A 66,910-nucleotide genomic window follows, 5' to 3' on the forward strand; every position below is an offset into this window, starting at 1 on the left:
CTTGGCCTTTGGTGAATTTTTCCCCTTAAATTTGATTCTAAGCATGCTAAATTTTAATTACTTAGCTTGTTATTGTTGTAGTTCTTTGTAATTATAATGATAATTATGCTCCTTGTGTTATTTGAGTTCATATACATGTCTATTTCATTACAGTAAATGAGCATGCTTAGTGTTTAATGTGTTGTATGGTTCCTTGATTATTTATTTATTTATTTATTGTCTTGAAGAAAAATGGATGCTATGGTTATAAATAAATAAAGGAAAGGAATGTTTAGAAATTTTCATTAAATTGTGATGATAATGTAAATGGAAATGTGTGAAAATATATAGTTAAATTAATGATTTGAAGCATGAAGTATTCATGCATCCGTTGGGAAAGAGAAAGGGGGAAAAATAATTGTTAGAACAAATAAAATTGTTTTGGGGAAAATATTTTCTAAAAGTGTTGCGAAAACCGGACGCCTAGGAGGCGCCTAATGGTCCGTGATGTTGGTGTAGTCTAGAAGGGAATGTAGTTGAGTTAACTAGGCCGGGTGTGACGCCTTGGAGGTGCCTTGTGGTCGTGGATAGTTAACCAACCTTCCTTTCGTGACGCCATGGAGGCGCCTTGGGTCGGACTACACTAACGGTTTGGTTGTTGAAACGGAATTGTTTCGGAAATGGGAAGTGACATTTGCATAACATTGCACTTCATGACATCATGGTAAATTTGTGATTGGTTGATATTTGTTATATACTTGTTATTGCGGTTAAGAATTGGTGTTTTCCGATGGCATGATCCCGTTCACTTTTTATCTATTCATTGTATGGATTCACGGGGACATAAGAAGTGTGTCTTAGACACTTCCTACTGAGCTTATGCTCACCCCCTTATTTTTAACATTTTTTTCAGGATATGGAAAAGAGGTGGTGGACGACGGTCCACCACAGGTTTAGATGAGCTTGAAGACCCATTCTATTTTGTTATCTTTTGTATTAGACTCTAATATTTTGTAAATGTAATATTAACTACCTTGTGACACTTTAGTTTAATTAGTATAATGTTGTAAGCTATGGACTTTTAATTCTAGCTACATTTTATGGACTGTAATTTGATGTAACTTAAGTGGGTTCCATGTTTGGATGAGATGGAGGAACGGGACTTTTGTATGTATGTAACTATTTTGGGAATATAGTATAATATTTGAATTGTGCGTTGGGACGGGATAAGTTAGATTTAAGGCCCAGTAAGGCCATTGCATTTATTTTGTATTTCTACAGGTTGTTGAGGGGCCTTTTACTGCGGAAGTCATGCCGAAATTTTTATAGATTTTTATTATTATTTTGGTATCTTTTCGAGTCGTTACAGGAACAATGTGATAAAACCAATGAAAACAATGAAAAAAATCCTAGTCATATAGTGCCAAACATTATTGTATCTGAAACAGGGGAAGATTCACTATAACCGGGCACAAAAGTTCCCAATACTGAGCCTCTGGTTTATACTCGGAGAATACTTCATTAAAAGAGTCAAAGTCAACCTATTCCTCTTGGAATTGATCAATCTCGATCTCCAGGAACTAGACTTCCAGATATCATAGGTAATTCTGATCCTAACTCATTTTCAGTTCCTATTGCTTCTCCTACTCAAGAACCATCAGACCTTAATATTCCTATAGCTATTAGGAAAGGTATTAAAATCAAATATCCAAATCCAAAATATCCCATTGCCAAAACCTTTCTTATGAAAAACTCTCTCATACTCATAGGGCTTTTGCCTCAAAAATCTCACACTTGTTTGTCCCGAGAAACATTCAGGAAGCTCTTGATGATCCGAATTGGAAGTTAGCAATGATGGAAGAGATGAATGCTCTTAGAAGAAGTGGTACTTGGGAGATAGTTGATTTACCAAAGGAGAAAAAAATAGTAGGCTGCAAGTGGGTCTTTACGGTGAAATGTAAAGCTGATGGTAGCATAGAGAGGTACAAGGCAAGACTAGTAGCAAAAGGGTTCACCCAGACCTATGGAATTGATTATCAAGAAACTTTTGCTCCTGTAGCCAAGATAAACTCAATCAGAATTTTGTTATCTTTGGCTGTGAATTTTAGCTGGCCATTACACCAGTTAGATGTAAAAAATGCATTTTTAAATAGAGATCTTGAGGAGGAGGTCTTTATGAATCTACCACCTTGGTTTGAGGGAAAATTGGGACCTAATAAAGTCTGTAGACTGAAGAAATCTTTATATGGTCTCAAACAGTCCCCTAGAGCTTGGTTTGAGAGATTTGGGAGAGCTGTGAAGAATTGTGGCTACTGTCAGAGCCAAGCTGATCATACCATGTTCTACAAACACAGTAAAGAAAGTAAGGTTGCAGTGTTAATTTTCTATGTGGATGATATAGTCTTAACAGGTAATGACAATGAAGAATTGGAAAGACTGAAAAAGAGACTTGCAGCTGACTTTGAGATCAAGGATTTGGGTGCATTAAAATACTTTCTTAAAATGGAGTTTGCTAGATCCAAAGAAAGTATATTTGTGAATCAACGTAGATATGTTCTTGATTTACTTAGTGAGACAGGTCTACTAGGATGTAAACCAGCCGAGACACCCATTGAGCCCAACCTTAAGCTGCAACATTCTAAAGATGAAGAAGTTCTGAATAGAAAGCAGTATTAAAGACTTGTTGGAAGATTGATCTACTTGTCACATACACGTCCAGATATAGCTTTTGCAGTCAGCATGGTTAGCCAGTTCATGCATTCACCTGGACGAGAACACTTTGATGCAGTCTACAGAATTCTTAGATACCTAAAGGGGACCCCTGGAAGAGGTCTATTGTTAAAAAAACCGTGGGCATTTGCAAGTTGAAGCATATACTGATGCAGATTGGGCTGGGTGTGCTATTGATAGACGGTCAACTTCTGGCTACTGCACCTTTGTTGGAGGTAACCTTGTCACCTGGCGGAGTAAAAAACAGAATGTAGTAGCGAGAAACAGCGCAGAGGCCGAGTTTAGATTAGTTGCTCATGGAATTTGTGAGGTGTTATGGATTAAGAGACTATTGGATGAATTAAAGGTCTCTAATCCATTGCCTATGAAATTGTACTGTGACAATAAAACTGCTATTTCGATCGCTCACAATCCAGTACTTCATGACAGAACAAAGCACGTGGAGGTAGACAAACACTTCATCAAGGAAAAGCTCGAAAATGGATTAATATGTATGCCATACATTCCTACTACCGAGCAAGTTGCAGATGTGCTTACAAAAAGACTTCCTACAAGACAGTTCGACCGACTAATTGGCAAGCTGGCTATGGAAGATATCTTCAAACCAGCTTGAGGGGGAGTGTTGAAAAGGAAAGATTTGGTAGTAATACTACCAAATATTATTAGCTGTAAATATAATATTTGGAGAATATTTTCTGTAAATAGAATATTGGTCAAATACTGTAAAATAAGAAATTATTAATAAGGCCAGCTAGGTATGTACGTGTATTCTCTCCTCTAAAGAGAACCTGTGTAAACTCGTGAATTGTGTGCTAATACAGAGAAAAAGGTTATTCTATTGTTATTTCCTTTATAGTTTATATAGATGATTTATGTGGGCATCCTTGACCTTGGATTTGTTACGCCAAAGTTTCAACTGCATGCGAAGCACTTCTTTTCCACTACTGTGGAGAGGATTAGCCATAGTGTATGTATATAGATGCTCAATTTGTGGCTGATGCCGTCTGAGTAGTATCAATTGAAAGGTCAATTATGAGTCACAACTAGCTTTTAGTCAAGGAAAGTGATATTCAGGTTGAAGACTTCGCATATGGCCTATGGGATGCAAAGTGATGGGATCCACTCTATGGATGCCTGCTAAAGACTCCACTGAAGTCTATTTGGCTCTAATAGCACGGTCCTCTAATAGCTGTAAAGACCAAAAGAATGGAAAGGGAGGAGGTCTAGGTCTGGATGGTTGGCCTTGACCCTTATTATAGCTAGCGAATTGAGTAATATGACTATTGAGGTGAGCAAATTTACATGACTAAATTAATTGTTCATTTATGCTCTGCAGATTTCCATGCTGATACACCAACTGGTGTGAAAATTATATTTAATTGGGTTAAATGTACTAAACTCCCTTAACTCTAGAAACCCACCTGAATTATTCTTTTGACACTTAACCCCCATTTGTTGCCGAAAAAAAAAAAAAAAAATCTAAAACCGTTAGTCCACAATCTGAAATTTAACTTAATTGAAGGCATGTGACAAATGTGACCTAACCCAATTTTAAAATGTCAAAAATACCCTTCTGACCATTAAACCCATTATTATATATACATATACATGTTATATCCATATACTCCGTATTTGAAAATCCCCAATTTATGTTCAGCAACAAATCCTAACAAAAAATTATTCAGCTAGTTGGTGTTCAATCTCCATCTCCATCTCCATCTCCATCTGTAAGTGTTTAGGGTTTAGGTATATATATATACACACACACACACACATATATATATATCAATAAAATCATACAGACAAGTGAATGAGAAAGGCCATCATTATTCAACATGTCACACATAGCATTGCAAATCCTTCATAACAGAGGAAGCCATCACTGTCACAAATCTGTTTCAAGTGGGTCAAAGAAGGAAAAATTGGCATAAATCTGTTTCAAGTGGGTCAAAGAAGGAAAAATTGTGAATGGTTTCAGAAGCCTTTGATGACCATGGAAAAAGATGCCCATCATTATTCATTTATATACAAAGCTCAATTCAAGTAGCAATATGAAAACAGAGTCCACTCCAAAATCCATTTTTATGATTAAATTTGTTGTAAAATCAAAACCAATTCATTTGGGTTTCAGAGATTTGGATGATTAACTTCGCTTCAAAGAGTCTGAAAGGTAGACGGCACCATTATGGGAAGCATAAGTAAATCATCAAAGAATTTTGGCTTTACCATAATTCTTTACTCGTATTCTATTTTTTCCATGTTAACAATAGCCTCCTATGCAGTAGAATTGAACACCTTAACTACAACTCATTCTCTTACAGACGGGCAAACCATGGTCTCTCCAGACAGATCATTCGAACTGGGATTTTTCAACCCCTTCGGCGGTATTTCCAGGAATCGATACTTGGGAATATGGTACAAGAAAATATCTGATGGGACTGTGGTATGGGTTGCCAACAGAGATACTCCACTTACTGATACCTCAGGAGGAGGAGTCTTAAAGCTCACAGACGGAGGAATTCTCGTGCTTGTCAATGGTACAAACAGCATCATCTGGTCTTCTTCAAATTCATCCTCAAATAACAACACAGTGAATTCAGCTCCAGTTGCACAGCTTTTGGATTCGGGTAATCTTGTTGTCAAAGATGCAAATGATGAGAGTTTCCTGTGGCAGAGTTTTGATTATCCTGGAGACACTTTGTTGCCAGGTATGACGCTTGGAAAGAACCTAGTGACTGGAATTGATAGGCGTCTATGGTCATGGAAGTCTAGTGCTGACCCTTCTAAAGGAGACTATTCTTATGGATTTGATCTCCGTGGATTCCCACAATTAGTGGTCCTGAAAGTTTCGGTTGAGCTATATCGCGCTGGACCATGGAATGGTCTCCGCTTTAGTGGCACGGTGGGTTTAAAACCAAAAAGCATCTACGCATACCATTTTGTTTTTGATCAGATGGAGGTGTATTTTGGATTTGATCTTATTAATAGCTCGGTTTTCTCACGGCTGGTTTTGAATCATAATGGAATTGTACAGCGCTTGACGTGGAATTATAATACAGAAGATTGGACTCTCTATGTTAATGCACCAGCAGATAACTGTGATGTTTATGGGACTTGTGGTGCCAATGGTATCTGCAACATTGCTAACTCCCAGGTGTGTGCGTGTCTTGACAAATTTGTTCCAATGTACCCTCAAGAAGGTTGGGACAAAGCAGATTGGTCAGGTGGGTGTGTTCGAAGAACAGCCTTGGATTGCCACAATGAATCATCAAATGGATTTATCAAGTATTCCGGTGTTAAATTGCCTGACACGCGGAATTCCTGGTTTAATAGGACCATGACCCTCAAGGAATGCAAAACGGTATGCTCAAAAAACTGTTCTTGTATGGCTTATGCAAATATAGACGTAACAGCAGGAGGAAGTGGCTGCTTGCTCTGGTTTGATGCCTTGATTGATATTAGGGATCTCACAGAAATTGGACAAGATCTTTACATAAGAATGGCCTCCTCTGAGTTAGTAGGTATGATATATATTCCCAAGCATGCAGATCAGTAGCTTTTACATTCTGTTTGGAAATATAAAAGAAAGTTGCCATGTTTTCACCAGAAAGGAGGCATATTAGAAGCCCTCAATGAAAAGTGTCTTCTTTTACTGCTGCTATATTTCTTAGTTTTCCTGCCTTCAAATATAGTTGCTTTACATTGTGGTAAATTTTGACTCTGCAGAAACACATAGCAGCTCCCATGGAAAGGGATCCGGAAGATTGAAGATTATAATCATTCCTATATTACTTGCAGCAGTGGTACTCCTAGGCCTGTTCTTTCTCTTGTATTTCTTAAGGAGGAGGAAGCTGAAGCGACTAGGTAAGATATCTAGAACACTCAAATTACTTCCCTTTCCTATTTAGCAAAGAAAACTACAAATTCTTACCTAGGCGAATCATGTCTTGTCGGCATCAAATGTCAAGATTTTCAAATTTATTTCCTTTGCCACTTTATCTTGGTCTAATTCTGTACCTCTTCAGTTTAATTGAGCCACTTTTGCTTTACAATAAGGGCGGGTTGCTATAATCTGATGGCTTATGTACAGTGAGTGTACCAAAATCAAGCTTTTTGAATGCTATTAAGTATTGATAATATCATCCAACCAAAGTGTTTTTTTTTTTTTTTTTTTTTTTTTTTTCAATTAATCTACTAAAATGGACCTATCAGATTTTGGGTCTTAGTCATCATACTTTCTCTTAGCTTACATCACTTTTTCAGGATGAGGATAGAGAGAGCCATTGTGTGTCATGAAGGGTGTGTAGTTGTTTGCCTTGAGAACATGTGTACTGATCTACCCTAAATTAAAGCTTGAGCTTTTAGAGAGAGTATAACTTGAATATTTAAATATTTCACCACAATAGTTGCCGTTTAGCCTTCTGGTTTGAACATGACTTTACATGCTCTGATACCATGTAAGAGAAATCTGGAGAAGAAAAATAATCTTCACTCATTGCAAAAATCCTTTGTACAAGACGTGCATATATACAATTGCTCTCAACATAGAAAAGGAAATTAAATCTCTTAAAATCTGTTAAGAGTAATATAGAAAGATACAATACATACAATAATTAGAAAAGGGAAAAAATTTTTAACCAATATGATTTTCGCACCGGGAGTGACAGCAATCCCGCTACAAATGATATTTTTATTGAAGCAGGCAAATGATTAAAGAAACAAATAAATGCTACTAAAAATGCATCTAGGGTATCATTACTTAAGTTTGTGATTATTTCACATTCTTTTTTGTTGATATAGCAAAGGAAAACAGCTGGACATCTCAATTCTTGTTCTACCTACTGATGTTGCTTACCAGTTTCTTTTTTTATTCTTAAAAAAATGATTATCATGATGCCACAAGAGTATCATGCCATACCATTCTAGAAGTAGAGTCGGAGTGATTCGTTAGTAAGAATATTTTTATGTTGCCTTTGGGAGCACTGAATTGGTGCATTGAATTTGGAATTGAACCAAATTTGGTGATTCGGTATTACTGTCACGGATTCAGTGCTCCCAAACATAGCATTAGTGATTTTAATTTGGGATCTTATTGAATAATATTGCCATACATGTTAATTCAACGAATTTGTACAACTTGTTTTATTCATATGAAGTTTATTTCTACTCTACAGAACTAGTTAAACTCAATCAAGATTTAGAGTTGCCATTATTTGACTTTGAGACAATAGCTAATGCCACAAGTAACTTTTTGATCGACAATAAGCTTGGAGAGGGCGGCTTTGGACCTGTCTACAAGGTAATGGTCACATTTATAAATCTATGCAGCATCTAGGAACATCTATGAAAAATAGTTTTTGCTACCAACTCTGTTATGGTACCATCTCTATGCACCAAAACCAGTATTTGCATAAAAACTTTTCGGTCACTAGTTTTCCCTGAAAATTTCTATACTTTAAAATCTTCATTCTAAATGCTTAGCAATGTACGTAGTCAGTGCTATTGTTCTACACCTTTGACTCTGCTGTTATAATATGAAGTATGAAGTAATTGTCTTAATAATGACTGTTGGAGACAATCTCCACATAGGATAGCACACTGAATGTCGAGGGAACGAAAAAGGGAAAATGAAACTCTCAGAATGATAATTTTCAGGGTGTGTTAGAAGAGGGACAAGAAATAGCTGTGAAGAGGCTTTCAAGGAATTCAAGACAAGGACTCGATGAGTTCAAGAATGAAGTTCTATGTATTTCCAAACTTCAGCACCGAAACCTCGTGAAGCTTCTAGGTTGTTGCATTCAAGATGACGAAAGGATGTTGATCTACGAATACTTGCCCAACAAAAGCTTGGATTACTTCATTTTTGGTTTGTGTCACTTGAAACCTTTATTTATTTAGCCTTTTGTACTTTTTGATAGTCTTAATAAACTGAACTTAGTCCTGTCTAGTTATTTTCATTATGCATGCTCCAAATTCCCCACTTCCTGTGGAGTGATGTTTAGGAGGATGCTTTTATCAAAAGCCTTGGGAGAAGGGTCGAGCCCCATATTCATCCCAGTTGAAGATGGGAGACAGGATACTCTAACTTCTTCATAATAAGTGCAGCTGCTTGACCTTGCTCCCAAGGATTATTCATGGTTGTGAATTTATAAAAGTAGTTCTCATTTAGCCTCATGAATCCAACTAAACAGCAACATGAATTAATTGGATGGAAAAATTGGGCAGATGAAGAAAAAAAGCATATTACTGGATTGGCCTAAGCGCTACAACAATATCAAGGGGATTGCTCGGGGAGTTCTCTACCTTCATCAAGATTCCAGATTGAGAATTATCCATAGAGATCTCAAGGCTAGTAATATTTTACTTGATAACAACATGAACCCCAAAATTTCAGACTTCGGCATGGCTAGAAGTTTTGGCGGTGATGAAATGGAAGCAAATACAAATAGAGTGGTTGGAACACAGTAAGAACTTTAAATATGTTGGATGTGCTACTTCTATTGCTCAGAAATTGATTTCTTTTTTGTTGACTTCCTGCAGCGGTTACATGTCCCCTGAGTATGTAATGAATGGATTCTTCTCGGTAAAATCTGATGTGTATAGCTTTGGTGTATTGGTGCTTGAGATAGTTAGTGGGAGCAAAAACAGAGGATTTTCTCATCCAGATCACAGCCTCAACCTCCTAGGACATGTAAGTGTCAATAGCTACCTTGTAGTATTTCATGCATTGATTCAAGAATTACTGACAAAAATAAGTCGCAATTAGGCATGGACACTTTATAAAGAAGGCAAACTTTTGGATCTGATTGATGCATCGGTAGTGCACTCGTGTAATCTTACTCAAGCATTTAGATCAATCCATATCGGTCTATTATGCGTGCAACAAAGTCCAGAGGACAGGCCAAACATGCCATCTGTGGTTATGATGTTAGATAGTGATATTGCTTTGCCTCAACCGAAAGAGCCCGGGTTTTACACTGGAAGAAAGTTTGCTGAAGTAGATTCATCATCAAACAAGCCTAAATTGTGTTCATCCAATCAATTAACTGTAACAATTTTGGCCCCTCGCTAGAAGATGTTTCATGTAAATATTTTGATCCTCCACGGCTCCACACCTGGCAAAAACTTTTGTATAAGCCACTTTAACAACAGAAAAAAAGAAGAAAGGAAAATGAAAGTTATTTCTGATGTAGAAATAATTGGCTGAGGCATATTTGAAAAAAAAAAACATCTTTAGTTCAAGAAGAAGGCCTCCGGTAATTTGCAGTATTGGTGGAAGGGTGAGTCATGTAATAATATTTGTTAATTTTGGCGGCCAGCTCCATTATGTGTTATCTTTATTTTATTTCATTTGTAATTGCCATGTTTACTAGAAACTTAACTAGCTGGTCTTTCGATCTCTTTGAATTTGTAAGCCTAGTCATATGTGTATACTGTTATCCTTAAGTCTCATAAGTTATTTCAGTAAAAATTACTCCTTAGAAGGATTGCTTTTCTAAAATCACTGTGAAGATAACAACTAGTATAAAGAAAGCTACTTGAACTAGCTGCATGCATAAATTGATATATAGTGAACTTGATGACGCTTCTACAATAAGCCCAAAGAATTTTTTTTTTTCCTAGTTGGGACGTGCACACACTGTCTCTGCTGAGATTCATATCCCTAACCTCACTTTAAGAAGTAGGAGTCTTATACCTCTAGGTCACATGCATGTTGGTATGAGTCCAAAGAATTCAATTACTGAAGTCAATTTGTCAACCAGTTCCCAATGCCTAAAGTTAGTTCTATTACTGTATTTGTACGTAGGCTGGACTTGAAACATTATGGACTTGAATTCTTTATCTTAAAACAAATAATAGTTAATTTAATGTGGAAGTTCTCAAATAAATTTAATTAGAAATGCGTGAATAGCAGTCAAAGTAAAAAACTCTTCAGAAAATTTTGAGTTCAAGAAATAAAATCATCTGTGTATAATACATTATATTTTTTGTTTTCCCCCTTTTTCTCCACTTGAATTACCAATTCTTGATATCCATCAATTCCATTTTTACAACTAAAGGACCTAGATTATTGAGAGGGACAATGTTAAAATTTCAAAATTAATATAATTGAATATAAAGAAAATTAAAACTACTTAATGTTAAAAATAAAAAATATAAAAATAAAATAAAAATCAGGGGAGCATATATATATATATATTTTTAAATTTTTTTTTTTTTTCTTGGCAAAGGGGGCAAGTTGATTTTTTTTTTTTTTCAACTCATTTTTCAAAAAAAAACTCCAGGACTCCACCTCTTCTCAACCTTTGCCAAACACAAAAGAATAAAAATAAAAATATATATATTTTATGTGGAATCTAAATCACATAAGGTAAGAGCAGGAACAGGAGTAGGAGAGCAACAGAATTAATAAAAAACAGAGTCACATAAATTGGGAGTAGGAGCATGACAGTAGTAGAATTAATCAAATTTGAGGAGGATTATGTGACTTAGCGTAGAATAAGCCGAGCCTAAGCACAGTGGTTGCAGTAGTGTTGCATTTTGTGATGACTTCTCACTCTCGGAGATCAACGTTGCCCTAGCCTCACTCAGAAGTTAGAACCATCCAATCCAAATGATTCCAAAGCCAAAATCCCACCAACGACTTGCGACGACAAAGACGAAGAAGAACAAGTTCAATTAATTATATTCCACTGTGATGTTCTCGCTGCAAGACTTCCTCACCCTAAACCCCCCCACCCCCCCCCCCCCCCCCCCCCCGCCCGGTTCTTCTTCTGGTTCTTTCCTTCTCTCATTCTTCATTTCCTCATGTTTCTCTTTTTCAATTGATTGATGCCATTTTATTTTATTTTAGGCTGCTGAAGAAGGATAATTGAAAATTAAATTAAATTTTGAAATTCTATATTTATTGTTTTTGTGGACACTGTACTTTCCAAGTAATAGATTCAGTTTTATTTACTAATAAATTATGTAACAAATTAAGTGATTACCTTTTCCTTTTTTTGGCCTGGTGTAATTTCAGGTTTGAATTCCCCTTTTTAATTTTATCTTTTAGTTCACAATTTTCTCAACTTTCAATCACATCATTATAAATTTTTTTTTTTTTTTGAATTGTGCTATGTACATTACAGATTTTACTGATTTGATATTGACATTGTGTTTTAAAATATAGAATTGCATAAATAATTTTCTTTCAACTCTAGTTCCAATTATAAGTCACCGACTATATGTTACCAAACATAATTTGAGAATTAATGACCTTTGTAAATCGTTGTGTGTCGTGGATGTACATTCATCCCCTCGATTTTGAGATGACACTGTTTTTCTACAAGTTTAGTATGTGATGATTATTTGAAGAGGAACTATGTAAACGACAATTGGAACTGATAAAGAAAGTAATTTCTTACATTTTGTTTCCATAAAATATTCACAGAAAATAAATGATAATATACTCTAATAAAATTGGCATTGAGAGGTGAATGTCACCAATCCTAGTCATATGTGCCTTCTAGATGCATCTTTACTGTGATATTGTGATATATGCCTAACTTTGTGTGGGCCCAAGTCTACCAAAATTTTGACCCATTTTTTTTTTCATGAGTCATGTAACCTAATTGTTCTCCTGTAATTCAGTACATAAGGGCATTTAGGGTCTGAAGTGGAGAATGAAAAAGACCTTGAAATTCGTACAGAAACAGAGTGAGAGACTGAAAACTTGTAATCTCCGATTTTACACATAATAAAAACTTTCGCCGGATCCCAATCGTGAACAAAGGTTACTATCACACCACGACGGACATGGTGATTGATGTCAAGAGTATAATACTAACTCTAATGGACAATGGTGAGGACACAAGTACAGTTCAATTCCTAGAGAAACCACTTTGCTATTCTTTTCTAGGTGGATATTGACTTTGTGTTTGAAACCAAGAGAAAATTAAGTGAGATGAATTTCCATTCATGATAAAAAATTTCAGAAACCTGTATGGTACAACAATATCAACTTCAATAACATCAATTCCAATAAATTACTAAGGAATGAACAAGGATGCAACTCGAATAATGCAGCATCCCTGCAAGTGTACAAAAATTCGAGTGTTTTTCGATCAATGGAAACAGTCCAGTCGATTTTCGGCTTTCTTTTCACCCATGTATGATTGTATCCCATTGTTCTCATATGGGTAAATTTCCAAATTTCACCCAGAAGTCTAGCAACATCAGGAAGGAATTGCAGGAGCCTAGCATATCGGCTGTGCTCAAAGCTCTCACCAAAAAATATTACCCCGACGGAAATTTATGTCAATCCTGCTTCAGGGCCTTTGTGATGTAGGCTCTGGTAAGTACTATAGCAAGGTAAGCCAGCACCGTGAAACTGAGACCAACCACCAAGATCATGCGGTCATAAGCTGTATCCTGGACAGTGTAGACCCGAAGCCCAATCCGGCCCCAATTGCTCTCTGTCCAAACATGGTCCACCAGCTCCATGGGATCAGAAGCGTTAGCGGGCAACAACTTCCAAGTTTCAGATTCAAACTCCAACCGGGTTGAATATGCCGGGACATACCTGAAATGATTATTTATGTCAAGCAAGTCAACAAATAAATCTAGGAAGAAAGGGGGAAAAAAAAAATTAATCATGGAAAAATAAGCTAAAAGTTATTTGTACTAGATCCATTCCTAGATCCATGTCACTCATCAGATTGGCTGAGAGGGCAGTCAAGCATATTGCATGCACATCAACAAACAAGCCGTTGCGATTCAATGGACGTCAAAAAAGAGAACAATATTGAGACATATTGGCATCCAAGCAGGATGTATCTCCTCATATTTGCAAACCTACCCATTATCATCCAAAGAAGTGGACTACTGCATGGCAACAAGCAGGTTAACGAACTTCCCAATCAGACTATTTGAATAGGGTTGGCATATAGACAACAGTATTTAGCCAGAAGATGGCAAGTGTTCTAAAACTCCATTATGGAGTATTTAGATTGGGCCATGGAAATAATAATACCTTGTTTGTTTTCTTTGCACAAACATCGATAGGGTTGACTGGACAGTAAGTGGATCAGACCACCTCGTGGTATATTAGAAAATAGTAACTGGGTGCAATGCATGGAGACTACCAAGGGGTATAGCATAGTAGTACTTCTTCACCTTCCAAAGTAAAAGGTCGTGGGTCAAAGCTACTGTAAGTGCAAAGTGGGGGGGTGGTAGTCTTATCCGTGACTGGGAAGGGAAGATGGTCAGGACCCAGTAGGACAGAGGCAAGGATGGAAATGTTATACATACATCCAAAAATGCCCCATTGCAATCCGCAATGCAATCGGAGAAATCCATGGTATTCAGGGTATGAATTGCAATACTGTTTGATTCAATTAAAATCACATTACTAGGAAGGTACCTGGTTGTGGAGACAACACAAACTCCCTTGCCATCAGTCTCTGTTCTAATGCACAATTCACCTTGGTTGCTACAATTATGTGGGCAAGCAGAAGTAGAATTTGATGGAATAGATGTTTTGTCAGCCAGAAAATTCCACAAAAACCTTGAAACGTCACCAACATATCCAGAAGAAGGTGTGAAAGAAGGTTCCCCGAGGAGGACACCAACATAATGACTTGGGCAGATACTGGTGGGTGAAATATAGTGTGTCACCAGCCCGCACGATAAACCTGGTTTACAGTTCAATAGACAACCCAAAAGTTCTTCAACCAAAGAGGCATTTATATTAATACCACTTAGAGATGAAGAACTTAGATTCTTATTGTCACTGGCAAGAATGTAAAGCGTTCGGGCAACAAGGGAGGCGGCTGCCACTATGGCTGAAGAGTTAATATTAGCTGCATGAACAACAATTGAATGAGAAAATAATAAAAAGCCTTGAAATACTGTACATTCTTAGATGGATTTCTAAAAATAAGAGAGTCGAGAATTTAGATCAACTCACACAGATCATCAAGGTGACTATTGTAGAATTTGTTGGTGAAGGCAGTATCAAAATCTTCTAAGACAACCCCAGAAGTCTTAGAATTCTGTTAAGGAATAAGTTTAAAACATACAAGTTAGCTACACAATGTTGCCAGGTCTGGTTTTGCAGTCCAGATTTTGGTTAAATTATTTCTTAAGATGATATTGCACACTTTTTGTTTTGCATTTTCCTGTCACCAACTTTTAAGAACACTGCATTAAAAAAAAAAAAACCCGAAGAGACATTATTCTTCCATTTGAGAAAGCTCCAAAAAAATAAATAAGCAAAAAATAAAAAGAGAGAGAGAAAGAAAGAAGAAAAAGAACTGCTAAACTCTTTCAGCAGGGGCATCATTGTAATTAATCACACTGATGACATAATTAGTCTATCTGCTTTTGTTGGTTCAGGGTTGACATTGTAATTATTTATTTATCACCCCATCGCTATATAAGTCTTGTTACCTACGCGTAAGCTGCATGGATCCAATTCCAATCTTTTGCACAGACATCCACTCCAAAGAAAAACTTAACGGCACTAATGTCAACAGAACAATGACCAGTGGACTTTTCAGCCGTGTTTGCCAAATGTATGGAATCAATTTCATAAAAGGAAGACCCTATTTTAAATGGACTCTTCCAGGTGTGTGTAAGAATCCATGTAGGGCACACAACACTTGGGCATTGGTATGAAATATGTGTTCGATATCTGCTTGGACATGCACCTTAAAAGCATATTTGATACCAATTTCTCTTATTACATTATCCGTTCAAAATGAGTGAAGTGCCCATCTTGAACACACTATGTTACGTTGAAACACCATTCTGCATTATGAAGTATATATATATATATATATATATATATATATATTGAAAAACATGACTACATAGCCATGTCCATTTCTTTGGTTTGAGGATTTGATTAACTCTCTTGCATATAGCACCCAACATGTAACCTAGTCCATGCAACACACAAAAGACCATATTCCATTCAATGAGAAAGGATAGTTGAGGCGTGAAAGCAAAATTAGTCGTCATAAAAAAATTACTGCGTATTCATTAGTCATGTCAATCAAGAAGGTGTCAACTATTATGCTATCAAGTTTAAGATCTTCAATCCAGCAAATTGTTTGTATATCCAAAAGCAAACCACTTGTGTCTATAAATAACTGGTATGATTATTTTCTCTTCTATAAAGGTCATCACTGGTCCCAATTATGTAAGGTGTTGGGTGGGAAACAGAAGAGACAGCCCTTACTTTTGCTACAATTTTTCCAAAGTCACTACTCCTGAGACTAAAAGTTATTTGTACTAGATCCAGTCCTAGAACTATGTCACTCATCAGAGTGGCTGAGAGGGCAGTCAAGCATATTGCATGCACATCAACAAACAAGCCGATGCAATTCAATGGACATCAAAAAAGAGAACAATAATGAGACATATTGGCATCCAAGCAGGATGTATCTCCTCATATTTGCAAACCTACCCATTATCGTCCAAAGAAGTGGACTACTGCATGGCAACAAGCAGGTTAACGAACTTCCCATTCAGACTATTTGAATATAGACAACAGTATTTAGCCAGAAGATGGCAAGTGTTCTAAAACTCCATTATGGAGTATTTAGCTTGGGCCATGGAAATAATAATACCTTGTTTGTTTTCTTTGCACAAACATCGATAGGGTTGACTGGACAGTAGGTGGATCAGACCACCTCGTGGGATATTAGAAAATAGTAACCAGGTGCAATGCATGGAGACTGCCAAGGGATATAGCATAGTAGTACTTCCTCACCTTCCAAAGTAAAGGATTCTAAAAATACTGGTTTCTCTCTCTCTCTCATCTCTCTATATATTACGTATCAATAATGTCCACAAACAGTGTGGTATAGGTCTTTTGGATGGTCTACAACACGATATATAATTTGATATATGGGATTGGCGGCGAATTTATCCGCCGGTGATGATAAATAAGAGTAGGTAATTATCATTAATGTCTGTATTGACCCCATTTTTTCAAGTATTCGCATGCAATTTCAATAAGCAAAGCAGAAAACCATATGGAAGCAACGAAGAAAACCATTATGGAAGTTTTAGAGCTAAATCAAAAGAGTTGTCATGGTTATGAGATTTGAAATAGGTTTGAGAAGTGTAAAACAATGAGGGAGAATAAAATTTATAATATTTCAATAATCAAAACTGAATATTTTGATTACATAGTATCTTTCAAGCTGGCAGGTGGAAAATAAAAGAAATAACATCATTAGTTAGGTGTTTGGTTGATTAATGAAGGAAAAGAAAGAAATTATGAATCTTCTTTGTGTTGGTAGAGGAACCGCATAAGAAGTCTGTCATCTTCTTTTCAATAAGCATAATAACAGATGAAGGACTTTCAGTGACTGAGCACCAAAAATAGGTGAAAGAAGTTAGGACAGTCCTCACCAATTCCACCCTTCCAGCAAGAGATAGCTTAATGCCATTCCAAGAATTCAATTAAAGAATAGTAATCTTGTTTGAGAAAAATAATAGAAAAAGAAACTATTCTAATGAATTTACAATAATACTCTTTTTCATAGATTTTATTTTATTTTTTATTTTTTAATAAAAAAATTGGGTAAATTTGGTATTAATAATGTTTTATTAAAAATTGCTAGTCAATCCTTCTATTTTCTCTCAAAATTCTTCCATTCCTTATCTTTTTTCCTTTGAAAATTTTATACCAAACACAAAAAAATCACGTCACTTTACTTTATTGTGTTACATTTTGTTTCTATAAAATATTCACAGAAAAGAAATGATAATGTACTCCAATGATATTGACATCGAGAGGTGAATGGCACCAGTCTTAAGTCATATTTACCTTCTAGATGCATCTTTCCATTGCTGACTGTTTCAAAGAATTAGTTGCAGAAGGCCAATATATCCCCACCCCAACGCGTTGAAGAAGTTGATTTATAGATGATTTATGTGGGCATCCTTGACCTTGGATTTGTTACGCCAAAGTTTCAACCGCATGCGAAGCACTTCTTTTCCACTACTGTGGAAAGGATTAACCATAGTGAATGTTTATAGATTGATGTAGGACAGATTTTAGTATTTTTTTAATTAGGTTTATTAGTTTATTTTTATTTTATATTTTTAGATTTTAGGTAATTTCTTTATATTTTTTAATTTTGTTTCCTTGTATTTTTGTTTCCCTTTAGGAATTAGTTTCCTTATAGGATTAGATTTTAGTTTCCTTCCATTGTTAGGTTTTCTCTATAATAAAAACATGTAATGCGATAGCAGAAGTTTATGGATTCAAACCGCCCTGCTTACGTCAAGAAGCAATAGATTGTTCACAGAATTGAAGAAGAATATAATATTTCTATTGATAAAATTCATTGATCCCCTCTGCTATTGCAAACCTAACAATAGAAGGAAAACTAAAATCTAATCCTATAAGGAAACTAATTCCTAAAAGAAAATAAAAATATAAGGAAACAAAATTAAAAAATATAAAGAAATTACCTAAAACTAAAAACTGTCTAAAAATATAAAGTAAAAATAAACTAATAAACCTAATTAAAAAAATACTAAAATCTGTCCTACATCATAGATGCTCAATTTGTGGCTGATGCCATCTGAATAGGATCAATTGAAAGGTCAATTATGAGTCACAACTAGCTTTTAGTCAAGAAGGAAAATGATATTCAGTTGGTTGAAGACTTTGCATCCATGGCCCATGGGATGCATAGTGATGGGATCCACTATATGGATGCCTGCTAAAGACTTCCGCTGAAGTCTTCGGCTCTAAGGCCAGCTGCAGCAGGGCTCTTCAAAGTCCATTTTGAGCGAGCGAATGGACTGTGGATGTTGTAGCGGGCTAGGGATCGCTGAAATTTTTTTTTTTTGTTTTTTCTTGCTTCAAAATTGCGCCGTTTTGGGCTACCGCTATTTTGTCTTATTCTCTAATCTATGCACAGTGCGTAAAATTCATTAAATAAAAAATATATTGTTTGGCACTATTTATTGGAAAAAAAATATTATTTGGGCTAAAAATAAATTTAAAAAGCTTTGTTTTTTTTGTTTTTTTCCTTAAAATTTGTTTTTTTTTTTTTTTTTTTTTTTTTTTTTTTTTTTTTTGCTTTAAATTGTCATCCTTATTTTCTTATTCCAATTTATTATTTTTAATCCTTATTTTGTAATCCTTAAAAAAAAAATTATTTAGGCCAAAAATAAATTTAATTCTTATTTTCTTATTCCAATTCATCATTTTTAATCCTTATTTTGTAATCCTTAAAAAAAAATTTATTTAGGCCAAAAATAAATTCAAAAAGCTTTTGTTTTTTTTTCCTTAAAATTTGTTTTTGTTTTATTTATTTATTTTTTTGCTTTAAATTGTAATCCTTATTTTCTTATTCCAATTCATTATTTTTAATCCTTATTTTGTAATTCTTATTTTGTAATCCTTATTTATTTGGGCCAAAAATAAATAAAAAAGCTTTTTTTTAACACTTTTTGTAAAAATAATAATTTAAATTACAAATTTTTCTACTTATTCCCATAGAATTTTCTAATTCATTATTCATTACAATTCATTATTTTTAATCTTAAAAAACCATTACATAATAAAAATTCTAGTACACGAAATGTCATAACATCTTAAAAGCAATCAAAATGCAACATAAATTAAACATCTTCATCAGCATAGCGGTTCCACAAATTTTTCATCAAATCATTCCTCAACCGCGTATTTGTCTCTCTGTTGCGAATCTGAAGTTAGCAAGAGGATATGTGTGCCGCTAAAACTGATGGGCATCGACTTAAAGTGGGAATCGGGATTTCATCCTCTGGTGGCGAAGTCCATCTTCCCATATTTGCGTGACACTCATCTTCAATGATCATATTGTGAAGGATGATGAACGTTTTCATTATGAGGCGCACGTCATCTTTCTCCCAGTAACGCACTGGTCCTTGCGTTATTCCCCACTTGATCTGCAATACCCCAAAAGCCCGTTCCACATCTTTCCTTGCTGCCTCTTGTCGTTGAGCAAATAATTTTTCTTTTGTAGTGGTTGGGTGCGGGATGGTCTGCATCAAAGTTGTTCACTTAGGGTATATACCAAGGTAATACCCCATTTTATAGTGATGTCCATTCACTACATAATTAATCGGAGGTAATGGCCATTGACGAAGCCGTTGAATACCGAGGAATGATCCAGCACATTTATATCATTGTGTGAACCCGACATTCCGAAGAATGCATGCCAGATCCACAAATCTTGTGAGGCAACTGCTTCTAATATGAGAATATTCTTGCCAGATCGTCCCTTATGTGTGCCTTGCCACTCCACTGGGCAATTCTTCCACTCCCAGTGCATACAATCGATAGAACCAAGTATACCCGGAAATCCTCTCTGCTTCCCTCCTTCAAGCAGCCGTGCTATGTCCACTTCGTTGGGTGGGCGCATATACTCCTCTGCATACACAGTAATAATAGCATTACAAAATGCCTTCAAGCATTTAATGGCAGTGCTCTCGCCGATTTTAGTATACTCATCATAGTGATCAGCTGCACAACCATATGCGAGTATACGAACAACAATTGTCATCTTCTGTATAGAAGACAACCCCAGACGACCAGTCGCATCCTTTTTTTGGACAAAGTAGTTATCATAAGCTTTGACATCATTAAGGATACGAAGAAAAAGTTCTCGTTGCATCCTAAATCGCCTATGAAAATACTTCGGCGGATATGTGCAATTCTCGTCGAAGTAGTCTTTCATTAGTTGATAATGAGAGGTCATGATGAATATACCGCTTCTTTTTACAGACTTGAAATAGTTGTTCAACTATCTCTGGCCTCACTGAATTCATAATCTCACAGAATTCGTCTTGATCCTGTTGAGTCAATGCCCCAAAAGGATCATCTTCCAAAGAAAATGACGAAGAAGATGAAGAATTAGAGTCTGCCAAAGGAAAAGCTTGTGATGACGAAGCCATTTGAATTTCGAAATTGAAAAAGATGGATGATGATATTTTGCTACAATAGAGAGAGATGAATATAGTGATGATTTTCAGATGAGCAAATGAGTTTCATTATATAAGATGAAAAATATAGCCGTTAAAAATATAGCCGTTACGAATATAGCCGTCTAGGAAAAGTTAAAAAAAAAAAAAATTAAAAAAAATTAATTTTAATTTATTATTATTATTTTTTTTGGAGAGCGAAAATTCAGAGAGTCTGATGCAGTGCATGTTTTTGGAGAGCGAAAACTGCTGACATGGCTCTTAGAATTGCTGATGTGACACTTGGAAGAGCTGATATGGCGTTTTTAGATAGCCAAAATCCGAAGAGCCTGGTACAGATGGCCTAATAGCATGGTCCTCTAATAACTATAAGGGCATCTCCAATGAACTCTCCGAATTTTCCACATCAGCATTTTCCCACGGTCACGTCAGCATTTTCAATAGCCACGTCAGCGTTTTACAATCTCTAAATTTTAGCTATCGGATGTACTCCAATGGTGCATTTTCGCTTTCCAAAAATATTAATATTTTATTATTTTTTAAATTTTTAATAAATTTTATTTTTTAACTTTTTCTTAACGGCTATATTTTTAAAACGGTTATGTCATAAAAAAAAAAAATTAAATAATACAATATTTATTATTAAAAACAATACTATACAACATAAATTTAAACAATACATATATATAATGAATTTAAAAAAAAAAAATTCAAAAAATAGGTTTTTGTGCCAATATAGCCGTTAAGGCACTGTTTGGGTCAGCCAAACTGTGCCTAAAACGGCTATATGTCAATAGGAATATTTTAAAAAGCAATTTTTTTTTTTTAAAGTAGCACTTTTATCTATTTTTTTTTTTAACTTTTTTTGCTCAAAAAAGCCGTTAAAGCATTGTTTGTGCAAGCCAAATAGTGCCTTAATGGCTCTTTCGCTCAATTATTTTAAGGAAAAAAAAAAAAAAAAAAGGCCAAAATCAGGCAAAAAACTATTTTTTTCCTTTTTTTTCCAACCAAACAGCCCTTACCAAACAGTGTTTTGGGCTAAAACACTGTTTGGGCCTGAATTTAAAAAGAAAAAGAAAATTGATGCGGGCCCGCATTCAGGCCCGCAATTCTCCAAACCAATCTTGATTTTTAGAGACTTGGATCAAGATTGTATTAATGGGGGCCCACTTTATGAAGAGTCCAATGGAGCAGCCCAATATTCAAATTCAGCCCAGTATCTTCAAATTTTACACCATTGGAGCTGCTCTAAAGACCAAAAGAATGGAAAAGGGAGGTCTAGGTCTAGCTGGTTGGCCTTGACCCTTATTATAGCTAGTGAAATGAGTAATATGACTATTGAGCTGGGCAAATTTACATGACTAAATTAATTGCTCATTTATACTCTGCAGATTCCCATGCTGATCCACCGATTGGTGTGAGAATTTTATTTAATTGGGTTAAGTGCACTAAACTCCTTTAACTTCCTTTCTCTTTCAAGAAACTCACCTGAATTATTGTTTTGACACTTAACCCCTTAAATTATCCTATTTGTTGCAAGCAAAAAATAAAAATAAAAATAATAAAAATAAAAATAAAAATAAAATAAAAGTCTAAAACCGTTAGCCCACAATCTGAAATTTAACTTAATTGAAGGCAGGTGACAAATGTGACCTAACCCAATTTTAAAATGTCAAAAATACCCTTCTGACCATTAAACCCATTATTATATATACATATACATGTTATATCCATATACTCCGTATTTGAAAATCCCCAATTTATGTTCAGCAACAAATCCTAACAAAAAATTATTCAGCTAGTTGGTGTTCCATCTCCATCTCTATCTGTAAGTGTTTAGGGTTTAGGTATATATATATATACACACACACACACACATATATATATATATCAATAAAATCATACAGACAAGTGAATGAGAAAGGCCATCATTATTCAACATGTCACACATAGCATTGCAAATCCTTCATAACAGAGGAAGCCATCACTGTCACAAATCTGTTTCAAGTGGGTCAAAGAAGGAAAAATTGGCATAAATCTGTTTCAAGTGGGTCAAAGAAGGAAAAATTGTGAATGGTTTCAGAAGCCTTTGATGACCATGGAAAAAGATGCCCATCATTATTCATTTATATACAAAGCTCAATTCAAGTAGCAATATGAAAACAGAGTCCACTCCAAAATCCATTTTTATGATTAAATTTGTTGTAAAATCAAAACCAATTCATTTGGGTTTCAGAGATTTGGATGATTAACTTCGCTTCAAAGAGTCTGAAAGGTAGACGGCACCATTATGGGAAGCATAAGTAAATCATCAAAGAATTTTGGCTTTACCATAATTCTTTACTCGTATTCTATTTTTTCCATGTTAACAATAGCCTCCTATGCAGTAGAATTGAACACCTTAACTACAACTCATTCTCTTACAGACGGGCAAACCATGGTCTCTCCAGACAGATCATTCGAACTGGGATTTTTCAACCCCTTCGGCGGTATTTCCAGGAATCGATACTTGGGAATATGGTACAAGAAAATATCTGATGGGACTGTGGTATGGGTTGCCAACAGAGATACTCCACTTACTGATACCTCAGGAGGAGGAGTCTTAAAGCTCACAGACGGAGGAATTCTCGTGCTTGTCAATGGTACAAACAGCATCATCTGGTCTTCTTCAAATTCATCCTCAAATAACAACACACTGAATTCAGCTCCAGTTGCACAGCTTTTGGATTCGGGTAATCTTGTTGTCAAAGATGGAAATGATGAGAGTTTCCTGTGGCAGAGTTTTGATTATCCTGGAGACACTTTGTTGCCAGGTATGACGCTTGGAAAGAACCTAGTGACTGGAATTGATAGGCGTCTATGGTCATGGAAGTCTAGTGCTGACCCTTCTAAAGGAGACTATTCTTATGGATTTGATCTCCGTGGATTCCCACAATTAGTGGTCCTGAAAGTTTCGGTTGAGCTATATCGCGCTGGACCATGGAATGGTCTCCGCTTTAGTGGCACGGTGGGTTTAAAACCAAAAAGCATCTACGCATACCATTTTGTTTTTGATCAGATGGAGGTGTATTTTGGATTTGATCTTATTAATAGCTCGGTTTTCTCACGGCTGGTTTTGAATCATAATGGAATTGTACAGCGCTTGACGTGGAATTATAATACAGAAGATTGGACTCTCTATGTTAATGCACCAGCAGATAACTGTGATGTTTATGGGACTTGTGGTGCCAATGGTATCTGCAACATTGCTAACTCCCAGGTGTGTGCGTGTCTTGACAAATTTGTTCCAATGTACCCTCAAGAAGGTTGGGACAAAGCAGATTGGTCAGGTGGGTGTGTTCGAAGAACAGCCTTGGATTGCCACAATGAATCATCAAATGGATTTATCAAGTATTCCGGTGTTAAATTGCCTGACACGCGGAATTCCTGGTTTAATAGGACCATGACCCTCAAGGAATGCGAGACGGTATGCTCAAAAAACTGTTCTTGTATGGCTTTTGCAAATATAGACATAACAGCAGGAGGAAGTGGCTGCTTGCTCTGGTTTGATGCCTTGATTGATATTAGGGACCTCGGAGAAATTGGACAAGATCTTTACATAAGAATGGCCTTCTCTGAGTTAGTAGGTATGATATATATTCCCAAGCATGTAGATCAGTAGCTTTTACATTCTGTTTGGAAATATAAAAGAAAGTTGCCATGTTTTCACCAGAAAGGAGGCATATTAGAAGCTCTCAATGAAAAGTGTCTTCTTTTACTGCTGCTTTATTTCTTAGTTTTCCTGCCTTCAAATATAGTTGCTTTACATTGTGGTAAATTTTGACTCTGCAGAAACACATAGCAGCTCCCATGGAAAGGGATCCGGAAGATTGAAGATTATAATCATTCCTATATTACTTGCAGCAGTGGTACTCCTAGGCCTGTTCTTTCTCTTGTATTTCTTAAGGAGGAGGAAGCTGAAGCGACTAGGTAAGATATCTAGAACACTCAAATTACTTCCCTTTCCTATTTAGCAAAGAAAACTACAAATTCTTACCTAGGCGAATCATGTCTTGTCGGCATCAAATGTCAAGATTTTCAAATTTATTTCCTTTGCCACTTTATCTTGGTCTAATTCTGTACCTCTTCAGTTTAATTGAGCCACTTTTGCTTTACAATAAGGGCGGGTTGCTATAATCTGATGGCTTATGTACAGTGAGTGTACCAAAATCAAGCTTTTTGAATGCTATTAAGTATTGATAATATCATCCAACCAAAGTGTTTTTTTTTTTTTTTTTTTTTTCAATTAATCTACTAAAATGGACCTATCAGATTTTGGGTCTTAGTCATCATACTTTCTCTTAGCTTACATCACTTTTTCAGGATGAGGATAGAGAGAGCCATTGTGTGTCATGAAGGGTGTGTAGTTGTCTGCCCTGAGAACATGTGTACTGATCTACCCTAAATTAAAGCTTGAGCTTTTAGAGAGAGTATAACTTGAATATTTAAATATTTCACCACAATAGTTGCCGTTTAACCTTCTGGTTTGAACATGACTTTACATGCTCTGATACCATGTAAGAGAAATCTGGAGAAGAAAAATAATCTTCACTCATTGCAAAAATCCTTTGTACAAGACGTGCATATATACAATTGCTCTCAACATAGAAAAGGAAATTAAATCTCTTAAAATCTGTTAAGAGTAATATAGAAAGATACAATACATACAATAATTAGAAAAGGGAAAATTTTTTTAACCAATATGATTTTCGCACCGGGAGTGACAGCAATCCCGCTACAAATGATATTTTTATTGAAGCAGGCAAATGATTAAAGAAACAAATAAATGCTGCTAAAAATGCATCTAGGGTATCATTACTTAAGTTTGTGATTATTTCACATTCTTTTTTGTTGATATAGCAAAGGAAAACAGCTGGACATCTCAATTCTTGTTCTACCTACTGATGTTGCTTACCAGTTTCTTTTTTTATTCTTAAAAAAATGATTATCATGATGCCACAAGAGTATCATGCCATACCATTCTAGAAGTAGAGTCGGAGTGATTCGTTAGTAAGAATATTTTTATGTTGCCTTTGGGAGCACTGAATTGGTGCATTGAATTTGGAATTGAACCAAATTTGGTGATTCGGTATTACTGTCACGGATTCAGTGCTCCCAAACATAGCATTAGTGATTTTAATTTGGGATCTTATTGAATAATATTGCCAGACATGTTAATTCAACGAATTTGTACAACTTGTTTTATTCATATGAAGTTTATTTCTACTCTACAGAACTAGTTAAACTCAATCAAGATTTAGAGTTGCCATTATTTGACTTTGAGACAATAGCTAATGCCACAAGTAACTTTTTGATCGACAATAAGCTTGGAGAGGGCGGCTTTGGACCTGTCTACAAGGTAATGGTCACATTTATAAATCTATGCAGCATCTAGGAACATCTATGAAAAATAGTTTTTGCTACCAACTCTGTTATGGTACCATCTCTATGCACCAAAACCAGTATTCGCATAAAAACTTTTCGGTCACTAGTTTTCCCTGAAAATTTCTATACTTTAAAATCTTCATTCTAAATGCTTAGCAATGTACGTAGTCAGTGCTATTGTTCTACACCTTTGACTCTGCTGTTATAATATGAAGTATGAAGTAATTGTCTTAATAATGACTGTTGGAGACAATCTCCACATAGGATAGCACACTGAACGTCGAGGGAACGGAAAAGGGAAAATGAAACTCTCAGAATGATAATTTTCAGGGTGTGTTAGAAGAGGGACAAGAAATAGCTGTGAAGAGGCTTTCAAGGAATTCAAGGCAAGGACTCGATGAGTTCAAGAATGAAGTTCTATGTATTTCCAAACTTCAGCACCGAAACCTCGTGAAGCTTCTAGGTTGTTGCATTCAAGATGACGAAAGGATGTTGATCTACGAATACTTGCCCAACAAAAGCTTGGATTACTTCATTTTTGGTTTGTGTCACTTGAAACCTTTATTTATTTAGCCTTTTGTACTTTTTGATAGTCTTAATAAACTGAACTTAGTCCTGTCTAGTTATTTTCATTATGCATGCTCCAAATTCCCCACTTCCGGTGGAGTGATGTTTAGGAGGATGCTTTTATCAAAAGCCTTGGGAGAAGGGTCGAGCCCCATATTCATCCCAGTTGAAGATGGGAGACAGGATACTCTAACTTCTTCATAGTAAGTGCAGCTGCTTGACCTTGCTCCCAAGGATTATTCATGGCTGTGAATTTATAAAAGTAGTTCTCATTTAGCCTCATGAATCCAACTAAACAGCAACATGAATTAATTGGATGGAAAAATTGGGCAGATAAAGAAAAAAGCATATTACTGGATTGGCCTAAGCGCTACAACAATATCAAGGGGATTGCTCGGGGAGTTCTCTACCTTCATCAAGATTCCAGACTGAGAATTATCCATAGAGATCTCAAGGCTAGTAATATTTTACTTGATAACAACATGAACCCCAAAATTTCAGACTTCGGCATGGCTAGAAGTTTTGGCGGTGATGAAATGGAAGCAAATACAAATAGAGTGGTTGGAACACAGTAAGAACTTTAAATATGTTGGATGTGCTACTTCTATTGCTCAGAAATTGATTTCTTTTTTGTTGACTTCCTGCAGCGGTTACATGTCCCCTGAGTATGTAATGAATGGATTCTTCTCGGTAAAATCTGATGTGTATAGCTTTGGTGTATTGGTGCTTGAGATAGTTAGTGGGAGCAAAAACAGAGGATTTTCTCATCCAGATCACAGCCTCAACCTCCTAGGACATGTAAGTGTCAATAGCTACCTTGTAGTATTTCATGCATTGATTCAAGAATTACTAACAAAAATAAGTCGCAATTAGGCATGGACACTTTATAAAGAAGGCAAACCTTTGGATCTGATTGATGCATCGGTAGTGCACTCGTGTAATCTTACTCAAGCATTTAGATCAATCCATATCGGTCTATTATGCGTGCAACAAAGTCCAGAGGACAGGCCAAACATGCCATCTGTGGTTATGATGTTAGATAGTGATATTGCTTTGCCTCAACCGAAAGAGCCCGGGTTTTACACTGGAAGAAAGTTTGCTGAAGTAGATTCATCATCAAACAAGCCTAAATTGTGTTCATCCAATCAATTAACTGTAACAATTTTGGCCCCTGGCTAGAAGATGTTTCATGTAAATATTTTGATCCTCCACGGCTCCACACCTGGCAAAAACTTTTGTATAAGCCACTTTAACAACAGAAAAAAAGAAGAAAGGAAAATGAAAGTTATTTCTGATGTAGAAATAATTGGCTGAGGCATATTTGAAAAAAAAAGAAAAAAAAACATCTTTAGTCGAAGAAGAAGGCCTCCGGTAATTTGCAGTATTGGTGGAAGGGTGAGTCATGTAATAATATTTGTTAATTTTGGCGGCCAGCTCCATTATGTGTTATCTTTATTTTATTTCATTTGTAATTGCCATGTTTACTAGAAACTTAACTAGCTGGTCTTTCGATCTCTTTGAATTTGTAAGCCTAGTCATATGTGTATACTGTTATCCTTAAGTCTCATAAGTTATTTCAGTAAAAATTACTCCTTAGAAGGATTGCTTTTCTAAAATCACTGTGAAGATAACAACTAGTATAAAGAAAGCTACTTGAACTAGCTGCATGCATAAATTGATATATAGTGAACTTGATGACGCTTCTACAATAAGCCCAAAGAATTTTTTTTTTTTCCTAGTTGGGACGCGCACACACTGTCTCTGCTGAGATTCATATCCCTAACCTCACTTTAAGAAGTAGGAGTCTTATATCTCTAGGTCACATGCATGTTGGTATGAGTCCAAAGAATTCAATTACTGAAGTCAATTTGTCAACCAGTTCCCAATGCCTAAAGTTAGTTCTATTACTGTATTTGTACGTAGGCTGGACTTGAAACATTATGGACTTGAATTCTTTATCTTAAAACAAAGAATAGTTAATTTAATGTGGAAGTTCTCAAATAAATTTAATTAGAAATGCGTGAATAGCAGTCAAAGTAAAAAACTCTTCAGAAAATTTTGAGTTCAAGAAATAAAATCATCTGTGTATAATACATTATATTTTTTGTTTTCCCCCTTTTTCTCCACTTGAATTACCAATTCTTGATATCCATCAATTCCATTTTTACAACTAAAGGACCTAGATTATTGAGAGGGACAATGTTAAAATTTCAAAATTAATATAATTGAATATAAAGAAAATTAAAACTACTTAATGTTAAAAATAAAAAATATAAAAATAAAATAAAAATCAGGGGAGCATATATATATATATATTTTTAAATTTTTTTTTTTTTTTTCTTGGCAAAGGGGGCAAGTTGATTTTTTTTTTTTTTCAACTCATTTTTCAAAAAAAAACTCCAGGACTCCACCTCTTCTCAACCTTTGCCAAACACAAAAGAATAAAAATAAAAATATATATATTTTATGTGGAATCTAAATCACATAAGGTAAGAGCAGGAACAGGAGTAGGAGAGCAACAGAATTAATCAAAAACAGAGTCACATAAATTGGGAGTAGGAGCATGACAGTAGTAGAATTAATCAAATTTGAGGAGGATTATGTGACTTAGCGTAGAATAAGCCGAGCCTAAGCACAGTGGTTGCAGTAGTGTTGCATTTTGTGATGACTTCTCACTCTCGGAGATCAACGTTGCCCTAGCCTCACTCAGAAGTTAGAACCATCCAATCCAAATGATTCCAAAGCCAAAATCCCACCAACGACTTGCGACGACAAAGACGAAGAAGAACAAGTTCAATTAATTATATTCCACTGTGATGTTCTCGCTGCAAGACTTCCTCACCCTAAAACCCCCCCACCCCCCCCCCCCCCCCCCCCGGTTCTTCTTCTGGTTCTTTCCTTCTCTCATTCTTCATTTCCTCATGTTTCTCTTTTTCAATTGATTGATGCCATTTTATTTTATTTTAGGCTGCTGAAGAAGGATAATTGAAAATTAAATTAAATTTTGAAATTCTATATTTATTGTTTTTGTGGACACTGTACTTTCCAAGTAATAGATTCAGTTTTATTTACTAATAAATTATGTAACAAATTAAGTGATTACCTTTTCCTTTTTTTGGCCTGGTGTAATTTCAGGTTTGAATTCCCCTTTTTAATTTTATCTTTTAGTTCACAATTTTCTCAACTTTCAATCACATCATTATAAATTTTTTTTTTTTTTTTAATTGTGCTATGTACATTACAGATTTTACTGATTTGATATTGACATTGTGTTTTAAAATATAGAATTGCATAAATAATTTTCTTTCAACTCTAGTTCCAATTATAAGTCACCGACTATATGTTACCAAACATAATTTGAGAATTAATGACCTTTGTAAATCGTTGTGTGTCGTGGATGTACATTCATCCCCTCGATTTTGAGATGACACTGTTTTTCTACAAGTTTAGTATGTGATGATTATTTGAAGAGGAACTATGTAAACGACAATTGGAACTGATAAAGAAAGTAATTTCTTACATTTTGTTTCCATAAAATATTCACAGAAAATAAATGATAATATACTCTAATAAAATTGGCATTGAGAGGTGAATGTCACCAATCCTAGTCATATGTGCCTTCTAGATGCATCTTTACTGTGATATTGTGATATATGCCTAACTTTGTGTGGGCCCAAGTCTACCAAAATTTTGACCCATTTTTTTTTTCATGGGTCATGTAACCTAATTATTCTCCTGTAATTCAGTACATAAGGGCATTTAGGGTCTGAAGTGGAGAATGAAAAAGACTTTGAAATTCGTACAGAAACAGAGTGAGAGACTGAAAACTTGTAATCTCCGATTTTACACATAATAAAAACTTTCGCCGGATCCCAATCGTGAACATAGGTTACTATCACACCACGACGGACATAGTGATTGATGTCAAGAGTATAATACTAACTCTAATGGACAATGGTGAGGACACAAGTACAGTTCAATTCCTAGAGAAACCACTTTGCTATTCTTTTCTAGGTGGATATTGACTTTGTGTTTGAAACCAAGAGAAAATTAAGTGAGATGAATTTCCATTCATGATCAAAAATTTCAGAAACCTGTATGGTACAACAATATCAACTTCAATAACATCAATTCCAATAAATTACTAAGGAATGAACAAGGATGCAACTCGAATAATGCAGCATCCCTGCAAGTGTACAAAAATTCGAGTGTTTTTCGATCAATGGAAACAGTCCAGTCGATTTTCGGCTTTCTTTTCACCCATGTATGATTGTATCCCATTGTTCTCATATGGGTAAATTTCCAAATTTCACCCAGAAGTCTAGCAACATCAGGAAGGAATTGCAGGAGCCTAGCATATCGGCTGTGCTCAAAGCTCTCACCAAAAAATATTACCCCGACGGAAATTTATGTCAATCCTGCTTCAGGGCCTTTGTGATGTAGGCTCTGGTAAGTACTATAGCAAGGTAAGCCAGCACCGTGAAACTGAGACCAACCACCAAGATCATGCGGTCATAAGCTGTATCCTGGACAGTGTAGACCCGAAGCCCAATCCGGCCCCAATTGCTCTCTGTCCAAACATGGTCCACCAGCTCCATGGGATCAGAAGCGTTAGCGGGCAACAACTTCCAAGTTTCAGATTCAAACTCCAACCGGGTTGAATATGCCGGGACATACCTGAAATGATTATTTATGTCAAGCAAGTCAACAAATAAATCTAGGAAGAAAGGGGGAAAAAAAAAAATTAATCATGGAAAAATAAGCTAAAAGTTATTTGTACTAGATCCATTCCTAGATCCATGTCACTCATCAGATTGGCTGAGAGGGCAGTCAAGCATATTGCATGCACATCAACAAACAAGCCGTTGCGATTCAATGGACGTCAAAAAAGAGAACAATATTGAGACATATTGGCATCCAAGCAGGATGTATCTCCTCATATTTGCAAACCTACCCATTATCATCCAAAGAAGTGGACTACTGCATGGCAACAAGCAGGTTAACGAACTTCCCAATCAGACTATTTGAATAGGGTTGGCATATAGACAACAGTATTTAGCCAGAAGATGGCAAGTGTTCTAAAACTCCATTATGGAGTATTTAGATTGGGCCATGGAAATAATAATACCTTGTTTGTTTTCTTTGCACAAACATCGATAGGGTTGACTGGACAGTAAGTGGATCAGACCACCTCGTGGTATATTAGAACATAGTAACCGGGTGCAATGCATGGAGACTACCAAGGGGTATAGCATAGTAGTACTTCTTCACCTTCCAAAGTAAAAGGTCGTGGGTCAAAGCTACTGTAAGTGCAAAGTGGGGGGGTGGTAGTCTTATCCGTGACTGGGAAGGGAAGATGGTCAGGACCCAGTAGGACAGAGGCAAGGATGGAAATGTTATACATACATCCAAAAATGCCCCATTGCAATCCGCAATGCAATCGGAGAAATCCATGGTATTCAGGGTATGAATTGCAATACTGTTTGATTCAATTAAAATCACATTACTAGGAAGGTACCTGGTTGTGGAGACAACACAAACTCCCTTGCCATCAGTCTCTGTTCTAATGCACAATTCACCTTGGTTGCTACAATTATGTGGGCAAGCAGAAGTAGAATTTGATGGAATAGATGTTTTGTCAGCCAGAAAATTCCACAAAAACCTTGAAACGTCACCAACATATCCAGAAGAAGGTGTGAAAGAAGGTTCCCCGAGGAGGACACCAACATAATGACTTGGGCAGATACTGGTGGGTGAAATATAGTGTGTCACCAGCCCGCACGATAAACCTGGTTTACAGTTCAATAGACAACCCAAAAGTTCTTCAACCAAAGAGGCATTTATATTAATACCACTTAGAGATGAAGAACTTAGATTCTTATTGTCACTGGCAAGAATGTAAAGCGTTCGGGCAACAAGGGAGGCGGCTGCCACTATGGCTGAAGAGTTAATATTAGCTGCATGAACAACAATTGAATGAGAAAATAATAAAAAGCCTTGAAATACTGTACATTCTTAGATGGATTTCTAAAAATAAGAGGGTCGAGAATTTAGATCAACTCACACAGATCATCAAGGTGACTATTGTAGAATTTGTTGGTGAAGGCAGTATCAAAATCTTCTAAGACAACCCCAGAAGTCTTAGAATTCTGTTAAGGAATAAGTTTAAAACATACAAGTTAGCTACACAATGTTGCCAGGTCTGGTTTTGCAGTCCAGATTTTGGTTAAATTATTTCTTAAGATGATATTGCACACTTTTTGTTTTGCATTTTCCTGTCACCAACTTTTAAATATGTGTTCATTAGTCAATCCAGTAATATGTGTTCATTAGTCAATCCAGTAATATGTGTTCATTAGTCAAATCCAGCAAAAGACCATATTCCATTCAATGAGAAAGGATAGTTGAGGCGTGAAAGCAAAATTAGTCGTCATAAAAAAATTACTGCGTATTCATTAGTCATGTCAATCAAGAAGGTGTCAACTATTATGCTATCAAGTTTAAGATCTTCAATCCAGCAAATTGTTTGTATATCCAAAAGCAAACCACTTGTGTCTATAAATAACTGGTATGATTATTTTCTCTTCTATAAAGGTCATCACTGGTCCCAATTATGTAAGGTGTTGGGTGGGAAACAGAAGAGACAGCCCTTACTTTTGCTACAATTTTTCCAAAGTCACTACTCCTGAGACTAAAAGTTATTTGTACTAGATCCAGTCCTAGAACTATGTCACTCATCAGAGTGGCTGAGAGGGCAGTCAAGCATATTGCATGCACATCAACAAACAAGCCGATGCAATTCAATGGACATCAAAAAAGAGAACAATAATGAGACATATTGGCATCCAAGCAGGATGTATCTCCTCATATTTGCAAACCTACCCATTATCGTCCAAAGAAGTGGACTACTGCATGGCAACAAGCAGGTTAACGAACTTCCCATTCAGACTATTTGAATATAGACAACAGTATTTAGCCAGAAGATGGCAAGTGTTCTAAAACTCCATTATGGAGTATTTAGCTTGGGCCATGGAAATAATAATACCTTGTTTGTTTTCTTTGCACAAACATCGATAGGGTTGACTGGACAGTAGGTGGATCAGACCACCTCGTGGGATATTAGAAAATAGTAACCAGGTGCAATGCATGGAGACTGCCAAGGGATATAGCATAGTAGTACTTCCTCACCTTCCAAAGTAAAGGATTCTAAAAATACTGGTTTCTCTCTCTCTCTCATCTCTCTATATATTACGTATCAATAATGTCCACAAACAGTGTGGTATAGGTCTTTTGGATGGTCTACAACACGATATATAATTTGATATATGGGATTGGCGGCGAATTTATCCGCCGGTGATGATAAATAAGAGTAGGTAATTATCATTAATGTCTGTATTGACCCCATTTTTTCAAGTATTCGCATGCAATTTCAATAAGCAAAGCAGAAAACCATATGGAAGCAACGAAGAAAACCATTATGGAAGTTTTAGAGCTAAATCAAAAGAGTTGTCATGGTTATGAGATTTGAAATAGGTTTGAGAAGTGTAAAACAATGAGGGAGAAGAAAATTTATAATATTTCAATAATCAAAACTGAATATTTTGATTACATAGTATCTTTCAAGCTGGAAGGTGGAAAATAAAAGAAATAACATCATTAGTTAGGTGTTTGGTTGATTAATGAAGGAAAAGAAAGAAATTATGAATCTTCTTTGTGTTGGTAGAGGAACCGCATAAGAAGTCTGTCATCTTCTTTTCAATAAGCATAATAACAGATGAAGGACTTTCAGTGACTGAGCACCAAAAATAGGTGAAAGAAGTTAGGACAGTCCTCACCAATTCCACCCTTCCAGCAAGAGATAGCTTAATGCCATTCCAAGAATTCAATTAAAGAATAGTAATCTTGTTTGAGAAAAATAATAGAAAAAGAAACTATTCTAATGAATTTACAATAATACTCTTTTTCATAGATTTTATTTTATTTTTTATTTTTTAATAAAAAAATTGGGTAAATTTGGTATTAATAATGTTTTATTAAAAATTGCTAGTCAATCCTTCTATTTTCTCTCAAAATTCTTCCATTCCTTATCTTTTTTCCTTTGAAAATTTTATACCAAACACAAAAAAATCACGTCACTTTACTTTATTGTGTTACATTTTGTTTCTATAAAATATTCACAGAAAAGAAATGATAATGTACTCCAATGATATTGACATCGAGAGGTGAATGGCACCAGTCTTAAGTCATATTTACCTTCTAGATGCATCTTTCCATTGCTGACTGTTTCAAAGAATTAGTTGCAGAAGGCCAATATATCCCCACCCCAACGCGTTGAAGAAGTTGATTTATAGATGATTTATGTGGGCATCCTTGACCTTGGATTTGTTACGCCAAAGTTTCAACCGCATGCGAAGCACTTCTTTTCCACTACTGTGGAAAGGATTAACCATAGTGAATGTATATAGATTGATGTAGGACAGATTTTAGTATTTTTTTAATTAGGTTTATTAGTTTATTTTTATTTTATATTTTTAGATTTTAGGTAATTTCTTTATATTTTTTAATTTTGTTTCCTTGTATTTTTGTTTCCCTTTAGGAATTAGTTTCCTTATAGGATTAAATTTTAGTTTCCTTCCATTGTTAGGTTTTCTCTATAATAAAAACATGTAATGCGATAGCAGAAGTTTATGGATTCAAACCGCCCTGCTTACGTCAAGAAGCAATAGATTGTTCACAGAATTGAAGAAGAATATAATATTTCTATTGATAAAATTCATTGATCCCCTCTGCTATTGCAAACCTAACAATAGAAGGAAAACTAAAATCTAATCCTATAAGGAAACTAATTCCTAAAAGAAAATAAAAATATAAGGAAACAAAATTAAAAAATATAAAGAAATTACCTAAAACTAAAAACTGTCTAAAAATATAAAGTAAAAATAAACTAATAAACCTAATTAAAAAAATACTAAAATCTGTCCTACATCATAGATGCTCAATTTGTGGCTGATGCCATCTGAATAGGATCAATTGAAAGGTCAATTATGAGTCACAACTAGCTTTTAGTCAAGAAGGAAAATGATATTCAGTTGGTTGAAGACTTTGCATCCATGGCCCATGGGATGCATAGTGATGGGATCCACTATATGGATGCCTGCTAAAGACTTCCGCTGAAGTCTTCGGCTCTAAGGCCAGCTGCAGCAGGGCTCTTCAAAGTCCATTTTGAGCGAGCGAATGGACTGTGGATGTTGTAGCGGGCTAGCTATAAGTGGTAGGGTCCATTAGCGATCGCGGGCCGGCTCGTGGTCTTCAACGAGCCAGCCCGGGATCGCTGAAATTTTTTTTTTTGTTTTTTCTTGCTTCAAAATTGCGCCGTTTTGGGCTACCGCTATTTTGTCTTATTCTCTAATCTATGCACAGTGCGTAAAATTCATTAAATAAAAAATATATTGTTTGGCACTATTTATTGGAAAAAAAAATTATTTGGGCTAAAAATAAATTTAAAAAGCTTTGTTTTTTTTGTTTTTTTCCTTAAAATTTGTTTTTTTTTTTTTTTTTTTTTTTTTTTTTTTTTTGCTTTAAATTGTCATCCTTATTTTCTTATTCCAATTTATTATTTTTAATCCTTATTTTCTAATCCTTAAAAAAAAAATTATTTAGGCCAAAAATAAATTTAATTCTTATTTTCTTATTCCAATTCATCAATTTTAATCCTTATTTTGTAATCCTTAAAAAAAAATTTATTTAGGCCAAAAATAAATTCAAAAAGCTTTTGTTTTTTTTTCCTTAAAATTTGTTTTTGTTTTATTTATTTATTTTTTTGCTTTAAATTGTAATCCTTATTTTCTTATTCCAATTCATTATTTTTAATCCTTATTTTGTAATTCTTATTTTGTAATCCTTATTTATTTGGGCCAAAAATAAATAAAAAAGCTTTTTTTTAACACTTTTTGTAAAAATAATAATTTAAATTACAAATTTTTCTACTTATTCCCATAGAATTTTCTAATTCATTATTCATTACAATTCATTATTTTTAATCTTAAAAAACCATTACATAATAAAAATTCTAGTACACGAAATGTCATAACATCTTAGAAGCAATCAAAATGCAACATAAATTAAACATCTTCATCAGCATAGCGGTTTCACAAATTTTTCATCAAATCATTCCTCAACCGCGTATTTGTCTCTCTGTTGCGAATCTGAAGTTAACAAGAGGATATGTGTGCCGCTAAAACTGATGGGCATCGACTTAAAGTGGGAATCGAGATTTCATCCTCTGGTGGCGAAGTCCATCTTCCCATATTTGCGTGACACTCATCTTCAATGATCATATTGTGAAGGATGATGAACGTTTTCATTATGAGGCGCACGTCATCTTTCTCCCAGTAACGCACTGGTCCTTGCGTTATTCCCCACTTGATCTGCAATACCCCAAAAGCCCGTTCCACATCTTTCCTTGCTGCCTCTTGTCGTTGAGCAAATAATTTTTCTTTTGTAGTGGTTGGGTGCGGGATGGTCTGCATCAAAGTTGTTCACTTAGGGTATATACCAAGGTAATACCCCATTTTATAGTGATGTCCATTCACTACATAATTAATCGGAGGTAATTGGCCATTGACGATGCCGTTGAATACCGAGGAATGATCCAGCACATTTATATCATTGTGTGAAACCGACATTCCGAAGAATGCATGCCAGATCCACAAATCTTGTGAGGCAACTGCTTCTAATATGAGAATATTCTTGCCAGATCGTCCCTTATGTGTGCCTTGCCACTCCACTGGGCAATTCTTCCACTCCCAGTGCATACAATCGATAGAACCAAGTATACCCGGAAATCCTCTCTGCTTCCCTCCTTCAAGCAGCCGTGCTATGTCCACTTCGTTGGGTGGGCGCATATACTCCTCTGCATACACAGTAACAATAGCATTACAAAATGCCTTCAAGCATTTAATGGCAGTGCTCTCGCCGATTTTAGTATACTCATCATAGTGATCAGCTGCACAACCATATGCGAGTATACGAACAACAATTGTCATCTTCTGTATAGAAGACAACCCCAGACGACCAGTCGCATCCTTTTTTTGGACAAAGTAGTTATCATAAGCTTTGACATCATTAAGGATACGAAGAAAAAGTTCTCGTTGCATCCTAAATCGCCTATGAAAATACTTCGGCGGATATGTGCAATTCTCGTCGAAGTAGTCTTTCATTAGTTGATAATGAGAGGTCATGATGAATATACCGCTTCTTTTTACAGACTTGAAATAGTTGTTCAACTATCTCTGGCCTCACTGAATTCATAATCTCACAGAATTCGTCTTGATCCTGTTGAGTCAATGCCCCAAAAGGATCATCTTCCAAAGAAAATGACGAAGAAGATGAAGAATTAGAGTCTGCCAAAGGAAAAGCTTGTGATGACGAAGCCATTTGAATTTCGAAATTGAAAAAGATGGATGATGATATTTTGCTACAATAGAGAGAGATGAATATAGTGATGATTTTCAGATGAGCAAATGAGTTTCATTATATAAGATGAAAAATATAGCCGTTAAAAATATAGCCGTCTAGGAAAAGTTAAAAAAAAAAAATTAAAAAAAATTAATTTTAATTTATTATTATTATTTTTTTTGGAGAGCGAAAATTCAGAGAGTCTGATGCAGTGCATGTTTTTGGAGAGCGAAAACTGTTGACATAGCTCTTAGAATTGCTGATGTGACACTTGGAAAAGCTGATATGGCGTTTTTAGATAGCCAAAATCCGAAGAGTCTGGTACAGATGGCCTAATAGCATGGTCCTCTAATAACTATAAGGGCATCTCCAATGAACTCTCCGAATTTTCCACATCAGCATTTTCCCACGGTCACGTCAGCATTTTCAATAGCCACGTCAGCGTTTTACAATCTCTAAATTTTAGCTATCGGATGTACTCCAATGGTGCATTTTCGCTTTCCAAAAATATTAATATTTTATTATTTTTTAAATTTTTAATAAATTTTATTTTTTAACTTTTTCTTAACGGCTATATTTTTAAAACGGCTATGTCAAAAAAAAAAAATTAAATAATACAATATTTATTATTAAAAACAATACTATACAACATAAATTTAAACAATACATATATATAATGAATTTTAAAAAAAAAAAAATTTCAAAAAATAGGTTTTTGTGCCAATATAGCCGTTAAGGCACTGTTTGGGTCAGCCAAACTGTGCCTAAAACGGCTATATGTCAATAGGAATATTTTAAAAAGCAATTTTTTTTTTTTAAAGTAGCACTTTTATCTATTTTTTTTTTTAACTTTTTTTGCTCAAAAAAGCCTTTAAAGCATTGTTTGTGCAAGCCAAATAGTGCCTTAATGGCTCTTTGGCTCAATTATTTTAAGGAAAAAAAAAAAAAAAAAAAAAGGCCAAAATCAGGCAAAAAACTATTTTTTTCCTTTTTTTTCCAACCAAACAGCCCTTACCAAACAGTGTTTTGGGCTAAAACACTGTTTGGGCCTGAATTTAAAAAGAAAAAGAAAACTGATGCGGGCCCGCATTCAGGCCAAGATTGTATTTTTAGAGACTTGGATCAAGATTGTATTAATGGGGGCCCACTTTATGAAGAGTCCAATGGAGCAGCCCAATATTCAAATTCAGCCCAGTATCTTCAAATTTTACACCATTGGAGCTGCTCTAAAGACCAAAAGAATGGAAAAGGGAGGTCTAGGTCTAGCTGGTTGGCCTTGACCCTTATTATAGCTAGTGAAATGAGTAATATGACTATTGAGCTGGGCAAATTTACATGACTAAATTAATTGCTCATTTATACTCTGCAGATTCCCATGCTGATCCACCGATTGGTGTGAGAATTTTATTTAATTGGGTTAAGTGCACTAAACTCCTTTAACTTCCTTTCTCTTTCAAGAAACTCACCTGAATTATTGTTTTGACACTTAACCCCTTAAATTATCCTATTTGTTGCAAGCAAAAAAAAAATAAAAAATAAAAATAAAAATAATAAAAATAAAAATAAAAATAAAATAAAAATCTAAAACCGTTAGCCCACAATCTGAAATTTAACTTAATTGAAGGCAGGTGACAAATGTGACCTAACCCAATTTTAAAATGTCAAAAATACCCTTCTGACCATTAAACCCATTATTATATATACATATACATGTTATATCCATATACTCCGTATTTGAAAATCCCCAATTTATGTTCAGCAACAAATCCTAACAAAAAATTATTCAGCTAGTTGGTGTTCCATCTCCATCTCTATCTGTAAGTGTTTAGGGTTTTAGGTATATATATATATATACACACACACACACATATATATATATATCAATAAAATCATACAGACAAGTGAATGAGAAAGGCCATCATTATTCAACATGTCACACATAGCATTGCAAATCCTTCATAACAGAGGAAGCCATCACTGTCACAAATCTGTTTCAAGTGGGTCAAAGAAGGAAAAATAGGCATAAATCTGTTTCAAGTGGGTCAAAGAAGGAAAAATTGTGAATGGTTTCAGAAGCCTTTGATGACCATGGAAAAAGATGCCCATCATTATTCATTTATATACAAAGCTCAATTCAAGTAGCAATATGGAAACAGAGTCCACTCCAAAATCCATTTTTATGATTAAATTTGTCGTAAAATCAAAACCAATTCATTTGGGTTTCAGAGATTTGGATGATTAACTTCGCTTCAAAGAGTCTGAAAGGTAGACGGCACCATTATGGGAAGCATAAGTAAATCATCAAAGAATTTTGGCTTTACCATAATTCTTTACTTGTATTCTATTTTTTCCATGTTAACAATAACCTCCTATGCAGTAGAATTGAACACCTTAACTACAACTCATTCTCTTACAGACGGGCAAACCATGGTCTCTCCAGACAGATCATTCGAACTGGGATTTTTCAACCCCTCCGGCGGTATTTCCAGGAATCGATACTTGGGAATATGGTACAAGAAAATTTCTGATGGGACTGTGGTATGGGTTGCCAACAGAGACACTCCACTTACTGATACCTCAGGAGGAGGAGTCTTAAAGCTCACAGACGGAGGAATTCTCGTGCTTGTCAATAGTACAAACAGCATCATCTGGTCTTCTTCAAATTCATCCTCAAATAACAACACAGTGAATTCAGCTCCAGTTGCACAGCTTTTGGATTCGGGTAATCTTGTTGTCAAAGATGCAAATGATGAGAATTTCCTGTGGCAGGGTTTTGATTATCCTGGAGACACTTTGTTGCCAGGTATGAAGCTGGGAAAGAACCTAGTAACTGGAATTGATAGGCGTCTATGGTCATGGAAGTCCAGTGATGACCCTTCTAAAGGAAACTATTCTTTTGGATTTGATCTTCGTGGATTCCCACAATTAGTCCTCCTGAATGGTTCGGTTGAGGAATACCGCTCTGGACCATGGAATGGTCTCCGCTTTAGTGGCTCGGTGGGTTTAAAACCAAACAGCATCTACACATACCGTTTTGTTTTTGATCAGCAGGAAGTGTATTATGAATATGAGCTTATTAATAGCTCAGTTCTCTCACGGCGGGTTTTGTACCAGAATGGAATTGTACAGCGCTTGACATGGAATTATAATACACAGGATTGGATATTTTATACTAATACACCAGCAGATAACTGTAATTTTTATGGGCTGTGTCAGGCCTATGGTATCTGCAGCATTGCTGACTCCCCGGTGTGTGGGTGTCTTGATAAATTTGTTCCAAGGTACCCAAAAGAGTGGGACACAGCAGATTGGTCAGGTGGGTGTGTTCGAAGAACAGCCTTGGATTGCCACAATGAATCATCAAATGGATTTATCAAGTATTCCGGTGTTAAATTGCCTGACACGCGGAATTCCTGGTTTAATAGGACCATGACCCTCAAGGAATGTGAGACGGTATGCTCAAAAAACTGTTCTTGTATGGCTTATGCAAATATAGACGTAACAGCAGGAGGAAGTGGCTGCTTGCTCTGGTTTGATGCCTTGATTGATATTAGGGAGCTCACAGAAATTGGACAAGATCTTTACATAAGAATGGCCTCCTCTGAGTTAGTAGGTACGATATATGTTCCCAAGCATGCAGATCAGTAGCTTTTACATTCTGTTTGGAATATAAAAGAAAGTTGCCATGTTTTCACCAGAAAGGAGGCATATTAGAAGCTCTCAATGAAAAGTGTCTTCTTTTACTGCTGTTTTATTTCTTAGTTTTCCTGCCTTCATATATAGTTGCTTTACATTGTGGTAAATTTTGACTCTGCAGAAACACATGGTGTAGTCATCACACATAGCAGCTCCCTTGGAAAGGGATCCGGAAGATTGAAGATTATAATCATTCCTATATTACTTGCAGCAGTGGTTCTCCTAGGCCTGTTCTTTCTCTTGTATTTCTTAAGGAGGAGGAAGCTGAGACTAGGTAAGGTATCTAGAACACTCAAATTACTTCCCTTTCCTATTTAGCAAAGAAAACTACAAATTTTTACAGAGGCGAATCGTGTCTTGTCGGCATCAAATGTCAAAGATTTTCAAATTTATTTCCTTTGCCACTTTATCTTGGTCTCATTCTGTACCTCTTCAGTTTAATTGTGCCACTTTTGCTTTACAATAAGGGCGGGTTGCTGTAATCTGATGGCTCATGTACAGTGAGTGTACCAAAATCAAGCTTTTTTAATGCTATTAACTCTTGATAATATCATCCAACCAAAGTGTTTTTTTTTTTTTTTTTTTTTTTTTTTTTTTTTTTTTTTTTTTTTCAATTGATCTACTAAAATGGACCTATCAAATTTTGGGTCTTAGTCATCATCCTTCCTCTTAGCTTACGTCACTTTTTCAGGGTGAGGATAGAGAGAGACATTACGTGTCATGAAGGGTGTGTAGAGAGCATGTGTACTTATCTACCCTGAATTAAAGCTTGAGCTTTTAAAGAGAGTATAACTTGAATATTTAAATATTTCAACACAATAGCTGATGTTTAGCTTTCTGGTTTGAACAGGTGTCTTTGCCTGCTCTGATACTATGTAAGAGAAATTTGGAGAAGAAAAATAATCTTCACTCATTGCAAAAATCCTTTGTACAAGACGTGCATATATACAATTGCTCTCCACATAGAAAAGGAAATTAAATCTCCTAAAATCTGTTAAGAGTAATATAGAAAGATACAATATGTACAATAATTAGAAAAGGGAAAAATTTTCTAACCAATATGATTTTCGCACCGGGAGTGACATCAATACCGCTATAGATGATATTTTTATTGAAGCAGGCAAATGATTAAAGAAACAAATAAATGCTGCTAAAAATGCATCTAGGGTATCATTACTTAAGTTTGTGATTATTTCACATTCTTTTTTGTTGATATAGCAATGGAAAACAGCTGGACATCTCAATTCTTGTTCTACCCACTGATGTTGCTTACCAGTTTCTTTTTTTATTCTTAAAAAAATGATTATCATGATGCCACAAGAGTATCATGCCATACCATTCTAGAAGTAGAGTTGGAGTGATTCGTTAGTAAGAATATTTTTAGGTCGCCTTTGGGAGCACTGAATTGGTGCATTGAATTTGGAATTGAAGCAAATTTGGTGATTCGGTATTGCTGTCACAGATTCAGTGCTCTCAAACATGGCATTAGTGATTTTAATTTGGGATCTTATTGAATAAGATTGCCATACATGTTAATTCAACGAATTTGTACAACTTGTTTTATTCATATGAAGTTTATTTCTACTTTACAGAACTAGTTAAACTCAATCAAGATTTAGAGTTGCCATTATTTGACTTTGAGACAATAGCTAATGCCACAAGTAACTTTTTGATCGACAATAAGCTTGGAGAGGGCGGCTTTGGACCTGTCTACAAGGTAATGGTCACATTTATTAATCTATGCAGCATCTAGGAATATCTATGAAAAATAGTTTTTGCTACCAACTCTGTTATGGTACCATCTCTATGCACCAAAACCAGTATTTGCATAAAAACTTTTCAGTCACTAGTTTTCCCTGAAAATTTCTCTACTTTAAAATCTTTATTCTAAATGCTTAGCAATGTTAGTTAGTGCTATTGTTCTACACCTTTGACTCTGCTGTTATAATATGAAGTATGAAGTAATTGTCTTAATAATGCCTATTGGAGACAATCTCCACAAAGGATAGCACACTGAACGTCGAGGGAATGAAAAAGGGAAAATGAAACTCTCAGAATGATAATTTTCAGGGTGTGTTAGAAGAGGGACAAGAAATAGCTGTGAAGAGGCTTTCAAGGAATTCAAGACAAGGACTCGATGAGTTCAAGAATGAAGTTCTATGTATTTCCAAACTTCAGCACCGAAACCTCGTGAAGCTTCTAGGTTGTTGCATTCAAGATGACGAAAGGATGTTGATCTACGAATACTTACCCAACAAAAGCTTGGATTACTTCATTTTCGGTTTGTGTCACTTGAAACTTTTATTTATTTAGCCTTTTGTACTTTTTGATAGTCTTAATAAACTGAACTTAGTCCTGTCTAGTTATTTTCATTATGCATGCTCCAAATTCCTCACTTCCTGTGGAGTGATGTTTAGGAGGTTGCTTTTATCAAAAGCCTTGGGAGAAGGGTCGAGCACCATATTCATCCCAGTTGAAGATTGGAGACAGGATACTCTAACTTCTTCATAATAAGTGCAGCTGCTTGACCTTGCTCCCAAGGATTATTCATGGTTGTGAATTTATAAAAGTAGTTGTCATTTAGCCTCATGAATCCAACTGAACAGCAACATGAATTAATTGGATGGAAAATTTGGGCAGATAAAGAAAAAAGCATGTTACTGGATTGGCCTAAGCGCTACAACAATATCAAGGGGATTGCTCGGGGAGTTCTCTACCGTCATCAAGATTCCAGACTCAGAATTATCCATAGAGATCTCAAGGCTGGTAATATTTTACTTGATAACAACATGAACCCCAAAATTTCAGACTTCGGCATGGCTAGAATTTTTGGCGGTGATGAAATGGAAGCACATACAAATAGGGTGGTTGGAACACAGTAAGAACTTTAACTATGTTGGATGTGCTACTTCTATTGCTCAGAAATTGATTTCTTTTTTGTTGACTTCCTGCAGCGGTTACATGTCCCCTGAGTATGTAATGAATGGATTATTCTCGGTAAAATCTGATGTGTATAGCTTTGGTGTATTGGTGCTTGAGATAGTTTGTGGGAGCAAAAATAGAGGATTTTCTCATCCAGATCACTGCCTCAACCTCCTAGGACATGTAAGTGTCAATAGCTACCTTGTAGTATTTCATGCATTGATTCAAGAATTACTAACAAAAATAAGTCGCAATTAGGCATGGACACTTTATAAAGAAGGTAAACCTTTGGATCTGATTGATGCATCGGTAGTGCACTCGTGTAATCTTACTCAAGCATTTAGATCAATCCATATCGGTCTATTATGTGTGCAACAAAGTCCAGAGGATAGGCCAAACATGTCATCTGTGGTTATGATGTTAGATAGTGAGATTGCTTTGCCTCAACCGAAAGAGCCCGGGTTTTACACTGGAAGAAAGTTTGCTGAAGTAGATTCATCATCAAACAAGCCTAAATTGTGTTCATCCAATCAATTAACTGTAACAATTTTGGCCCCTCGCTAGAAGATGTTTCATGTAAATATTTTGATCCTCCACGGCTCCACACCTGGCAAAAACTTCTGTATAAGCCTCTTTTTCAACAGAAAAAAAGAAGAAAGGAAAATGTAAGTTATTTCTGATGTAGAAATAATTGGCTGAGGCATATTTGGAGAAAGCAAAAAAAAAAAAAAAAAAAAAAGCATCTTTAGTCCAATAAGATGGCCTCCGGTAATTTGCAGTATTGGTGGAAGGGTGAGTCATGTAATAATGTTTGTTAATTTTGGTGGCCAGCTCCATTATGTGTTATCTTTATTTTATTTCATTTGAAATTGCCATGTTTACTAGAAACTTAACTAGCTGGTCTTTTGATCTCTTTGAATTTGTAAGCCTAGTCATATGTGTATAGTGTTATCCTTTAGTCTCATAAGTTATTTCAGTAAAAATTAGTCCTTAGAAGGATTGCTTTTCTAAAATCACTGTGAAGATAACAATTGGTAGAAAGAAACCTACTTGAACTAGCCGCATGCATAAATTGATATATAGTGAACTTGATGACGCTTCTACAATGAGCCCAAAGAAATTTTTTTTTCCTAGTTGGGACGCACACACACTGCCTCCGCTGAGGTTCGAATCCCTGACCTCCCTTTAAGAGATAAGAACCTTATACCGCTAGGTCACATGCATGTTTGTATGAGCCCAAAGAATTCAATTACTGAAGTCAATTTGTCAACCAGTTCCCAATGCCTAAAGTTAATTCTATTACTGTATTTGTACGTAGGCTGGACTTGAAACAATATGGACTTGAATTCTTTATCTTAAAACAAATAATAGTTAATTTAATCTGGAAGTTCTCAAATAAATTTTATTACAAATGCGTGAATAGCAGTCAAAGTTAAAAACTCTTCAGAAAATTTTGAGTTCAAGAAATAAAATCATCTGTGTATAATACATTATATTTTTTGTTTTCACCCTTTTTCTCCACATGAATTACCAATTCTTGATATCCCTCAATTCCATTGTTACAACTAAAGGACCTACATTATTGAGAGGGACAATGTTAAAATTTCAAAATTAATATAATTGAAAATAAAGAAAATTAAAACTACATAATGTTAAAAATAAAAAATATAAAAATAAAATAAAAATCAGGGGAGCATATATATATATATATATATATCTATATATTTTAATTTTTAAATTTTTTTTTTTTTTTTTTTGGCAAAGGGGGCAAGTTGATATATTTTTTTTTTAACTCATTTTTCAAAAAAAACTCCAAGACTCCACCTCTTCTCAACCTTTGCCAAACACAAAAGAATAAAAATAAAAATAAAATATTTTATGTGGAATCTAAATCACATAAGGCAAGAGCAGGAGCAGGAGAGCAACAGAATTAATCAAAAACAGAGTCACATAAACTGGGAGTAGGAGCATGACAGTAGTAGAGTTAATCAAATTTGAGGAGGATTATGTGACTTAGCGTAGAATAAGCCAAGCCTAAGTACAGTGGTTGCAGTAGTGTTGCATTTTGTGATGACTTCTCACTCTCGGAGATCAACGTTGCCCTAGCCTCACTCAAAAGTCAGAACCATCCAATCCAAATGATTCCGAAGCCAAAATCCCACCAACAACTTGCGACGACAAAGACGAAGAAGAACAAGTTCAATTAATTATATTCCACTGTGATGTTCTCGCTGCAAGACTTCCTCACCCCAACCCCCCCCCCCCCCCCCCCCCACTTCTTCTTCTGGTTCTTTCCTTCTCTCATTCTTCATTTCCTCATGTTTCTCTTTTTCAATTGATTGATGCCATTTTATTTTATTTTAGGCTGCTGAAGAAGGATAATTTAAAATTAAATTAAATTTTGAAATTCTATATTTATTGTTTTTGTGGACACTATACTTTCCAAGTAATAGATTCAATTTTATTTACTAATAAATTATGTAACAAATTAAGTGATTACCTTTTCCTTTTTTTTGCCTGGTGTAATTTCAGGTTTGAATTCCCCTTTTTAATTTTATCTTTTACTTCACAATTTTCTCAACTTTCAATCACATCTTTATCAAACTTTTTTTTTTTTTTTTTTTGAATTGTGCTATGTACATTATAGATTTTACCGATTTGATATTGACATTGTGTTTTAAAGTATAGAATTGCATAAATAATTTTCTTTCAACTCTAGTTCCAATTATAAGTCACCGACTACATGTTACCAAACATAATTTGAGAATTAATGACCATTGTAAATCGTTGCGCGTCGTGGATGTACATTCATCCCCTCGATTTTGAGATGACACTGTTTTTCTAGAAGTTTAGTATGTGATGATTATTTGAAAAGGAACTATGTAAATGACAATTGGAAATGATAAAGAAAGAAATTTCTTACATTTTGTTTCGTTTGTTCCATAATTTTGCCCAATGGAAAGAAGACAAGTGGCGAGTTTTGACAAGCTTACCATATTGGTTTAGTGTTCTAATAATTTAAGAATATGAGAATGTGACGTGGAATTGTTAAGATGGTATATTAATAGAAAAGAGTGACATGGCATGTCTCAATGGAACTTGCCATGTCAGAGTGTAATACTGATAAATATTCCTTTGGAATATTAATACTACAGGGAATTAAAAGGGAGTGGTGAGTCCCACTAGGACTTACCAAACTTGAGATATAATGTCCTAAAAAGATAAGAAGATGGCATGGAATTATTACCATGAGTGCAACTTCATGAGAAGGTTAAAGTCAAAGATTCAACCAACCAATAATTTATCAACACATGGTGATCTTTATTAAACTTGCCACGGTAGATTAATTCTATTAAAGATGAATTAATTCGAAGATCCTATTTTTATAGGATACCAATTAAAATGGGTATTTTCCATTTAAATCAAAGTTGACCAGGTCACGAAAGGGACGTGGAGACGATATTTCTCCTTATTTTTAGGAGACTTCAGCAATTGCCCAAGCCAGGTCAACCTCTGTTACTAAAATTCAGCAAGACGTGGGATTTAATTTGTTTCTATAAATATATATATATTTGCAAGTATATATATATATTTATTAGGTTTAACCCATAATGGAGAAATCACCATAAAAAAAGGAGTCCATGAAGCCATGAGTTCTAAATCAAGATGAAGTAAGGTTGAAGGGAAGCTGCTATAATTAAAAAAGTGTGCTACAACCATAATCCATGATGTAAAGTCAGTAGAATAGTGGGAGGAAATCACGATGCCGTGAAATTGATATGGTAGGTTCGGCATAAGATCAGGGACGTAGTCTACATAAGGAAAGGAAGTGGGTTGGATAAACTACCCACGATGGAGAAGTTGCTAAAATTAAGGAGGTCATGGCACCATGAACTCCAAAGCCTAGAAGGAAAGTCTCAAGATAGAAGTTACTAAAATTCAAAGGAATGTGGTTGACAGAAGATCGTGGGCAATGATGTATATTCCTGGGTATATATATATACATATATATATATATATATATATATATTGTCCATAAAGGAAAATATCGCTGAAGTCTTGGGGCCACGATGTCATGATACAAAGACCAGAAAGGAAAGCTCAACTAGAAGGAAGTTACCCAAAGCTAGGAGAACGTGGTCTACAAATAACTTCCTTATATGTGCATGATATATATGGAGTTGTATAGTGAAAGGAGGGTTCTAACAGAAGTGAAAGACTACTAGAAGTCATGGGACACTTGGCTAAATAGGAACACATCAGTTGAAAGTGGTGGAAACCTATAAGGAAACTACCACTAACCAAGGGAAGTTATCAAGGGTCATGGGTGACAGGGCAGCAGTTGGTGAAATCGTGTCTGAAGTTAAGGAAATGAGTTGACGGCTTGAGGAAGAAGAACAAAATCATGGAACACTTGCCAAGTCACAAAGAGGACATGTGGGAATTCACTTTGAAACTACCTAAGACACAAATTCGTTGAAAACTAAAGAGGATGTGGTTGAAATCTACAACAGAAGATGGATGAGATAGAAGAAGTTATAACTGATGAGGAATCATAGGACATGTGGCAGTCCGGAGTCATTCCACGTGGAAGCTGCTGAAGCTGCCACATCAAGCTGCTACATACATGGAAAGTTCTATAAATAGATCACTTAGGCTTCACTTGCAAACCCTGTTCAAATCACACAGTAAAACAGCACTTCAATATCTTTATATTCATGTATCTTTACATTCATGTAATGCACCTTCAATATGTTTAATTTAAGCCCTGCACTTATTATTCCTACTTTCCAGCACTTTACTTTGAAGTCCTGTACTTTCAATACCACTTTCCTTTCCATTTGCCATAGTTCAGTCCGAAAGTCCTTTTTCAAGGCAAAAAGAACCCTTTAAGGTGGTGATTCCAGTCCTTCATTCAATCGCCTGATCCCTGCAATTTCTTACTGGATAGTTCTTCGGATACTCACTTTGGAACGACAATAGTTCCTGGCACGCCTGACATCCACTCCTACTTTCCACTCACCTAGAAAGTGGAACTAGCACCTTTTCGCCAGCCGAACATTCTTGGCACGCCCGGCAGGACATCTAGACAGATTGTGTAATGTTTGTGCCTTTATATATATATATATATATGTCTGTGTGTGTGATGTACATTGAGTAAAAATAAAAATAAAAAAAAAAAAAAAAAAGAGAGAAAGCAAATTAAAATTTTGGTGGGACCCACCACCACACCCAAAAAGGGTTTGAGACCACAATTGGTCTCCATTTTTCTTCTCTCCCGCTGGCCCTTCCTTCTGTCTCTGTTTCTTGTTTTTTTCTTTTTCTTTTTGAACTCAAACTTCATTCTTAGATTACTCCTCCACCTTTTGTCGGATTGAGGTGCCGTTTAAGGCAAAACGAAGCTTGTGTCGAGCTCTACGCATACATACCAACAATTCCAGATTTGGTGCACCCTTTGAACTTCGAATCTTAGGACCCATTTCTAGGGTTTGTGAAGAAAATTGGGGTTTTTGCTCAATTAGAGGTAAAGGTGTCTAATTCACACTTTTCTTGTACCTTAGTGAGTTATTCCTCTAGAATTTTGGCCAAACATGCTTGATTTAAGGTTGATTGCTTTAAAAATGATTTAATGGTGCGTATAAAGATTTTATATATGTGTGTTTGTTGACTTATGTGATAAGCATGCTTAGTTTAGATGGATTACTCCTTAAATGATTTAATTGTATGGAAATTGTGATAAGTGGTTAATTTATCATGCTTATTATAATGCTAAATATCTAATTGATTGTTGTGAGCATATGTTGTAAATTGTGGTATTAAATTCCCCATTTTATGATATTGTCACGGCATGACAAATGTTAGAATTCCCTTATATTACAACATTGAAAGTATGTGGCATTCATGAATTCATCATTGGGGATTGCACGTATGGAAATGACTTTTGAAAAATGAAAGAATGGGGATTTTCGGGAAAGCTTTGTTGAAAAAGTTTTTTTTTTGCGAAACCCGGTCGCCGTGGGGGTACCAAAGGGCCGGAGGTTAATATAGCCTAGAGGGGACTAGGGAGTCGCCCTAGCGTGATTGAGCTAGCTGGGCCCCATAATGATGCCGCGGGGTTACCAAGGGTCAGAGACACTAGCCAATCCTCCTCTCGTGTCGCTGCGGGGTCACCAAAGGGCGGGTTATATTAACAGTTTGAAAAGTATGGTTATTTTCTGAGAAATGGGGAGTGACACGCATATCATAGCATTCATGGCATTTGTACATATGATTGTTTGGAATTGGAATTTAATATGTGTTTCCCTCATTTTGCATGACCCCTCTTCCTATTGGCCTATGCTTTGTTTGGATTCACGGGGCTACAAGAGGTGCGTCTTAGGCACTCTCTACTGAGCTTTATGCTCACCCCATTTTATTTAACATTTTCCAGGAACCGGTAAGGAGGTAGTGGATGCCGATCTTCCACAAGCTTAAGGATGACTTGGAGCTCATTTTGTATCTTTTGTATATCTCCCATTTTTGTAAGGCCCCAAAAGTGTAGTAATGTGTATTTATTTTTCAAAACCATGGTTAGGTAATATAATTATGTTATTAGATGATATTTTGGATGTGAATTTGATAACATGTAAACCTTATTGATGAATGGGGAGAGTAATACTAGTTTGAAGTATTATTGAGGTCATTTGATTGTGTATTATCATCTACTATTGCCGTGAATTCGGAATTTGAGCCATGATAGGTTAAAAATGAATTTAAACAGGTTGTGATAGGCCTATTTTTAGGGGAGGTCATGCCGAATTTTTTTTTTTGTTTAAAAAATATCAGTTTTGGGATCGTTACAGATTGTTCAATGACCGGTGGAAGAAAGCAAGGCAAGTCTGTCCAAGACCCTGCCGAACTAGAAGAGATGCAAGTCAGTGAACTTACAGTGGAAAGTTCACGATTCGCACCTGATGAAAATGATATGGTGGAAAAATTTGCTCAAATAATGGCAAATGGACCCATCATGGACAACATCTGCATGATGGCAATGCAGCAAGATAGGTTTGCGCAAGACCAAGCTAAAGTCACTGAAGACTTAGCCAGAGTTGCTCAAGACCAATCTAAAGCTATTTTATCTCAAGACCGGAAGTTTAAAGAATTGGTAGATCGAATCTCTCAAAGGTTTGAGTCTTTGTTGGAACAGACCCTTGGAAGCTTAAACCAAGGTTTGGCCTCTCGGCCAAACAACTCTAAAGAATCTCAACAGTCGGCCTTCCAAGCTAGTAGGCCGGCAACATTTGTTGAAGGGAGTTCCTCTCAGCAACATACAGGGCTACTCCCTTCAACTCAGCAGCAGGTGCAGTCCCTTCCAATGGCACAGACTTATATTCCAGCTACACCTATGACTGCTCCAGTGGCACAGATGACTATTCCACAAGCTGTGCCCATGCCAACCATTCAGCAAGTTTAGAATCCTCCACCTGTGGTATTTCCACAGCATAATTGGCATGATCAGCCTGGCCAACCATGGCCATACCACAACCCACAAGCACAACAGAATGTTCCACCTGTAAACATTCAGCCGGCCGCACCTGTTCCAGTAAGGCCACCCATGGTCATTCCCATGGCGGTTGGGGGGAAACCTTTTCTAAGGGAGCCACTTCTTGACCAAGGAGGAAGGAACCGTGGTAGGAACAACTATGCAGATGCTAACCCCTTGCTTATGGCGGGTGGGGGCATCAAGTGGCCAATCAACCTCAAGGTTGGCCAGACAACAACCCTCCACAACCTATGACACTTGATAGATGCCAATTTGCAGAATTCCTTCAACAGGAATTTGGCCTAACTCAAAGAGGTGGAAGGCCAGCTTACAGAAAGCCTTATCCAGAGTTTATTGATGAAGTTGAATTTCGAAGGAATTTCAGAATTCCAGAGTTTGCAACGTTCAATGGAGAGGGCGAACAGTCTACCTTGAAACATATCAGTCAGTTCACTGTCTAATGTGGTGAAACAGCAGCCAATCCACGGCTGAAAGTACGCTTGTTTCCAAACACACTGATGGGATATGCTTTCAGGTGGTATTCCAACTTGCCAGCCAACTCCATTCAAAGTTGGCAGCAATTTGACGATTTATTCCATACTCAGTTTTATAGAGCTAAGCTTGAAGTGTCTATGGCAGACCTTTCCAGACTTCATCAATTACCTGGAGAGTCTGTGATGAGCTTCCTTTCCAGATTCAGGCGGGCCAAGTTCAAATGTAATTTGTCTTTGCCGCCGAAAGAATATGTGAAGATGGCTGTGAACGGCCTAGAATTTGAACTTCGCAAGAAATTTGAAGGTATACAGTTCCATGACTTGTTCAACTTGGCTGGTAAAGTGGCTGAGTATGAAGAGCTCCTTCGTGAGGAGCAAGATAGGAAGAACTCTTCCAAGGGCACCTAATATCGTGATCCTGACTATGAGGTGTATACCACTGAAACTAAATGGGAGTTTGAAGTAAATGTAGCCGAGCTCAACATAAAGAAGGCATATACTTGTGAGGCCTTGACGAAACCAAAATCAGCCACGGCCAACTTGCAGGCCGCCTCTGGTTCCAAGTGGAAAGGGGCAAACTCTTCCAAAAGTTACTCTTTTGACATTTCTAAAGCCGAGCAAATCTTTGATTTGCTCATGGCTGACAAGCAACTAATTTTCACAGCGGGCCATAAGATGCCGTCGGCTTCAGAAATTGCCGAGAAGGAGTATTGCAAGTTCCACAATTCGTGGAAGTATTCCACTAATAATTGTGTTATCTTCCGTAACATTGTGCAAAAGGCAATCGAAGATAGCCGTTTGAAATTTCCAGAAAAATCAGAAGTCATGGGTGTTGATGGAAATCCTTTCCCCAAGGTTGTTGCAACAAACGTTGCTTCCATGGTTCCGGAGCATTCCAAGAAGGAGGTGGACTTGGTAAATCCAACAACCAGTGGAAGGTTAGAAATTCCAAAGGCGGCAACATCTATGGAGAAGACAGTAGCTGAGTTGGAGAGGCAACTCCAAAAGGCCCAGATTGCTTTAATCCAACAAGATTGTTACCCTAAGTGTAAAGTTCAGAATGAAGGTTGCCGTAAAGACTTTCCAAAAGAGAAGCAGAATGAAAAGCCCTCCAATAGTGACCAGGGTCAGAAAAGAAAAGTCCATGATTGGCTAACTTTCCAAAAAGTGGAAAACACAATTACTGTAACCATTCCAGAGAAGGAAAGCTGGGTTCAACCAGAAAGAAAGGCAGCAGAGAGGAAATCTGAAATCCTTCCAAAGAATTTGGAAAGGAATAGAATTTTCTATCAGCCAGGTTCTCGTCCTCCTAGCAGAAAGTTTGAAAGGAGTAGATGGCAAGACAGAGGTTCTGAAGGTGACAGGCCTTCCAGGCCAAAAATGGCCTCGGAGGTATGGGTTAGAAAGGGGAGTGAGCATCTCCGACCAAGAATGGTTAGACCTCCTACTTATCAAGATGAGGGATGGAGAAGGCTTGATCATCCCAAGTTTCCTATTTATAATGACTCTTATATGATCGCACACAAAAGCGAAGGTAGCAAAGGAAGAGAGCTAATAGAAGAAGGTTATGGGAGAAAGACCATGGCTGGTCCAACTGGCCAAAGAAGACTACTAAGCCGTCAGACTTATCAGAACTTCCAGCTAGAGGAAAGGAGAGAGATCCTGATGATTTGCTAGATCTTGATTCAAATGTTGGAAATTCCTTGACTACAGACAATCCTCCTACGAAAGATAAAACAAATTTGGAAATTCCCAGCAGTTCCAGTAGTAGCAAGAAAATTTGTTTTGGGAGCCTTCCAGGTGAATTTACTTGCAATATGGTAGTGGTTCTTCCTTTGTTTTTTTGAGCCTCAGCCAAATCAGCCCAATTCAATGGAAGGAGATGTAGTAGATACAAGTCTACCCATGGAAAGTCTTGGACAGTCTAGTTCTGGGCCAACCATTATAGAACCAAATAATGGTATTCATATAGAGGAGGTCTTTGAAGATGAAACTGAGCATCTCCAGAAATTAAAGGGGGTTGTGATTGAAGAGAACAGCCCCATGAGCCTAAAGAAAATTGTGTTGGAAAAGCCACCATATGGCATGACTCAGCAGCTCAAACCTTTGTACATCAAGGTGCTAGTGGAAGGGAGGCCCTTAGCAAGAGTTCTGGTGGACAATGGTTTGGTGTTGAATGTTGTTCCAGTCAATGTTATGCGCATGCTCGAAAAGTCTCCTGAAGATGTCATTCCAACTAATATATCCATTAGTGGATTCACGGGAGGAATAGTGAAGACGTAAGGAATCCTACCATTGGAGTTAACGGTAGGGGATAGAACTTCCATCACAGCATTCTTTGTTATTGAGTCTACAGCGGTTTATAATTTGCTCTTAGGCCGCGAATGGATTCACTTAAATTTTGGCATTCCATCTTCGCTCCATCAAATGCTAATATTTTGGGATGGAGATGAGGTAAAAGTGGTGGAAGCTGATAGCCGGCCATTTATGGCAAGGGTTTACCATGCAGATGCTGAGTTGTATAGTGAAGAATTCGTTCCAATCAGATTTATTGGAAAGGATAGCAAGGGCCGTCTAAGGAAGGCCACTATGAGAAAGACTCTTACGAAAGAAGATGTAAGGGAGTTTTTCCGAGAAACCCCAAGGCCAACAATTCTACCCAAGGCCGGTGTTCAACAATACATTTCAAATAAAAGTTTTTATGGAAGAGAAACCTAAAGAAAATAGAATACTTGGCTAGGCGGTTAACTGCTGCCTTGCCAGGTTGAAAGCATATCTAGCCGAACTACGGTTGGAAAGGGCTGCTGTTGCTGGTACTTCATTTTCAACCAATGTTTTGGAGATTATCGAAGATACTGAAGATAAGTTGGATGTTATCTAGCTGACAGACTTGAAGGCGGCGCCAACGAAGTTAGACGATCTCAAGGCCGAAGTACAAGATCCACTTTTGGAAGTTAATCTTGGAACAGAACAGGACTCTCGGCCTACCTACATCAGTAAGCTTTTGGAACCAACCTTTAGAGAATAATTGATTTCCTTACTTGAAGAATACAGAGATTGCTTTGCATGGACATATAAGGAAATGCCAGGACTTTCCAGAGAGCTGGTAGAGCATAAGTTGCCAATTAAGGAAGGTTTCAAGCCTTTCAAGCAGCCTCCAAGAAGGATGTCCTAAGAAGTTGTTCTAAAGGTCAAAGAAGAGATAGAAATGCTACACGAGGCTGGTTTTATAAGAACCGCTAGGTATGTTGATTGGATTTCCAATATAGTTCCAGTTATTAAGAAAAATGGTAAGTTAAGGGTATGTGTGGATTTCCGGAATATCAATCTTGCAACTCCAAAAGATGAGTATCTCATGCATGTTGCTGACCAGTTAGTAGATTCTGCTGCCAAGAATGAAATTCTTTCATTCATGGATGGACATTCCGAGTACAACCAGATTTACATTACAGAAGAAGATATTGCCAAGACAGTCTTCCCATGTCCAGGTTCCCTTGGAACCTTTGAATGAGTTGTCATGCCATTTGGGCTGAAGAATGCCAGAGCAACATATCAAAGAGCCATGAATGCCATATTCCATAACATGATTGGCCATTTCTGGAAGTCTACATTGATGATGTGGTTATCAAGTCCTCGGTTAAAGATCAACATCTCCACAATTTGAAGATGGCTTTTGAAAGGATGAGGCAGCATAAGTTGAAGATGAATCCTTTGAAGTGTGCTTTTGAGGTTTCAGCTGGAAATTTCCTAGGTTTCTTGGTCCACCAAAGGGGTATTGAGATAGATCAAAATAAAGCAAAGGCAATTATTGAAGCAAAGCCACCGTCCACCAAGAAAGAATTGCAGTGATTCCTCGGCCAGGTTGGATATTTAAGGAGGTTTATTGCCAACCATGCTGGAAAGACTCATGTTTTCTCCCCATTGCTGAAATTGAAGGATGCTGAGGAATTTAAGTGGACAGAACAGCACCAGTAAGCCTTTGAAGGTTTGAAAATCTACCTGGCCAACCCTTCGGTGCTGATGCCTCCAATCAAGAAGCGGCCTTTAAGATTATACTTATCGGCCGCCAATGAGTCCATTGGAACTCTATTAGCTCTAAACGATGAATGGGGGAAAGAGCAAGCCATCTATTATCTAAGTAGGGTGCTCACTCCAATGAAATGTAGGTACACTTCCATTAAAAAGTTGTGCCTTTCCTTATACTATGCGGCTATGAAGTTAAGAACCTATATGTTGCTAGTGGCCGTATATATTATTTCTTAAACAGATTTGATTAAGTATATGCTTTCAAGGCCTTTAATCACTGGACGTATTGGAAAGTGGTCATTGGCCTTAATGGAGTTTTCCTTCAAGTATATTCCACAAAAGGCAATCAAAGGAAGGGTGGTAGCAGAATTTCTAGCAGATCATCCATCAACTAAGATAGATTCAGAAATATGTGATGAGGTAGATAATCTCTATCTTAACTACACACCTTAGACTCTCATGTTTGATGGATAAAGCACTCATGATGGAGGTGAAACTGGAATAGTCATCATTTCTCCGAAAGGAAGGAAAACCAAATTTTCTTTCTTCTTAGATTTCAAGTGTACAAATAACCAAGCTGAGTACGAGGCACTAATTATTGGGCTGGAGATTCTGCTAAAGCTAAAGGTAGAGAAGGTCTAGATTATTGGAGATTCCAACTTGATACTTAGCCAACTATCTGAAGAATATAGATATCTTAACTGGCATCTGAGGCCTTTCCACTCTTTGGCCTTAGAGTTGTTTTGCCAGTTTGATGATTTCCAACTCAAATATTGGCCTAGACATTTAAATACAGAAGCTGATGATCTAGCATAATTAGCCTCTCGAGTGAAAGTTCCACCGGGTGTGGAAGAAGCTCTGATCACAGTTAAAAGAAAGACTCTTCCTTCGGTAGAGTTACGATATGAGATGGCAAGTCATTTCCAATCTGAAGAGCCAGAAAGAATCAAACCTGCCAATAAGCCATGGGAGGTTTTCAATATTGATATAAATGGATTAGATTTGGATGATTGGAGAACACCAATTATCCAATTCTTGCAGGAGCTTAGCTCCAAAGTGGACAAGAGAATTCAGCTTTCGGCACCACATTACATTCTGATTGATGGGGACCTCTACAAGAAGAGTAAAGAAGATGGACTTTTGTTAAGATGCCTCGGAAAGGATGAGTCCATGAGGGTAATGGCGGAATCACACCTTGGAATATGCGGCGCACATCAAGCTGGAATCAAGATGAGTTGGCTCCTTAGAAGGTATGGTTATTATTGGAAAGGCATATTGAAAGATTGCAAAGAGTTTGCCAAGACTTGTATTGCATGTCAAGAACATGGCCCGATCCAAAGAGTTCCAGCTATTAATATGCAGCCGATGGTAAAAATATGGCCATTTAGAGAGTGGGCTTTGGATTTTATTGGAAAACTAAGGCCTCCATCTTCAGATGACCATACTCACATAGTGGTAGCAACAGATTATTTCACAAAGTGGGTTGAGGCTATTCCATTAAAGACCTGTGAGCCGTCAACAGTGATTGATTTCATCAAGAAGCACATTATACACAGGTTTGGAATTCCAGAGACTATTACCACTGACAGAGGTATTTCCTTTGTTGGAAGCAAGGTCTTGCATTATTGTGCTGAGTTTGGTGTACAAGTGATCAGTTCCACTCCATATTTTGCCCAAGCAAATGGACAGGCAGAAGCTTCCAACAAAGTAATTCTCAACATCCTTGAAAAGATGATTGAGGATCATCCAAGAGAGTGGCATCACTTGCTTTCTGAAGCTCTTTGGGACTACAGAATTTCAAAAAGGTCAAGTACAGGCGTCACACCATATGTGCTTACATATGGACATGATGCTGTCCTTCCAATAGAAATGACTATCAAGTCTGCAAGGGTGGCTTTCCAAAATAGGCTAACTCCAGCAGATTACAACCATGCCATGTTAGCAGAATTAGAAGACCTTGATGATGTTCGTCTCAATGCTTTGGATCATATTATTGCTCAAAAGAAAAAAGTCATGCGGGCATACAACAAAAAGGTCAAGGTAAAAACATTTGTAGAAGGAGACTTGGTATGGCAGGTCAAATTTCCACCTGGAGTTAAAAGTTTGGAGTATGGAAAATGGACTCCTAATTGGGAAGGATCTTACTTGGTAGAACGAGTCCTTGGAAAATGGGCTTATAGATTGATGGATATAGATGGTGGGTCTCATAGGCACCCTGTGAATGGTGTGTACTTGAAAGAGTACCACCCTTCCATCTATGAAGATTGGAAAGCAACACTCATTCAACCGGCCACATAATGTGGCTGATACCTCTCCTTTCCAAGTTACGAGAAAGTTGGAAAGGAAGAATGTTGACCATACTTTGGTCATTCTGGTAGCTAAGTTAAAATGGAGGAAGGATTCATTCCAGTAAGTGGCTAAGTACTTAGAAACGTACATTGGCTAAAGTTAGGAAGCAGACTTAGTTGAATTTCCAAGATCAGCTGATTTCTTAAGTATGGAAGACTTCATTGAGGAACTGGCTATGCTACGTGTTCCAGGTTTTGTTCATACTGGAAATTGTTTATCTTGCTTGTATATACATGCATTTCCATTGTGGCAGTTTATTTTATTTCTCTGAATTCCTTTGTTATGGAAAGCCATTTTATGGCTATGCTTTTTTGTAAATATATGTGAAGGAGTTTTCCAATTTCAGCGACTTAAAATATTTACATATAAATTGTAAAAGAGGCACATGCAAAGGATTGGGAAATAAAATATCACACCATTAGATACTTGATGTCATTACAAAGTCCAAAAATGGCCACTGAAACCTAGAGTTGGCCATGCAAGTGATTTCAAAAGTATTTTATTTCTTATCATTATTAAAAAAAAAAAAAAAAAAAAAAAAAAAAAAAAAAAAAACCCATGAGTTTTCTAGAAGCAACCACAAAGAGAACCACATAAGATCAAATAGCAGCAAGAACACCTCCAAGTTCCATCCAAATTTTTTTTGCTTCTTCAAGAGTAACCAATGCTCTAGCTTTGGCCTCTTCAAATTTGGGAAACTCATCAACCCGTTTTTCCCATTCCTTCCGTAAGGGTTCAGATGCATTGACAAGGGCACTAGCTGTTTGGTCCAATTCAAATTCTTCACGTTCCACTTGTTCCAATTCTCTTTGAATTTTGGCCAGTTCCTCGTTCAATTCCTCTTTCTTGGCCATAAGTTTTTCAGCTCTTTCTTTAATTTCTGGGTAGGACTCTAATAAGAGTTGGAAATCCTCAAAAGCCTTATCTTTGAGCTTGGTCTCCTTTTCATACTCGAAAATTTTAGAAGTACTGGAGTTTACATGGGCAACAATGATTTGGAGTTAGTGTTGCAGCTTGGTCAAAGAAACCTGGATGGACTTAGGAAATTCAGAATGTTTTTTGAGGGTCATAATAGTACTGGCTAGACTTGAGTGGAAAGAGACTACATCCTTTACGTCGTGGGCAACATAAAATAATAACTTTTCTTTGGCCACCATGATAGCATCATCTGAAGGTCCTGGAAGTGTGAGGACACTTGCACTTGAAGTAGAAGTACTGGAAGATTTGGTGGCCTTGATCACCTTGTAAAGATCAGCCAAAGCAGGAAGGGCTCTCCTCTGCACCATAAAAAAGGTTGAGGTGGACAAAGAAGGAGTGGCCTGAAGTGGAAACAAGTTTCTATTAGAAAGAAAGAAAGAAATGAGGCAAAATTTCAAAGAATAAAGACTTGCCTCTAGGATGGAAGGAGTATAGCTGGTAGAAGTTCCACCAGTTCCAGAAGCGATGGACGTTCCAATTGTAGAAGTTGGAACGGGTAGATTTTTCTCACTTTTGTGGGTCAAACTCTCCACAATTGAAGCTTGAAGGGCTAAGTCCTCTCCTTGTGCGATTTGTTGATCCAGATGGATATTCATGAAGTTGTGCCCCATAGTAGAGCCCTGTTGGTCAAATTTGAAGTTACAAACGTTTTAAAGTAATGAAATTAAAGAAGGGCAGGTTTTGAGACTTACCAAAACAAGTTCTTTGGATGGTTTTGATTTCTTGTGTTTTGGAGAGTCTCTAGGTTGTTTAAATTCTTCAGTTTTTTCCAATTCAGGCATGATTTTCCTTTTTGCCTTTCCAACAGCTTTTCCAGAGGGACTGCGCACCTTGAGGGCTTTGCTGGAATGTTGAGTAGTGGTTAGTCCTTTGGAAATGCCGACTTCAGCGTCAGAAGAATCTTCGTTAGAGGAGGAAAGTTGGGGTTAAAATTCTTTTTTGAAAATGGCCAATCCCTGTAAGAGGAAGTATAAGTAAGGTCCAGAATATGGAACAGCTAAGTTCAGCCACATAGAAATACTTGAGAGGTTTTTCCTTTTCCCTTTGCCTTGTATAAAGCATCCTCCTCTTCCTCTGGTATTTCCTCTTCCATTTCTTCTTCCTCCTCTTCATTATCACTTGACGAAAGACTTTCAATACTTACATCACCACTTTCGGCCACACCCTCAATTTTGCTAATCACTATAGTGGTTTTCTCTCCACCTTCATCCTCCTCACTTTCTTCAAGAACTTCTTCTTCTCCATCTGAAATTAACTAAGTCTCAACATATGGAAAGTGGACAAATTTTAAAAAAGGAAAGTGGAAAATGGAATTTACAGTAGATACATTTATACCTGGAGACAAAGGCTTGAAGGATGCCAGTATGGAATCATAGATAGCCTTATGATTCTTGGTTCGGGTGGAGGAAATATAAGCTGACCACCACACATCAAATTCATTAGTTGATTGAGGCTTGCTAGTATGGCCTTGGAAATTAAAAGTTGCTCTTTCAGCTGCATAGGCTTGATCAATTACTGCAAATTGTTCAGCATCTGTGAGGCGAACACGTTGATCAAAGAATCTGTTGTAAAATTTGTAGGGTGGCAAAGGAATCATTTGGGTAAAGCCCATTTTCCTTGCCAGCTAGGCTAGATTGTAGAACTCAACGCCACAGAAGCTATTCTTTAGAGTAGGCTGGGAAGTGCTGTAATGGAGGTCACGAGCAAGCAGAAAGCTACCCCAAATATTTTTCCAATCTTCGGAATGTTTTTTGGTGGACACTCCAAGAGATGGAACCAACCATGATAGCATGTGACCAATAGCGGTAAATGGATTAAAGAACCCGTCATTACCAGTTTCACATTGATTGTAGAAATATTCAAAGTTTTCAGCAAAGCTAAAAGGAGAAGGATCTGCAGTGGGTAAGGAAGGGCACAGAAGGGGTTTTCCAGTTGGAGTGACTAGGGGTGAAGTTCTATTTTGGAAGTACACCTTAAGCCACATTTGGAACAACCAGAAAAGGCCTTGGAACCTAGAAAACTTTGAAGTAAGGAGATCGTGAAAACCTCTGTATAAATGAGAAAGCACAAGGGGAGCCAGTGCCAAATCTCCATTTTTGGCTAAGGAAACGGCCACTTGAACAAAGTCCTTTGTGACCTGACCGGATGGAACACACCGCAAATGGCCGGAAAGCCAACAAATCAGGAAGGCAATATGTTCATCTTCTTGGATTGGGCCAATTTTCTTATAGTATTTGATGAAAGGAAGATGGGAGGAAATAATTTTCTTACTCCCAGTAGTTTTGGTAGGGAAAATGAATTATTCAATGAAGAGGGTGGCGCTAACATCATCTCCATGGGGTTTAAGACCTGTAATGCAAAATATATCTCTCAAAGTGGGGGACATCATTCCACATTTAAGGTGGAGGGAATTGGTGGTTGAGGACAAAAAGAAAAGAGCTGGAAAGAGGAGGTTCGGATCAAGTGTAATGGAGGACTTGCTGATTTGAATAATGTCATAGATGCCTTGTTTTTTCCACTGAGAAGAAATCTTTTCGTCTTTGGAAAGACGGTTCACCTAAGAGGACCAGGATGAACGGTATGTTGGCCAATTTCTTATGCTGAAAGAGGGTTTCACTTTTTTTCCCTTTTTTGAGATGAAAGGGAAATCTGAATCAAAGGGAAGAGGGGATTTACCAGAAGGATAGAATTCAGCCAATTCAGATGGGGCCACGTCGGCAAAGGCTGGACTTAATCCAACTGAGGAATCTTTGAAGTGAATCAGAGGTTCAAGATGAAGTCTGGAAAGGTTTAAAGACTTCAAGAGTACTTGAACTTGGTGACTATGGCTTCTTGTCTTCACTTTAGTTTGAATAGAAGGAGCTGGCAGGGATGAGCTAGTAGTTGGCTTGGAAGGTTTCTTAGGGACCATGATCTGTAATTTTTTGTGGGTGGAGATTTTCCTTTAGGGTTTCAGAAGAAGAAGGAAAGAAGATAGAAGGAAGGTTATTGGTGAACAATAAGGATGGATGAGATATATATAGAAGCAGTCAAAGAAGTATTAAGGTCTAGGTACGCCTCTTGAGGGTGAGTAGTTGAGGTATTTCAAAATTCAAAAGGAGTAATAACTAGGATTGTGAAGCTTGACAGCTTTTAGCCATAAATGGGTAGGATTTCCTTTAAGATACGGGATCTTTGGAGATAGAGTTTGTTTGCAGAGGAAGCCGAGGGAAAAACCACGTGTTATAGGGTTTGTTTCTTTTTAATGATTATCTTGAGTCTTCCAAGAGTCCAATGCGTGTTAACAGGGAGTTGGGTATGAATTTTGAAATTCGAAAAAAAAGGAAAAGTCAAGAGATTTTTATGGGGAGTCATCTTTTGGGGGCGCATGATTACTTAGGAGATTGACGGTTGGAAGTAATTAATAAGATGGAAACCGAGGAGTCTAATTGTGTTAAGTTTTGAATAACCATGATGGTGGTATGTTGATGGCAGAACTCAAATCCCACGCCTTATTTTCAGGAAGATCAACAAGGCATGGAATTTGGGGGGCATATGTTTATTCCATAATTTTGCCCAATGGAAAGAAGACAAGTGGTGAGTTTTGACAAGCTTACCATATTGGTTTAGTGTTCTAATAATTCAAGAATATGAGAATGTGACGTGGAATTGTTAAGATGGTATATTAATAAAAAAGAGTGACATGGCATGTCTCAATGGAACTTACCATGTCAGAGTGTAATACTGATAAATATTCCTTTGGAATATTAATACTACGGGGAATTAAAAGGGAGTGGTGAGTCCCACTAGGACTTACCAAACTTGAAATATAATGTCTTAAAAAGATAAGAAGATGGCATGGAATTATTACCATGAGTGCAACTTCATGAGAAGGTTAAAGTCAAAGATTCAACCAACAAATAATTTATCAACACATGGCGAGCTTTATTAAACTTGCCACGGTAGATTAATTCTGTTAAAGATGAATTAATTGGAAGATCCTATTTTTATAGGATACCAATTAAATTGGGTATTTTCCATTTAAATCAAAGTTGACCAGGTCACGTAAAAGGGACATGGAGACGATATTTTCTCCTTATTTTTAGGAGACTTCAGCAATTGCCCAAGCCAGGTCAACCTCTGTTACTAAAATTTAGCAAGACGTGGGATTTAATTTGTTTCTAGAAATATATATATATATATATATATATATATATATATATTTGCAAGTATATATATATATATTTATTAGGTTTAACCCACGATGGAGAAATCACCATGAAAAAGGAGTCCATGAAGCCATGAGTTCTAAATCTAGATGAAGTAAGGTTGAAGGGAAGCTGCTATAATTAAGGAAGTGTGCTACGACCATAATCCATGATGTAAAGTCAGTAGAATAGTGGGAGGAAACCACGATGCCGTGAAATTGATATGGTAGGTTCGGCATAAGATCAGGGACGTGGTCTACAGAAGGAAAGGAAGTGTTTTGGATAAACTACCCACGATGGAGAAGTTGCTAAAATTAAGGAGGTCATGGCACCATGAACTCCAAAGCCTAGAAGGAAAGTCTCAAGATAGAAGTTACTAAAATTCAAAGGAATATGGTTGACAGAAGATCGTGGGCAATGATGTATATTCCTGGGTATATATATATACATATATATATTTTGTCCATAAAGGAAAATATTGCTGAAGTCTTGGGGCCACGACGTCATGATACAAAGACCAGAAAGGAAAGCTCAACTAGAAGGAAGTTACCCAAAGCTAGGAGAACGTGGTCTACAAATAACTTCCTTATATGTGCATGATATATATGGAGTTGTATAGTGAAAGGAGGGTTCTAACAGAAGTGAAAGACTACTAGAAGTCATGGGACACTTGGCTAAACAGGAATACATTGGTTGAAAGTGGTGGAAACCTATAAGGAAACTACCACTAACCAAGGGAAGTTATCAAGGGTCATGGGTGATAGGGCAGCAGTTGGTGAAATCGTGTCTAAAGTTAAGGAAAGGAGTTGACGGCGTGAGGAAGAAGAACAAAATCATGGGACACTTGCCAAGTCACAAAGAGGACACGTGAGAATTCACTTTGAAACTACCCAAGACACAAATTCATTGAAGACTAAAGAGGATGTGGTTGAAATCTACAACAGAAGATGGATGAGATGGAAAAAGTTATAACTGATGAGGAATCATGGGACATGTGGCAGTCCGGAGTCATTCCACGTGGAAGCTGCTGAAGCTACCACATCAAGTTGCTACATGCATGGAAATTTATATAAATAGAGCACTTAGGCTTCACTTGTAAACCCTGTTCAAATCACACAGCAAAACAACACTTCAATATCTTTACATTCATGTAATACACCTTCAATATGTTAATTCAAGTCCTGCACTTATTATTCCTACTTTCCAGCACTTTACTTTGAAGTCCTGCACTTTCAATACCGTTTTCCTTTCCATTTGCCATAATTCAGTCCGAAAGTCCTTTTTCAAGGCAAAAAGAACCCTTGAAGGTGGTAATTCCAGTCCTTCATTCAATCGCCTGATCCTTGTAATTTCCTACTAAATAGTTGTTCAGATACTCACTTTGGAACGACGGCAGTTCCTGGCACGCCCGACATCCACTCCTACTTTCCACTCACCTGGAAAGTGGAACTAGCACTTTTTTGCGAGCCGAACTATTTCCATAAAATATTCACAGAAAAATAAATGATGATATACTCTAATAAAATTGGCATTGAGAGGTGAATGTCACCAATCCTAGTCATATGTGCCTTCTAGATGCATCTTTACTGTGATATTGTGATATATGCCTAACTTTGTGGGGGCCCAAGTCCACCAAAATTTTGACCCATTTTTTTTTTCATGGGTCATGGAACCTCTCTTGTAATTCAAAACATAAGGGAACTTATGGTTTAAAGTGAAGGATGAAAGAGACCTGAAATTCCTACAGAAACTGAGTAAGGGAGTGAAAACTTGTAATTTCCGATTTTACACATAATGAAAACTTTCGCCGATTCCCAATCGTGAACATAGGTTACTATCACACCACGACGGACATAGTGATTGATGTCAAGAGTATAATACTAACTCTAATGGACAATGGTGAGGACACAAGTACAGTTCAATTCCTAGAGAAACCACTTTGCTATTCTTTTCTAGGTAAATATCGACTTTGTGTTTGAAACCAAGAGAAAATTAAGTGAGATGAATTTCCATTCATGGTCAAAAATTTCAGAAACCTATATGGTACAACAATATCAACTTCAATAACATCAATTCCAATAAATTACTAAGGAATGAACAAGGATGCAACTCGAATAATGCAGCATCCCTGCAAGTGTACAAAAATTCGAGTGTTTTTCGATCGATGGAACAGTCCAGTCGATTTTCGGCTTTCTTTTCACCCATGTATGATTGTATCCCATTGTTCTCATATGGGTACATTTCCAAATTTCACCCAGAAGTCTAGCAACATCAGGAAGGGATTGCAGGAGCCTAGCATATCGGCTATGCTCAAAGCTAGCTCTTGCCAAAAAATATTACCCGGACAGAAATTTATGTCAATCCTGCTTCAGGGCCTTTGTGATGTAGGCTCTAGTAAGTACTATAGCAAGGTAAGCCAGCACCGTGAAACTGAGACCAACCACCAAGATCATGCGGTCATAAGCTGTATCCTGAACAGTGTAGACCCGAAGCCCAATCCGGCCCCAATTGCTCTCTGTCCAAACATGGTCCACCAGCTCCATGGGATCAGAAGTGTTAGCGGGCAACAACTTCCAAGTTTCAGATTCAAACTCCAACCGGGT

The 66,910-nt window shown here is 36.7% G+C and overlaps 2 protein-coding genes, 1 long non-coding RNA gene and 3 pseudogenes across 3 annotated transcripts; 4 read left to right on the forward strand and 2 right to left on the reverse strand.

The window, feature by feature from the left end:
* The first annotated feature begins 4,684 nt into the window (after positions 1-4,684).
* Positions 4,685-9,910, forward strand: LOC132266392 (G-type lectin S-receptor-like serine/threonine-protein kinase At4g27290; annotated as a pseudogene).
* A 2,803-nt stretch (positions 9,911-12,713) lies between these two features.
* On the reverse strand, positions 12,714-20,658 carry LOC132316263 (uncharacterized; annotated as a pseudogene).
* Positions 20,659-22,765: 2,107 nt separating this feature from the next.
* On the forward strand, positions 22,766-27,984 carry LOC132266393 (G-type lectin S-receptor-like serine/threonine-protein kinase At4g27290). Its single transcript, XM_059767244.1, has 7 exons — positions 22,766-24,311; positions 24,517-24,654; positions 25,959-26,083; positions 26,440-26,650; positions 27,010-27,247; positions 27,324-27,474; positions 27,550-27,984. The coding sequence occupies exons 1-7, from the start codon at positions 22,976-22,978 to the stop codon at positions 27,853-27,855; spliced, it is 2,505 nt and encodes an 834-aa protein (XP_059623227.1). The 5' UTR covers positions 22,766-22,975; the 3' UTR covers positions 27,856-27,984.
* Positions 27,985-30,726: 2,742 nt separating this feature from the next.
* LOC132316264 (uncharacterized) lies at positions 30,727-38,112 on the reverse strand (annotated as a pseudogene).
* Positions 38,113-40,204: 2,092 nt separating this feature from the next.
* Positions 40,205-45,731, forward strand: LOC132266394 (G-type lectin S-receptor-like serine/threonine-protein kinase At4g27290). Its single transcript, XM_059767245.1, has 6 exons — positions 40,205-41,746; positions 41,951-42,103; positions 43,422-43,546; positions 43,900-44,110; positions 44,470-44,707; positions 44,784-45,731. The coding sequence occupies exons 1-6, from the start codon at positions 40,414-40,416 to the stop codon at positions 45,007-45,009; spliced, it is 2,286 nt and encodes a 761-aa protein (XP_059623228.1). The 5' UTR covers positions 40,205-40,413; the 3' UTR covers positions 45,010-45,731.
* A 4,185-nt stretch (positions 45,732-49,916) lies between these two features.
* Positions 49,917-51,433, forward strand: LOC132267481 (uncharacterized). The gene is made up of 2 exons (XR_009469012.1): positions 49,917-50,275; positions 51,182-51,433. It is a non-coding gene; the product is annotated as an uncharacterized LOC132267481 (long non-coding RNA).
* Positions 51,434-66,910: the final 15,477 nt, after the last annotated feature.

Source organism: Cornus florida, unplaced genomic scaffold (genome assembly GCF_030987335.1).
Source record: "Cornus florida cultivar Cherokee Brave unplaced genomic scaffold, ASM3098733v1 CherokeeBrave_3.0.0_Hap2_Chr07, whole genome shotgun sequence".
Lineage (NCBI taxonomy): Eukaryota > Viridiplantae > Streptophyta > Magnoliopsida > Cornales > Cornaceae > Cornus > Cornus florida.

Coding starts and splice junctions, on each gene's coding strand:
- LOC132266393 (XM_059767244.1), top strand. CDS start 22,976: ATGGGAAGCATAAGTAAATCATCAAAGAATTTTGGCTTTACCATAATT. Junction 24,655..25,958: donor GAGGAAGCTGAAGCGACTAG/GTAAGATATCTA, acceptor TCTACTCTACAG/AACTAGTTAAACTCAATCAA. Junction 26,651..27,009: donor CTTGGATTACTTCATTTTTG/GTTTGTGTCACT, acceptor AAAATTGGGCAG/ATAAAGAAAAAAGCATATTA.
- LOC132266394 (XM_059767245.1), top strand. CDS start 40,414: ATGGGAAGCATAAGTAAATCATCAAAGAATTTTGGCTTTACCATAATT. Junction 44,111..44,469: donor CTTGGATTACTTCATTTTCG/GTTTGTGTCACT, acceptor AAATTTGGGCAG/ATAAAGAAAAAAGCATGTTA. Junction 44,708..44,783: donor AATAGGGTGGTTGGAACACA/GTAAGAACTTTA, acceptor GACTTCCTGCAG/CGGTTACATGTCCCCTGAGT.